The sequence below is a fragment of the Somniosus microcephalus genome, unplaced genomic scaffold, assembly GCF_052327205.1.
Source record: "Somniosus microcephalus isolate GS21.2 unplaced genomic scaffold, FLI_Smic_1.0 unresolved_chr1, whole genome shotgun sequence".
NCBI lineage: Eukaryota > Metazoa > Chordata > Chondrichthyes > Squaliformes > Somniosidae > Somniosus > Somniosus microcephalus.
The window spans coordinates 60223894-60295982 of record NW_028225179.1 but is presented as its reverse complement, the minus strand read 5'-3'; the positions used below and the strand labels follow the sequence as shown (position 1 = coordinate 60295982).

The 72089-nt window shown below is 44.8% G+C and overlaps 1 non-coding gene across 1 annotated transcript; it reads right to left on the bottom strand.

Annotated features, from left to right (window-relative positions):
* Positions 1-34865: 34865 nt before the first annotated feature.
* Positions 34866-34961, bottom strand: trnai-uau (transfer RNA isoleucine (anticodon UAU)). Its single transcript has 2 exons — positions 34923-34961; positions 34866-34901 (listed from the first exon to the last, which is right to left on the bottom strand). It is a non-coding gene; the product is annotated as a tRNA-Ile (tRNA).
* Positions 34962-72089: the final 37128 nt, after the last annotated feature.

The window sequence follows — 72089 nt, the reverse complement described above, 5'->3', positions numbered from 1 at the left end:
TTCATTTTGCCTCTCCTCATTATTCCTACCAAAATATATCACTTCACACTTCTCTGCGTTAAATGTCATCTGTCTCGTGTCTGCCCATTTAACCAGTCTGCGTATGTCCTCCTGTAGTCTGTTACTATCGTCTTCACTGTTTTCAACATTACCGTCTTTTGTATTATTTGCAAAATTTGAAATTATGCCCTCTATACCCAAGTTCATTAATCTTCATCAAAAAGAGCAACGGTCCTACTATCGACCCCTGGGGAACACCACTCTAAACTTCCTTCCAGTCTGAGCATCTAAAACCTTTCCCTGCAAAAACGTCCTGACCTGCGGAGCAATTCAAATAGACAGAGTGAGAAGCGAAAGCTGAGAAATTTCAAAACTACGATCGATAGATTGTTGTTAGGCAAGGTTATTAAAGGTTACGGCAACAATGGAGTTGAGATACAGATCAGCCAAGACCGAATTGAATAGCGGAACATGTTCGAGGGGCTGAATGGTCTGCTCCTGTTCATGTGTACAGAGAGCCACACACAAATCCAAGAACAGCTGCACACGCACGCAGAGATGGATAGATAGAGAAACAGAGCTGGAGAGACAGGCACACAGACAGGGAATGAATCTGAGTCTGATAGAAAGATAGTGAGAGAGAGAGCGAGAAGGCAGGGAGAGAAACAGAATACGAGGCAGAAATAGGGACAGAGAGAGAGAGAGAGAAGGAGGAACAGACAGAGAGTTACACAGAGAGGGAGAAACGAAGAAACAGGCGCAGAGCTAGTGAGTCATTGGAGTGCATAGCATAGCATCTCAAATAGAACATTATAAAATGTTAGAAATAACTACGAATGAGGATGAGATGACATTATTCACCGTTTCCACAGTGCGCGTGCCTGCCTCTCTCTCTCCGGGGAACCCATCTAAGGAGGAGACCTTACAGCGAGCCTGTGCTCCCAGTGATTCCCCATAGTAACTCACCCCGGGACAGGCTGCGATTGCATGTCTCTGTTCAGTTATAAAGAAGGAGGGACACCGTCTGATAGAGATTCAGACAGAGAAAGAGAGAAACAAACAGAGACAGCGAGAGAGAGGGAGAGAGAAATAGAGAGAGAGAAATAGAGAGGGAGGGGAGGGAGAGAGAGAGGGAAAGACAGGAAGAAGCTGTTGCGAATTTGCTGTAGTTTCCCAAGTCCAGGGCGGGAACACCGAGTTCTAACACAATTGGCGGTAAAGCGATTTGGGGCGTTCTGAAGTCGGGAAAAGCGATAAAATACAAGTCCTTCCGTTGATCAATTTACAAACTGCTGGGGATAACAATTAAATAGATTGACAAAGTAGTCTATATCTCTCTCCCGGTCTGTCCCTCTCTCTCTCTCTCTCTCTCTCAAATCCGCAGAATAGCGAATCACAGGGTCAAAGAAGGAAACAGATGTGTGTCTCTGTCCTGTTTCAAAACCGCAAAATGAAAGAATCCCGCGATGACGACTCGGGCAGAATTGTTTAACTGGAGAGTTTGACCTTCCGCCAGAGTTGGCGAGAGACAAGGACGCGAGGCTATTAAGAGGCTTCGTGAAAATAATTGCATTAAAGTCCGGAGCCTAAAGCAGGTGCGGATCTATGAATCTTTCAGACACTTTACATCGAATGTACAGCACAGCAAAAGGCCATTCGGTACAACTGGTCTCTGCCGGCGTCTATGCTGCACACGAGCCTACTCCCAGCCCATATCATCTAACTTTCAGCATATCCTTCTATTGCTGTCTCCCTCATGTACTTATCTAATTCCCCCTGAAATGCTGCAATGCTATTTACCTCAACCATTCCTTATAGTAGCGCGTACTTTGTGTAAATAACTATCTTCTGAACTCCCTATTGGATTTATTGGTGACTATGTTATTTTGATGACTTTTAGCTTCACTTAGTGCGACACAAGAGCGTTCCAATCCCCGCCAGCACCTGGAGACAGAGAAATCCGTCAGGAACCGCATTCACCGCCAGACCTGGAATCTTGCTCGGTTTAACTGCCTGTTGTCAGCAGACTGCAACACATCCAATGGTGAAAATGAGCAACAATATCTGGAAACAGTTAACAGGTCAGTGTGTTACAGAGCGGAACCAACAGTAGCTTAACTATCTTAATTATATCACACCTTTATCTTCTATTTCCAAAATAATACAAGCCTAGTCTGTGCCGCTGTTCTTGATAATCTAAACCTTTCAGCCCCGGTATCATTCTGGTGAATCTGCGTTTCACCCGCTCCAAGTCCAATATATCATTCCTGAGATGCGGTACCCGGAACTGGATGCAGTGTTCCAGATGTGGTCTAAGCAGAACTTTATACAACATAGGAACAGGAGTGGGCCATTTAGCCCCTCCAGCCTGTTCCGCCTTTCAATGGGAGCATGGCTGATCTGCTGCCTAACTCCATAAACCCGCCATCAGCCCATATCCCTTAATACCATTGGTGAATAAAAATCTTCAATCTCAGATGTAAAATTAACATTTGATCCAGCATCAATTGTCGTTCGTGGAAGAGAGTTCCAAATTTCTCCCGCCCATTGCGTGAGGAAGTGTTTCCTAATTTCACTCCTGAAAGATCTGGCTCTAATTTTTAGACTATACCCCCTAGGCCTGGACTCCGCAACCAGTGGAAATACTTTCTCTCTATCTATCCTATCTGTTCCCCTTAATATCTTGAAAACTTCGATCAAATCTCGCCTTAACCTTTACATTATCAGGAATACAATCGTAATTCGTGTAATCACTCCTCCTAATTTAACCCTTGGAGTCCGGTTTTCATTCTGGTAAACCTACACTGCACTCCCTCCAAGGCCAATATATGTGTAGCTTTCAAAAGCTCTTATAATAATTTTTCCGTGACTACACAAACCACTCTGGGTACAGGTATATTGTGTATAATAAAACAGGTTTATTAAGTATTAAACTTCCAGTCAAAAGAAGTAATACTGAACAAGAAGATAGTCACTGTCTGGTCGTTGAACCCTGGTGTTCCTTCCGAGTGACTGTGGCGCGGTCTCCTGATGTATCTTGTTGTGTTCTGTTGACTGAAGCTCGCTTCTTTGGGTTCTTGCTGTGTTCTGTTGACTGAAGCTCGCTTCTTTGGGTTCTTGCTGTGTTCTGTTGACTGAAGCTCGCTTCTTTGGGTTCTTGCTGTGTTCTGTTGACTGAAGCTTTTATCAATCTCTGGTTACCCGCTGCGCGCTACTTTTGGTGTTCAAAACCTGTATCTTTATACCCTTTTTCCTCTCGAATTGCCTACAGGGTAGTAATTAACCCTCTGACACCTGGTAAAATTATTGCTTCCCTCGTTAGTCATCTTACAACCTTGTTAATCCCACTAGGTCTCTTTCTGTGCACAACAAAGTACCCTTATCCTAGAAGTTCACTTTTCACAGAACATTTCTTAAAATGTTTTCTAAACAGTCTGTCCATCCTATAGCTTTACCAATGAAGGATGTCTCCAACTCATATCTCGTTCTCTAGTTCTTGTCTCTTTAAGCATAATATTACTGAATTCCTCGTCACCACCAGTCTCCATAAACTTAGCACAACATTCCATTACTTCAGTAATTGAAAACACAGCAGTTTCAGTCAGGTTTGCATAATTTTCCATCCTGCTTTTCTCTCAGCCATTCGCCATTTTATACAGATTTTTAGGCTTTTAACATACAATTTCATATATTATAGTTCTTAATAGTGTTTACTAAAACCTACAGAAACACCCTGTCCTACATATGGTTACTGAGGTGTGGTATCTCAGAACTGCTCACAGTGCTCTAGCTGTGGTCCAAAACCTCACCCAATCGATCCGGCAAAGTCCTGCTCACTTGCTTGTGCTCAAAGTGAGACAGCTGCCCACAGAGTAGTCAAGTAACAACCTGACATAGTCATACTCAAAGAGTCCTACTCAAAGTTCACAACTTTCAGCCAACGTTCCAGACTCCTCCATCACCATCCCTGGGTATGTCCAGTCCCACCGGCAGGACAGACCCACCAGAGATGGGGGTCACATGTCCCATTCGTACAAATAGTCATTGGTGCAAGAATCGAGGCGATACATTTAGATCTATCTGACCGCACATTCTCCAATCACTGAACCTGCACCGTGTGTTTTACCTCCGCAATCATTATTGGGCTGGTTTTGTGATATTCAATTTGTCGTGTAACCACAAATCTCATCGCATCAGTCATTACAATAATGTTACGCCTCTGATGTAACTGTAATAGAAGATGTTGAGAACAGTATGAGTATGCTGCAGGATAATGAATATAAACAGCAGGAATATTGCAATAAAAGTAGAAAATGTTGGAAACACTCAGCAGCTCGAGCAGCATCTGTGGAGAGAGACACAGAGTTATCATTGCAGATCGATGAGCTTTCATCAGAACTGGAACAAGTTAGAAATGTAGCAGGTTTTAAGCAAATACAATGGCAGGCAAAGGGGGAGCGGAGGAAAGACCAAGGGGAAGTTCTGTGATAGGGTGGAAGGCAGGAAAGATTAAATGACTAAAGGGGTGATGGTGCAAGGCTTTAGCGGTGGTATTGTGAGAAGCAAAGAAACAAAAGATGGATCCAGAGGAGGTGTAACTGGTAACAGCAGAGTCATTACCAACAGCTGCCGTCCACAAAATGGGAACAGTGGATATGAACTGAAATTGATGAACTGAAATTGATGAACTGAAATTGAGTCCAGATGAAAAGATGAGGTGCTGTTCCTCTAGCTTCTGTTGAGCTTTATTGGAACAGTGTAGGAGGCCGAGGACAGAAGATCAGAGTGGCGCTTGCGGTCTGAATGAAATTGTTCCACAAAGTGATCACCCAATCTGCGTTTGGTCCCCCGAATGTAGAGGAGACCACGGTGTGAGCAGCGAATACCGATTACTACATTGAAAGAAGTTCAAGGACTTTGCTGTTTCACCTGGAGCGATTGTTTGGGGCCCTGGATGGAGGGAAGGGAGGAGGTCAAAGGGCAGGTGCTACATCTCCTGCGCATGCACGGGAAGGTGCCGTGGCAAGAATCAGCCTCAGCATCTGCTCCCTGTTCACTGGCTGCTGAAAGTTTAAATATATCCACCCAGAGGCAGCGTTAAATCTCCTGTATTGTCCAAATGCTTCAATATATCAATATGACAATAATTGTGGTTAAAATACAGTGGGGGATTTAAAGCAGATTCTGGGCCAGTAGTTTCCAAGGTGATCTTACCTGTGTCTCTCTTGCCTCTCTCTCCCCTTCCTCCCACACGCTGCCAGTTTTTAAACCTTGTTTTAAATCTGCTAATCTGGGCCAGTGCATTCCACAGTCTCACAACCCTTTCTACAAATACCGTTTCAATTCTAAGTTTATTGATTCCGGGTATAGAAGATCCAAAGAAAAAAGTCCTGCTTTTATCTAGCATGTCCCAAAAAGCTTTACGGCCAATGAAGCACTTTTGCAGGTGTAGTCACTGTTGTGATGGTGGAAACGCGGCAGCGAAATTGCGCACAGCAAGCTCCCACAAACAGATATGAACAGATATCCTGTTTTAGTGATATTGTTTGAGGGACAAATATTAGTCAGGACACCAGGGATAATTACCCTGCTCTTTGTGGAAATAGTCTTTGCTGTCCACCTGAGAGGCCAGACAGGGCCTTGCTTTTTAATCTCATCCAAAAGGCGGCATCTCCGATAGTGCAGCACTCCCTCAGTATTGCACTGAACTGTCAGCCTAGATTTTTGTGCTCATGTCTTGGAATAGTTAGTGGATTTCAGGAGAGGGGAGGAATCTCTCCCAAGCTCCACCTTAAACTCCGCACAGACATGTCCCATAAACCCTTCATTTTCTTTGCATGTATCTCTCTATCTCTCCCTAACTGTTTTTTTCTGAATCTTTTTCCCCTGATGGACTTCGCAGGCTTCCTTGAACGGCCACTGCTGATCTAACCTGTAACACCAGCAGAAAACGGTAAAGAAACAAATAATGACTGATGCGGCAGGGAAAGTAATTCAGAAAAATACAGTGGAATGAATAAAATATTTCAAGTAGGTGCGCAGATTGAAGCTGGACTGTTCTTCAATCACAATTCAGGCGATCTCATTGACCATTCCCATTCTCCGAAGGGCATCAATGAACCAGTTGTGGTTTTGCTGCAAAATTTCACCACTGGAACCTTGCTAAATAACGAATCTGTTGTGACTCGAACCCACAACCATTTGAATGACTTTCAGCGAATAACATCAACTAGAAGTCCAATGCGCTATCCATTGCGCCACAGAGCCGATGACAGATGATGGTTTCACATTACTCATTACAGGGATAGTCATTGTCGTCAAGTACAGATTTATCTCCTAATCTCTCTGCTGCGCTACTTGTCGCTCTCACTGTCAATCTTCCTGCCTATCGCTTTGTCTCATTCTCAATATCTCGCTCTCAATCTCTCTCTCTCTCTGTGTGCCTTGCTGTGTGTCTCTGTGCCTTTCTCTGTCTCTCGGTCTCTCTCTCTGCTTTTGTCTCTCTTCTGCTCCCAGTAGGGTTGTAAACACTTCAACCTAAGTCTACAGATATGTGGTACAGGTCGGGAAGACTCAAGGCTTGGAGACACCGAGTGTCTGTAGGGGCAGAACAGCAGTTTAATCAAGTAATGCCCCGCAGCCACCAGCACACAGCTCAGGTAAACTTCCTCATTTCTTGTCAGGACAGCATGAGCCCTCCCCAGTAGGGGCTGAGCTTTCCTGATTACAGGCAGTGTAGTGGGGAAATGGTCGGCAGTTGGAGCTCTGGTTTTGGAAATGTTGACATATATCAGATGCTTCCACTTGTGGGGTGTCCAAAACAAGTGGTCATCAATACTCGGTAGTCACTGACAAATCCAATAGGCAATTCAGAATAAACTTCTTTCCTGAGAGAGTGGTTAGAATATGGAACTGGCGGCCACGTGGAGCGTTTGAGACGATAGATGCATTTCAGGGGAAGCTGGATACACACAGGAGGGAGGCCGGAACAGAAGATTCTGCTGATCGGATGAGATGAAGCAACTCGGGAGGAGGCTGGTGTGGAGCAGAAACACCGACACACACCAGTTGGGCCCAATGCTCCGTTTAAGATTAGTAAAAGTCAGCGTCATTCTACGTAATTCCCGCCTTCTGTTTGGCTTCGTTCTTTGATGGAATGGGAATATCGACAATGTTGGAAATGTAGATTCAGCTTCTGTCAGCAAACTTCAGCAGAAGAGCAGCTCCCACCACTGGATGCAGAGATACCGGAGAGACTGAGGACTCTGGGGGAGGGATGTCCGCGTGTTGCACAGACTCAGAACATTAGGAACAGCTATCGCCCAGTGTGTAAAACGGCCACCGACCGACTCGACCCTGAAAATTATTCGGGTAAGATTACACGCAGCAGCGAAGATCAGTTGCTTTCTCCACGAGGTTAGGCGGGAGCTGCGAGCTTGAGAAATAGCAGTGGAGAGAATGCTGAGCAATGTCAGGGTCAGCGCTCTGAGAAAAGAGAGGATTAAAGTACAAAAAGCAGATTTAGAACTTCTGAGCAGATCCGCCGCGAGCAGGTTCCGACCGTCTGCTAAACAAACCCCGAGACTTTCGAATCCAACATCTTAACCACTCGGCTGTCATATCTGAAAGCGCCTCCCTTTTAAACAAACCCAGAATGATCCGGGACTGAATCACTTTTGTTCATGTTTCTGTCCTGGGACAAACAAGTGGATTGCAGCTGTCAATCATAACATGGTTTGGAGGGAACTTCCTGCATTAATCAAACCACCAACAGCCTCCAGCTATCAATCAACTCTCCCCATCAGAGAGAGTGAGAAAGAGAGACTGTCAGAGGTTCCTGCATCCAGCCCTGAGCCGGCTACACTCACCAGCTGCTCACTCACACCCCGCTGTCAGAAACACTGAACATTTTTACCGAGACCCTTCAAGTACAGTCTATAAAATGAGAAAAGTTCAAAGTTCGTCAAAATTCGATTGAATGGAACAACGTTAATAAACTTTCCACCGTCACTCGGTTACCATTTTCGGCATTCCTTCAATCGGTAGAATAAATTATCGGCTGTTAGAATTTTCTTCACTGGGTTGAATAATTTTTGTGTGAGGAATGTTCCAGCGTCATAAACCAGGGGAACGCGCCGACCGAGCTGTGCCTTGATCGCTTCTGTGCAGTCGGACAGTTCGCCCTTCATTCTGCTCTGAATCACTTTCCCAAAGCGGATCGACAGATCCTCAAGTCTGCTGACTGGGTTTTCTGTTTTTGGTTGCTTTCGATTTGTCCCGCTCCCGACTGGCAATGTATTCCAGACCTCGGAGCAACCCTCCTCCTTGCATCGTGTCCCAGCCTCGATTGAAAGTGGCCCACAGCAACCCCAACCTGGTCACCTACCCGCTGACAGACACATGGCGGTCACACTCTGCTTCAGTGAGATTAATGTCCAGAGCGGGTTCAAGGTCGAATGCAATCGTGAGCAGAGCAGATCACTTGAGAGCGAAACAACTTTGCCTTTTATACCTGTCTTCCAAAGTCTTCACTGCTGCACTCAGACAGTTCATTAGGACGATAATGTATCCCGATAAGTTGATTCCAATTCAGTCGATCTTTGGGGTGCATAATGAAAAATGTGAAGGTCCTGCATTGGCTGGAATCAAACGCGGTTCTAACACGGCAGGCAGAAAGCTTCACCTGAACCAGGCAATGTCCGCACAGACCCGCGCTGCAGGTGTCCAGTTAGAAACGTGTCTGAAAGGACATGCAGTCTGACAGAGCTCCTGTGATGACCTGACCCAGTCTGATCTACAGCCACAGCACCGGCTGCTTCCAGCTGCGATCACCGAATGTTTAGGGCGTTCGCCGTGAAGTTGAGTGGGATATTTCTGCGCAGATGCGAATCCTGCCCCCAACGCTGCTGGTTCAAGCTCTCTTCCTGAACCGGTCTGAAAGGATGGCTGATCAGCTGTGGGAGGCGGTGCGGTGCCGTGCTGTCCGTCACTACTGTCAGTTAGGCTGCATGTGTCCAGAGTGAAACCTGTCTGGACGCCCAGCAGACTGACTTTAGTTTGACCATCTTTTTAATTTGTTTTCCAAAAGTTGCCCTGAGCACGTGATGCGTTTCCTTCTGGAGAGCAGTTCGCCAATCCAGCTCCGAGGGAAAGTGCGTTGTGACTGGAGTCTCTTGTGTAACAGAAAGTGTCCTTTCGGCAGATGTCACTTCCTGAAGGACAAGTTGAGGTTTTGCTGTAAAATCACCCGGTTGAGCCCCGGAATCAAGGAGCCCTGACCTGAAACAGGACTCGAACCCACAACCTCTCCATGCTGCATCTTGATTCATTCATTCATTATTCACAGATCCAATGAGATCTCCAGTGCGCCACAAAGCCGATTACGTCACAAAGCCTTTTCAGTTAACCGGCTGGTTGGTTTTCACGTTGCTCCCGTGAGGCTCGGACAATGTGGGGAAATCAGCGCAAAATCTGCTTTTCCCCGATTTAAAGCAATGTTGTTTTCTACAGTGTCGATAAGCTGTGAGAAGCTGAGTTTTTACTAACAATAAATGGAGCTCGGGTGGGATTTGAACACGAGACCTCCCACATTTACATCCAGAAAATATCCCAAACCGAAGGTCACACCCCTTAACCAACGAGGTGCCAACAAAGCACATGGCCCCTCATGAAGCTTTACAATCTCAGAATCTGTCATTCGTGAAGAAAGCCATTCAACCCATCGTGCCTGCGCTGGCTCTCTGAAAGAGCTGTCCAATTAGTCCCACACCCCATAGTAGTACAAATGTTTCCCTTTTGAAGTATATATCAGTAATTTGAGACATGACATTAGCTGAGTGCAGCATGTTTCGGAGCAAAAGGTGAAATTGGACCTGACGTTTAAGATGATTGATATCAGACCAGAGGCGACAGGAGGAAACTCAGCGAGTTGTTGTGACCTGCAATGCACTGCCTGAAAGGGTGGTTGAAGCAGATTCATTAGCAGCTTTAAGAAGAGTATTGGCTAAATACCCGAAGGGAAATCATTTACAGATCTATGGGGAAAGAGCAGATGAGAGGGAATAATTGTGCAGGTCTTTCATAGACCAGTACAGGCACGATGGACCGAATGACCTCGTTCTGTGTTGTATTCCTGGCCCACCTCACATCTTCCACCCTCGGTAAACTTCAGGTCATCCCAAACTGTTAACTCGCACGTGGTCCCGTTCACACATCACCCCGGAGCTCGCTGACTTACACTGGCTTCCGGTTAAGCAATGCCTCGATTTTAAAACGTTCATCTTTATTTTCAAGTCCCTCCACAGCCTCGCCCCTCACTATCTCTGGAACATCCTCCAGTCCTTCAACCCTCCGAGATCTCTGCGCTCCTCCAATTCTCGCCTCTTGCGCATCCCCAATTTAATCGCTCCACCATTGGCAGCCGTGCTTTCAGCTGCCTCGGCCCTAAGCTCTGGAAATCCCTCCCTAAACCTCTCCGCCTCTCCCTCTCTCTCTCCTCCTTCAAGACGCTCCTTAAAACCCTCCTCTTTGACCAACCTTTTGGCCATCTGCCCTAATATCTCCTTATGTGGCTCGGTGTCAAATGTTGTTTGAAAACGCTCCTGTGAAGCGACTTGGGTCATTTTACTCAGTTAAAGGAGTTACATAAATGCCAAGTTGTTGTTGTTGTATTATTGTATGATTCTATGACGAGGCTCTGTGCGGTTTTTCTTTTAATCTCTTTACTCTTTAGGGTAATCAGAGGCAAGATGAACCAAGGCTTTAAACCATTCTAATAATTGGTTTGATGAACATTATTACACAACTTTTACAGACAGAGATCAGGACAACATTTAAAGTGAGTTCTGCAACTCGAAACTCATAACGGACAATTTTTCTGCTTCGGGAGACGGGGAGGTTTATTATTTATAAAAACTGAAAATGCTGGAAATACTCAGCAGGTCAGGCAGCATCTGTGGAGTGAGAAACTGAGTTAACGATTTAGGTCCATGACCTTTCGTCAGAACACATTTCCTGAGCTGCTGAGAGTTTCCAGCATTACCTGTTTTTATTTCCGATTTCCCGCATCCGCAGTATTTTGCTTTTGTCTGAGGTCAGTTATTTGTCAAACGTTTCAGCGGCTCAGCAAAGTGTCCCTGGAGCAGACTGAGCAGCATTCCCTGTGTCTCCGTGTTTCAGAGACGGATTCTAATGTGAAATAAAATCAAAACGCTTATAATACTCAGCAGGTCTATCCATCACAGGACTGTTCGGGATTCGATTCCCGATACAAACATTGACTCGTTTTTTAGAGACATCGAGAGAGAACAGGAACACAGGAGTGAACAAACGGAGGACGGGATTCCAGTTCCGCTCCCGCAAGCTATTACTAAAAAAAAACACCAGGAAACAGGAAAATAGAAACATAGAAGATAGGAGCAGGAGTAGGCCATTTGGCCCCTCGAGCCTGCTCCGCCATTCAATGCGATCATGGCTGATCATCCAAATTCAGTACCCGGTCCCTGCTTTCTCCCCATTCCCCTTGATCCCTTTAATCTTAAGAAATATATCCAAATCATTTTTGAATATATTTAATGTATTGGCCTCTACTGCCTTCTGTGGTAGAGAATTCCACAGGTTCACCACTCTCTGGGTGAAGAAATTCCTCCTCATTTCTGTCCTAAATGGCCTACCCCTTATCCTTAGACTGTGACCCCTGGTTCGGATCTCCCCAACCATCGGGAACATCCTTCCTGCATCTAGTCTGTCCAGTCCTGTCAGAATTTTATAAGTTTCAATTAGATCCCCTCTCATTCTTCTAAACTCCAGCGAGTACAAGCCCAATCGAGCCAATCTCTCCCCATATGTCATTCCTGCCATCCCAGGTATCAGCCTGGTGAATCTTCGCTGATCTCCTTCCATGGCAAGAACATCCTTCCTCAGATAAGGCGACCAAAACTGCACACAATATTCAAGATGTGGTCTCACCAAAACCCTGTACAACTGCAGCAAGACATCCTTGTTCCTGTACTCAAACCCTCTCGCTACAAAGGCCAACATGCCATTTGCCTTCTTAACTGCCTGTTGCACCTGCATGCTTACCTTCAACGACTGGTGCACAAGGACACCCTGATCTCGTTGCACTTCCCCCTCTCCCAATCTATTGCCATTCAGATAATAAACTGCCTTCCTGTTTTTGCCACCAAAGTGGGTAACCTCGCATTTATCCACGTTATATTGCATCTGGCATGCTTTTGGCCAATCACCCAACCTGTTGAAATCATCCTGGAGTTTCTTGGCATCCTCCTCACAGCACACAAGCCCACCCAGCTTTGTGTCATCAGCAAATTTGGAGATATTACATCTAGTTCCCTTGTCTAGATCATTAATATATATTGTGAATAGCTGGGGCCCAAGGACCGATTCCTGCGGTAGCCAAGTAGCCACTGCTTGCCATTCGGAAAAAGACCCATTTATTCCAACTCTTTGCTTTCTGTCTGACAAGCATTGCTCGTAAAAGAGGGGATAAATGCAATTGAAAAGAAGGATATTAACTCAGTTAATACAGAATCTATATGGGTGGAGCTAAGAAATAGCGAGGGGCGAAAAACATTAATAGGAGTGGTATATAGGCCTCCAAATAGTAAAATAGAGGTTAGGGAGGGCATCACGAGGGAAATTAGAGAAGCGTGCAATAAGAGCACAGCTGTCATCATAGGTGACTTTAACTTACATATAGATTGGACTAGCCTAATCAGTAAAAATAATGAGGAGGAGGAATTCCTTGAGTGTTTAAGGGATGGTTATCTGGATCAATATGTCGAGGAACCAACTCGGGAACAGGCTATATTGGACTGGGTACTGTGCAATGAGAAGGGACTAATCAGTAATCTTGTTGTACGGGGACCCTTGGGCCAGAGCGATCATAACATGATCGATTTCTCACTCGAAATGGAGAGCGAAGAAATTGACTCAGAGACTAAGGTCCTGAATTTAAACAAGGGGAATTATGATGCCATGAGACGGGAACTGAGTAGGTCTGATTGGACAACGTTCCTGGGAGGACTGGAGGTAGATAAACAATGGCAAACATTTAAAGATAGAATGACAAAATTGCAAAAATTGTTTATACCAATCTGGCATAAAAGGAAATCTAAAAAGGTGACTCAACCGTGGATAACAGGGGAAATTAGAGACAGCATAAAATCCAAAGATAGGGCGTATAAAATAGCCAAAAAAAGCGCCAGAGCGGAAGATTGGGAACAGTTTAAGATAGAGCAAAGGAGGGCAAAGGGCATGATCAAGAGGGGCAAAATAGCTTACGAAAACAAGCTGGCGGAAAATATAAAAACTAACTCCAAAAGCTTTTATAAATATATCAAAAGGAAAAGACTGGTGAAAACCAAAGTTGGTCCATTGCAGTCAGATACGGGGGAATATATAATGGGAAATAAGGAAATGGCAGATCAACTAAATGCATACTTTGGGTCAGTCTTTACGAAGGAAGACACAAAAAACCTCCCTGGGATATCGGGAAAAATAGGGACATTGGCAAAGGAGGAACTGACGCAAATCAATATCTCTAAGGATATGGTGTTAAGGAAGCTAAAGGGATTGAAGGTGGACAAATCCCCAGGGCCTGATAACATGCATCCTAGGGTACTGAAGGAGGTGGCCCTAGAGATAGCGGATGCACTAAGGATGATTTTTCAGAATTCATTAGACTCGGGAACAGTGCCGATGGATTGGAGGGTAGCTAACGTTACCCCACTATTCAAAAAGGGGGGTAGGGAAAAAGCAGGTAATTACAGACCTGTAAGCCTTACATCAGTTGTGGGCAAAATGCTGGAGTCCATCATTAAGGATGAAATAGCGGAGCACTTAGCAAATGGGGACAGGATAGGACAGAGTCAACATGGATTTACAAAGGGTAAATCGTGCTTGACTAATCTATTGGAATTTTTTGAGGGAGTAACTGGTAGAATAGATGGGGGAGAGCCAGTAGATGTGGTGTACCTGGACTTCCAAAAGGCCTTCGATAAGGTCCCACATAAAAGATTAGCATGGAAAATTGAGGCTCATGGGATAAAGGGGAAAGTTTTGGCGTGGATAGGGAACTGGCTGTCAGATAGAAAACAGAGAGTTGGAATAAACGGCTCATTTTCTGAATGGCAGGCAGTAACAAGTGGGGTACCACAGGGATCTGTCCTGGGCCCCCAGCTGTTCACAATTTACATTAATGACCTGGATCAGGGAGTCGGATGCAGCATTTCCAAATTTGCAGACGACACTAAACTAGGAGGGGGGGTGGGCTCAGAGGAAGAGACCAGGAAGCTCCAGAGCGATTTGGACAGACTGGGCGATTGGGCGGATAAATGGCAGATGCACTATAATGTGGACAAGTGCGAAGTTATCCACCTTGGGTGCAGGAACGGGAGGGCAAATTATTATTTAAATGGCAATAGATTGGGAGAGGGGGAAGTACAGAGAGACCTGGGTGTTCTTGTACACCAGTCACTGAAGGCGAGCATGCAGGTGCAACAGGCGGTCAAGAAGGCAAACGGTATGCTGGCCTTCATAGCAAAAGGGTTAGAATACAGGAACAGGGATACCTTGCTGCAGCTGTACAGGGCACTGGTGAGACCACACCTCGAGTACTGTGTACAGTTTTGGTCGCCTCATCTGAGGAAGGATGTTCTTGCCATGGAGGGGGTGCAGCGGCGATTCACCAGGCTGATACCAGGAATGGCGGGAATGACCTATGAGGAGAGACTATGTAGTTTAGGGATGTACACACTGGAGTTTAGAAGATTGAGAGGGGACCTCATAGAAGTGTATAAAATTCTGACAGGTCTAGACAGACTGGATGCAGAAGGAATGTTTCCCTTGGCGGGTGAGAACAGAACTAGAGGACATAATTTAAGGATAAGGGCTAAACCATTTAGGACAGAGATGAGGGGGAATTTCTTCACTCAGAGAGTGGTGAACCTGTGGAACTCATTGCCACAGAGGGCAGTGTACGCCAGCTCAATAAATATATTTAAGAGGGAATTAGATATATTTCTACGGGCAAAAGGGGTTAAGGGTTACGGAGAGAAGGCGGGGACGGGATACTGAATTAAAGGATCAGCCATGATCTCATCGAATGGCGGAGCAGGCACGAAGGGCCGAATGGCCTCCTCCTGCTCCTATCTTCTATGTATCTATGTATCTATGTATAATACCTTGCCCCCAATCCCATGTTTACACGCTAATCTCTTATGCGGGACTTTATCAAAAGTCTTCTGAAAGACCAAATACATCACATCCACTGGTTCTCCCTTATCTATTTTACCAGTTACATCCTCAAAAAATTCCAGTAGATTAGTCAAGCACGATTTACCTTTTGTAAATCCATGTTGACTTTGTCTGATACTGTCACTGTTTTCCAAGTGCCCTGCTATTACATCTTATATAATGGACTCTAGCATTTCCCCCACTACCGATTTCAGGCTTACCGGTCTATAATTGCCCGTTTTCTCTCTACCACCTTTTTGAAATAGTGGGGTAACATTAGCTACCCTCCAATCCATGGGTACTCTTCCAGATTCCATCGAATGCTGGAAGATGATCAGCAAAGTATCAACTATTTCTAGGGCCACTTTCTTAAGTACCCTAGGATGTATATTATCATGTCCTGGGGATTTATCGGCCTTCAATCTCATCAAACACCCTAACACCATTTCCCTACAAATACTGATTTCTTTCAGTTCCTCCCTTTCATCAGACCCTAAGTTCCCCGACATCTCTGGGAGGTTATTTGTGTCCTCCTTTGTGAAGACCGAACCAAAATATGTATTTAATTGGTCTGTCATTTCTTTGTTCCCCATTATAAAATCTCCTGATTCTGACTGCAAGGGACCTACGCTTGACTTCACCAATCTTTTTCTCTTCACATATCGATAAAAGCTTTTACAAACAGTTTTTATGTTCCCTGAATGCTTACTCTCATATTCTATTTTCCCTTTCTTAATTAATCCCTTTGTCCTCCTTTGTTGAATACTAAACTGCTCCCAATCCTTAGGTTTACTGCATTTTCAGGCCAATTTATAAGTCCTCTCCTTGGATCTTATGCTATCCCTAATTTCCCTTGTTAGCCACGGTTGAGTCACCTTTTTTGTTTTATTATTATGCCAAACTGGGACGAACATTTTCTGTAGTTCATCCATGCGGTCTTTGAATGTTTGCCATTGCCTATCCACCGTCAACCCTTTGAGTGACATTCCCCAATCAATCCTACCCAACTCGTGCCTCAGACCATTGTAGTTTCCTTTATTGAAATTGAGGACCCTAGTCTCTGAGTCGACTACTTCATACGCCATCTTAATCAAGAATTCCATCATATTATGATCGCTCTGACCCAAGGGGTCTCGTACAACAAAATTGCTAATTAATCCTTTCTCGTTACATAATACCCAGTCTAAGATGGCCTGATCTCTGGTTGGTTCCTCGACATATTGGTCCAGGAAACCATCCCTTAAACACTCCAGGAATTCCTCCTCCACAGTATTATTACTAATTTGGTTAGCCCAATCTATATGTAGATTAAAGTTACCCATGATGAATGCTGTGCCCTTATTGCATGCTTCGCTAAATTCCCTTTTAATGGTGATTTTCACCGGATTTAAATGGTCAGGATTGAAACAAAGGAGTTCTCCCCTGTTCCCATACACCCCTTGAAGAATTGGGCTCTTGTAAAATGCGGGAAATACAGGAGGGTCAGGATTGCTGAAATCTCTGTGGCAGTTACTGACCCCTGTTTTGGAATATTTTCCAGCCCCGGGGATTGATAGCAGTGAAATAAATCTTGTGCTGGAAACAGAACTGGAGTTCTTTTCAGTTCCTGCACATTAACTTTTATTAACAGAGGATATTGGACACCTAGAGTCTGTCCAGTGAACCTAAACCCACAATGCCCAGAGTCAGTGACCCTGTACCCTCAATGTCCATGGCCAGTGAGACAAAACCCACAATGCTCAGGGGCAGTGACCCTGCACCCACAATGTCCATGGTTAGTGACCCTGTACCCACACTGCCCAAGGTAAGTGTCCCTATACCCATAATGCCCAGGGTCAGTGAATGTGTACCCACAATGCCCAGGGTCAGTGACCCTGTACCCACAATATCCAGGGCCAGTGACTCTGCACCCACAATGCCCAAGGTCAGTGTCCCTGTAACCACAAAGCCTAGGATCAGTGACTCTGTACCCACAATGCCCAGGTTCAGTTACCCTGTACCCATAATGCCCATGGTCAGTGAACGTGTACCCACAATGCCCAGTGTCACTGATGATAAACCCACAATGCACAGAGAACTATGCAAATAATAGGGTAATAATAGTGGGGGATTTCAACTTCCCCATTATTAACTGGGATACACAGAGTGTGAAAGGCTTAGAGGGTGCAGAATTCTTAAAGTGCATCCAGGAAAACTTTTTGAGCCAGCATGTAGAAAGTCCTACAAGAGCGGGGGCGGTACAGGACCTAATTCTAGGGAATGTAGCCGGGCAAGTGTAGAAGTGTTAGTAGGTGAGCACTTTGGTGACAGTGACCATAATTCGGTGAGATTTAAGGTAGTCATGGAAAAGGACAGAGATGGACCGGAAATAAAGGTTCTAAATTGGGGGAAGGCCGATTTTAATATGATAAGGCAGGATCTGGCCGAAGTGGACTGGGATCGGCTACTTGTTGGAAAATCCACATCGGAGCAATGGGAGTCTTTCAGAAAGGAAATTGAGAGAGTACAATGGCAACATGTTCCCGTAAAGGTCAAGGGTGGGACCAACAAGCCCAGGGAACCTTGGATGTCAAGGGATATACGAGAATGGATTAGGAAACAAAGGAGGACTTTTGGCAGACACAAAGGACTAAAGACAGAGGAAGCCCTAGAGGAGTATAAAAAGTGCAGGGGGATACTTAAAAAAGAAATTAGGAGGGCGAGGAGGGGCTATGAAATAACACTGGCGAGCAAAATAAAGGAAAATCCTAAGGTGTTTTATAAGTATATTACGGGCAAGAGGATAACTAGGGAAAGAGTAGGGCCCATTAGGGACCAAAATGGCAATCTGTGTGTGGAGCCAGAAAAATGTAGGTGGGGTTTTAAATGAAATTTTTCATCTGTGTTCACTATGGAGAAGGACGATGTAGACATAGAAATCGGGCAGGGGGACTGTGATATACTTGAACATATGAGCATCGAGAGGGAGGAGGTACTGGCGGTTTTAGCAGGCTTAAAAGTGGATAAATCCCCAGGCCCGGAAGAGATGTATCCTAGGCTGCTGTGTGAGGCAAAGGAGGAGATTGCAGGGGCTCTGGCACAAATTTTCAGAACCTCTCTGGCCACAGGGAATGTGCCAGAGGACTGGAGAACAGCTAACGTAATACCATTATTCAAGAAGGATAGTAGGGATAAACCAAGGAATTACAGGCCAGTTAGCCTAACATCAGTGATAGGGACAATATTGGAAAAAATTTTGAGGGACAGAATTAGTCTCCACTTGGAGAGGCAAGGATTAATCAGGGATAGTCAGCATGGCTTTGTCAAGGGCAGATCATTTCTGACTAACTTGATTGAATTTTTCGAGGGGGTGACTAGGTGTGTGGATGAGGATAGTGCAGTGGATGTGGTATACATGGATTTCAATAAGGCTTTTGATAAAGTCCCGCATAGGAGACTGGTCAAGAAGGTAAGAGCCCATGGGATCCAGGGTGCCTTGGCACATTGGATCCAAAACTGGCTTAGTGGCAGAAGGCAGAGGGTGATGGTCGAAGGTTGTTTTTGTGAGTGGAAGCCTGCGTCCATTGGGGTACCGCAGGGATCGGTGCTGGGTCCCTTGCTGTTTGTGGTCTACATTAATGATTTGGATGTGAATGTAAAAGGTATGATCAGTAATTTTGCAAATGACACAAAAATTGATGGGGTGGTAAATAGCGAGGAGGGTAGCCTCAGTCTGCAGGACGATATAGATGGGTTGGTCAGATGGGCGGAACAGTGGCAAATGGAACTTAACCCTGAAAAGTGTGAGTTGATGCATTTTGGAGGGACTAACAAGGCAAGGGAATACACAATGAATAGTAAGACCCTAGGAAAGACAGAGGATCAGAGGGACATTGGTGTGCATGTTCATAGATCCCTGAAGGCAGCAGAACAGGTGGATAAGGTGGTTATAAAGGCATTTGGGATACTTGCCTTCATTTGCCGAGGCATGGAATATAAGAGCAGGGAGATTATGATGGAGCTGTACAAAACGCTGGTTAGGCCACAGTTGGAATACTGTGTGCACTTCTGGTCGCCACACTATAGGAAGGATGTGATTGCTTTGGAGAGGGTGCAGAGGAGATTCACCAGGATGTTACCTGGGCTGGAGCGCTTCAGCTATGAAGAAAGACTGGACAGGCTGGGGTTGTTTTCCTTGGAGCAGAGAAGGCTGAGGGGGGACCTGATTGAGGTGTACAAAATTATGAGCGGCAGAGATAGGGTAGATAGAAAGGAACTTTTTCCCTTAGTAGAGGGGTCAATAACAAGGGGGCATAAGAAATAGGAGCAGGAGTAGGCCAATCGGCCCCTCGAGCCTGCTCCACCGTTCAATAAGATCATGGCTGATCTGATCCTAACCGCCAATCTACTATCACAGGAACATCTCCTGAATCTAACAGAATTAGACACACGAAATAGGAGCAGGATCAGGCATATATTCAAGGTAAGGGGCAGGAGGTTTAGAGGGGATTTGAGGAAGAACTTTTTCACCCAGAGGGTGGTTGGAATCTGGAACTCACTGGCTGAAAGGGTGGTAGAGGCAGGAACCCTCACAACATTCAAGAAGCATTTCGATGAGCACTTGAAATGCCATAGCATACAAGGCAACGGACCAAATGCTGGAAAATGGGATTAGATTAGACAGGGCCTGATGGCCGGCGTGGACGCGCTGGGCCGAAAGATCTCCTTCTGTGCTGTATAACTCTATGACTCTATGACTCTATTTATGTGAAAAGATGATTTCGGATTTCACTTTTGAATGGAGCGGCTGTAGTTTTAAGTTTGTTCCCTCTTGTACTTAATTCCCCAGCCAGAGGAACCTGTTTAACTCTATGTACACTATTAAACCTTTTAACACTTAAAACACCATGATCAGATCACCCATCCATCTTCTAATTTCAAGAGAACAGAAGCCAAATTAATTAATCCTCATAATTTAACCCTGTAAGCCTCGGTATTATTCTGGTAAATCTGCGCAGCACCATTCCAAGGGCAATATATCCTTCCTGCGTGCGGTGCCCAGAAGAGAACACAACAGGCTTGACTATTCCAATGCACGCCTAGCCGGCCTTCTACGTTCTATCCTTCGGAAAACTGAGTTAATTCTCCCTGCCCGTGTCCTTACTCGCACCAAGTCCCGTCCAGTATCATCCCTGTGCTTACTGACCTGGATTGGCAGGGTAACAATTTCTGTGTGAATAACTGGGAGAATCGGACATTATAGGGACGTGGGAGGCTATTGAAACACAGAGCGAACGAGGACTTTTTCATTTTGAGTCTAACTTTAGACAAACCAGAATCGCTAAATGGCAGCTTATGATCAATTATGATTATGGAGCCTGACATTGCTGGGAACTCGAATCGAAATAATGATGCATTAAAAGCGTGCGTCATTATTAATACTTAAATGTTGCAGCAAGCCCGAGGCGAGATGGGTTGCGCTGCGCCATAAACTGCTGGTTTCTCACTACAAATGGGAACATATTGCGCTTGTCCGGGATTTGCACAGGAGACCTCTCACACATCAATCAGTGAAACCCTTTAGCGACAATCACACCACCAAAACAACGAGCCACTGGGAACATAGCCGTTCAGCCAGTGTAGAATTTATCTGCCATCAACACCCCATCAGCCGGCCTTTCAGACAGCTTGTGTCCATTCCATCTCGGTTTCTGTTCGGGGAAATTCCTCTCTGACCCATCTAGGTGAGCGGAATTAGCCCAGGAAATCACCCTGGCACTGTATTATTCGCAGTACCGAGCTGTTGTACGAGGTGAATCTGCCGCAGCCAGAAACAGGTCCAGCTCTCGCTGGAAGAAATTCAGCGAATTGGCGTCCACTGCCCGAGCCGGCAGATTGTTCCAGAGTTCCACTATTCTCTGGGAGAAGAACCACCTCCAGACATCTGATCAAGATCTGGCCTTATACAACTTAAAATTGTCACCCCTGGTCTTCCCTCAAATATTTAATTGGAACAAATTGTGAACTGGAACAAAATCTACTCTTCATCATCTTATAAATATCGATCAGATCAACCCTCAGTCTAGGCTTCTGTAAAGTGTCGACACGCAACTCGCTCAGCCGATCTTGACAATTAAACTGCTTTATACTGGGAATTAGTCCAATGGTTTTCCTCTGCACACTTTCCAAAACAGGTTGGCCTTTACCACAAGAGGGCTGAAATACTAAAGAGGAGGAAGATATTCTCCAGTTTACAAAGTTCTTGTTGGACCACATCTGGAGTATTGTGTTCTGTTCTGGGCACGGCATGCAGGAAGGATATATTGGCCTTGGAGTTGTGCAGCGCAGATTTCCCAGATTAACACCGAGATTTATAGCGTTAAATTATGAGGATTGATTGTATAAAGCTGCCTTTGTTCACGTGAGTTTAAAAGATTGAGGGGTGATCGGATTGTGGTGTTTAACATGGATTAATAGGGTACATGGAGATCAACTATTTCCTCTGGTTGTGGAATCAAAGACAAGGGTCATAACCTCAAAATTAGAGCCGGGCCATTTAGAAATTAAATTTGCAAGTAACTTTTCTCTCAAAGGGTTTAGAAATCCAGAACTCTCTATCCGAAAAGGCTTTGGATGCTGGTGGTCAATTGTTGCTTCCAAGACTGAGATCTACACGGTGTTGTTAGGTAAGGGAATCAAGTTATCTGCAGGAAAAGAAGAAAAATGGAAGAGAACTGCAGATCTTCTCTGTTCTTAAGCCAGTTTCTTATCCATGCTGTCACTGACCCACCTGTTCCACGAGCCTCAATTTTATCAAATAGCCTTCTATGTGGCACTTTGTCAATCGCCTTCTGTAAATCAATGTAGACAACATCAATTGCATTCCCTTCATCAATCCTCCCTGTCACTTCATCAAAAAACTCAATTAGATTACGCAAATTCGATCTGCCCTTTACAAATCCGTGTTGGATCTCCTTAATTAGATTAAACCTCTCCAATTGCCCATTAATTGTAGACTTGATTATTGTTTCTAAAGCTTTACCCACCACTGATTTTAAACTGACTGGCCTGTAGTTATTAGGCTTGTGCTTAGACATTTTCTTGAACAATGCTGTCACATTTGCCAATATCTAATCCTCTGGCACCTCCCCCGCATCCATGGAATATTGTAAAATTATGGCAAGCACTTCCGCTATCTCCTCTCGCAATTCCCTTAGCAACCTGGCATGCAGGCCATCTGGACCAGGCGACTTATCCACTCTAAAAATACCCAGCCTATCTAGTACATCCTGTTTATCAATGTTCACCCCTTCCATTGATTCTACCTTATCCACTTCTACTGATATTTTGTCAGCATCCGCCTACTTAGTAAACACAGATACAAAGTAGTCATTGAGTATTCTAGCCTTGCCCTGCGCCTCTAAGCATATATCACCTTCTTTGTCCTTAACAGGCCCCACCCTGCCTCTTACTCCCCGCTTACTCTTTACATGCCGGTAGAAGAATTTTGGGTTTCGCTTTTATGTTAACCGCCATTCTACTCTCATATTTTCTCTTTGCCAATCTTATTTTCATCTTCATTTCCCCTCTCAACTTATTTATTTGGTCTGGTTCACCGTTGAAGAATTCACCTGACATTCATCATACACGCTCTTTTTTTGTTTCATCAGCTTCTCTATCTCCCTCGTCATCCAAGGAGCCCTTGCTTTGGTTCCCTTACGCTTCCCTCCTGTTGGAATGTATCTAGCCTGTATTTGGAACATCTCCTCCTTAAAGATCACCCATTGTTCCGTTACAGTTTTCCTATCATCCTTTGGTTCCATTTTAATCTGGCTGGATCCTTTCGCTTCCCATTTAAGTTAGCACTATTCCAGTTTAGAAGTTGCACTCTAGATTGTTTCTTGCTCCTCTCCATTGCTGATCTAAATCTTATGATACGATGATCACTCAGACGCAAGTGTTCTCTCAGAGACACTTGGTCGACCTGGCACACCTCATTCTCCAGCACGAGATCCTGCAATGCCTCCTTCCTACTTGGGCCAAGAACATATTGGTTAAGGAATTTCTCCTGAACACATTTCAGAAATTTTCCCTCCTCCTTTCCCTTTACTCTGGCATTATTCCAATCGATATTTGGGTAATTAAAGTCCCCCAGTAACTCCATACTATAGAAACATAAACAGAGCTACATAGAAGATAGGAGCAGGAGTAGGCCATTCGGCCCCTCGAGCCGGCTCCGCCATTCAATGCGATCATGCTGCTCATCCAAATTCCGTACCCTGTCCCTGCTTTCTCCCCATATCCCTTGATCCCTTTAGCCTTAAGACATTTATCCAAATCCTTCTTGAATATATTTATTGAATTGGCCTCTACTGCCTTATGTGGTAGAGAATTCCACAGGTTCACCACTCTCTGGGTGAAGAAATTCCTCCGCATCTCTGTCCTATATGGTTTATCCCTTATCCTTAGACTGTGGCCCCTGGTTCCAGCATATCTCTGCGACTTCCCTGCAGATTTGCTCCTCTGCCTCCCTCTCACTATTTGGGGGCCTGTAGAATACCCCAATACTGTGATCAAACCTATTTTGCTCCTCAACTCTAACCAAATGGATTCTGTCCTCGTCCCCTCAAGAACATCTTCCCTTTCAAAAATACAATGTCTTCCTTAATCAGCACTGTCACCCCATCTCCCATTTTTCCTTCCATATTCTTTCTGAACACCTTGTACCCTTGAATATTAAATACCAAGTCCTTGCCGTTTTTAAGCTGCGTTTCGGTTGTTGCCGCAACATCATATTGCCAGATGGCTAATTGTGCTTGTATTCACCAACCTTATTCACCACACTTTGTGCTTTTATGTACGTGCATTCTAAACCGATTCCTCATTGTTTCGTATTCTTGATTAGTCTGCTCCTATCTAATATTGTACTACTTCCTCCTCTAGTGCTACTTTCTTCTCTAGTACTATCCAACACACTCAATCTTTTATTCACCTTATTCCTCTTTTGTACTCCTATATTCTGGTGCCCATCCCCTTGCCAAGCTAGTCTAAACACTCCCCAACAGCACTAGCAAACCTCCCCACGTGAATATTGGGTCTGGCTCTCGAGGTGTAACCCGTTCAGCTTGCACAGGTCCAACCTTCCCCAGAAATGGTCCCAATGCCTCAGGAATCAAAAGACCTCCCTCCTGCGCCATCTCCCCAGCCACGCATATAGGACAAGAACTGGTAAAACTTCGTGGCCAATGTCTTCACTCAAATGCTTCTTCGCTGTCACAGTGAAATAACACAACATTTTCAGTACAGTTGACTATTCTAGAGTGTATTATATCAGGATGCTGAGACAGACGACAATGTTGAGCTATTAATTCTGCAATATCTTATAAGTCGTAGATTCAAAACTAGTTTTGTAATAAGAATCTAATATTGTTGACTTGAACTAGTCAGCAATGCTCGGACGGCAGTTGGATGCCTGTGTCCAGTTGGAAAGCTGTCTGAAAGAACGTGCAGTCTGGCAGAGCTGGACGTCCAGCAGATTGACTTTTCTGCTGGGCAGACGATGAGCCTCCTTCTTGAAAATGGATCGTCAGTCCAGCTCAGAGGGGATTAAGCATCATGAAAGTAGGATGGAGCTGGGGCCACTTGTGTGACAGGAAGTGTAGGGGGCAGTTTCCCATCCTTGAAAAACATTAATGATTCAGTTGCAAAATCTGTTTGCACCACTCGCCACTCGGCCCAAGGGTGAGCCGAGCCAATCACGTGGAGTTAACGCGATTCTGCCGGTCAGTTAATTCAGTGGTATTTCAAGAACAATTAGAAATCAGATAATAATAACCGCATCACATAATGGATACGGTGTTTAACTTTGATGTGTATTATAATGTTATCAGAAAATTGTAGTTTCCAGTCTGTCGCGGTTGGTTTGCACACTGGGTTCCAACCTGGAGTGGACCTGTTTTACACCTGACCATTTCCAACAATCACTGACCTTATGTAACGGAAATATCTAAATTCCTTTTGTTCACAGAAGCTGACTGTACATTTTCAACGTTGTTGATCCGGGTGTAACGGGCAGGACTTGTGGTGAAGAGGACTTTCGTGCTCATTGTTTCCATTTGGATGTCATATTGTTTTAAACACCGTCATTTCACTCCAGCCGAACGAACTGACGGAAGCAGGAAGAAAGTTCTCTCTCTGATTCGCGATCTCTGTTTCACCTTCATTCGAGCAGGTGAAGAATTCCAATGGTCCGTGTTAATTTAAACAAGATATGAACAATGAAGAGGCCAAGACCAGTGGTTTGGACGAGATTAGAATTTAAAGCTAATTTTATGTATGATTCAGTCAAATGCTGGGGAGGTTTATCAGCATCAAACATTCAACACAATAAATAAGCACAATGGATTAGCATTCCATCGTCTTAACCTCTCGTCTCCCGTCTACGACAACTCAGACATTCCATTTCCTGCTTTTTGAATCCAATCAGAAATACTCCGCAAGAAAGTCCCCTTTACCGCTTGTCCTGCCCGTGCACCCAGATTGACAATGCTGAAAATGTGGAATCAGCTTCTGCAAGCAAAGGGTATTCCATTAATTCAGGAAGGCAGTAAAACGCCTGATCGAAAGAAGAGGTGCGCAGCCCTTTTAATCAGAGCAGGCAGGGTGTTCACGCCTGTTTGATTCCCGGTCAGTGCAGAACCCTGTACGGTTTGAATTCGGCACCCATAGGACCAATTGACAAGCAAGCTTCTCACATTCTTTCAGCGCTAGAGGAAGCAGGACTGACTAATATTCAGGGAAGAGGGTGTTTCAAGAATATTGACGCTGAATGTAAGTTTATCCCAATTCAGGCGAGCTCATGCGTGCAGAAAGCAAAATGTAAAGGTCCTGCATTGGCCGGAATCGAACACGGATGCGATAACTCCAATGAGACATCAAGCTGAATATACCTGGGAGCCTTTAACTCTTCTCAGTTGGTTGGTTTTCAGTTGCTTAAGTGAAGCTCTGTGATTTCGAAATATATGGGCAAAATTACACGAAATCTCATGTTTTTAATGGAAAGTATTTATGTTTTCTGAAATGTCGATGAACTGCAAGAAGCTGAGTTTTGACTAAAAGCGAGCGGGGTTGTGTTGGGATTTGAACACGGGGCGTCTCGCAGCTATGAAACACCAAAGCAAGAATGCGAGCAAACCCGTTTCAAAGGGACATCGAATAATCCGCTACTGACGGCGATCCCAATTACGATTAGCAATGACGTCAAGAAAATTTCTTGTGCAAACCGGTTGTTTTGCTTCCCAGAGCCAGCCCTGCTTTCTAAATGCTTGTCTGTCGAGCGGTCCCGCAGTTCTAAATGTAACGACTGGTTTCAAAGCATCAACTCAGATTGCTGCGAATGGGACAAGTGCCGCCAGGAACAGCGGTGGTAGCAGAGCAAACTTAACGGTGTAAGTAGGTGAAAGTGAATGTTAGATTAAGGTAATGCCGCAGAAAAGTGACAAAGAAGCGGAAGGAGGAAAGTGAAGGAGGGCTATAGATTGTGGACGGAAGAAAAAGCTGGGAGACGAGGCGGGTTTGAATTATGGAGCATCAAGCTCAGGCATGTGAGAGCGCGGGGTTTGAAGGAATAAATAAGTTTTCACCATCAATAAAATAACGCTGTTGGATGTAGAGAAGATTGATTTTTTGCTGTGTTCTATCAGCAGGTGCTGCAGAGAACAGAAGATATAAAGCGAGCTATACCGTGATTTGGATTCGATCTAAGGTAGCTGTAGCCGCAATGCAGAGTACTGACCACTAATCGATCCTGTCGTCACACATCAGCTGCGCCAGCTCTGCCCTAACCACAGCCAAATCACGCACGGCACTGCTTAGAAAAGATCGATTTTTGGTGAAGATGCCAAAATCAGCACCGCCAGAAATTTTGACACCGGTGGAATTCGACACACGACCCGCAGCGAATGGAGCTTTAATCCATAATGGGAACTAGTGCAGCCGCAGTTACATTTAAAAGGATTGTATCCCTTTCACACGAGAAGAAACTCACTCCTGGAGATTCATTCGGACAAAGAAAAAAAGCCCTGCTGGGAGTCGAAGCCAGGATCGCCTGCTTACCAAAGAGGCAGCTTTAACCAGCTAAGTCACGAAGCCAAATCATACCGCAACTATGTCGCCTCCTCTCACTGATATCTATCAGCTACTTGTCACTGTCTGTTAGAGGCTGAGGCCGTTTTTTATTGATTCAACTCTCCTGTCTATTCCGCCATGTGTCCCGATGTTGTCTGTATTTCACTGTGTTTATCTCAGTTTCAATCTGTGGGTTGATTCTGAATGAATACCTGTGTTTGTGTCTTACATGAAATAAATGAGGGGGGTCAGACAATTCTTCCTCTGACACTGGGGAACTAATGAGCCAACATTTATAACAAGATTTTGATTATTGTGATGCAACAATTACAATATTCGAACTTGAATGATTTCGGTTCAATTCTGTGCAAAAACACCTGTGATCCCAACGGAGGAAGCGGGAGAGGCAAGAGAGACACAGGAAAGATCACCTTGGAAATTACTGGCCCCGTATCTACTTTAAAACCCCCACTGCATTTAAACACTTATACATAGAAACATAGAAGATAGGAGCAGGAGTAGGCCATTCGGCCCTTCGAGCCTGCTCCGCCATTCAACGAGATCATGGCTGATCATCCAAACCCTAGCACCCAGTCCCTACACCGACAGCTATCCCACCCTATCCCCACGTATTTAATCCCCCCTAACACGAAGAGCCAATTTTTATCATGGCCAATCAACCTAACCCGCACATCTTTGGACTGTGGGAGGGAACCGGAGCACCTGGAGAAAACCCACGCAAACACAGGGAGAATGTGTAAACTCCACACAGACAGTCACCCGAGGCCGGATTTAAACCCGGGTCCCTGGCGCTGTGAGGCAACAATGCTAACCACTATGCCACCGTGCCATCAATGTCATATTCACACATTGATGCATTTGAGCATTATAGAATATCTATCGCTGTCTCTGGTCTTAAATAACTGCTTTATATATTTGATCCCACCCGCTGTATTCAGTCTCTATCCTGAATATTTATCTCCAACCTACAATGAGTTTATAATCTGGAGACAAGGTTTCTGCAGCCGGCGGGCAGGGAGCAGAGGCTGAGGCTGATCTGTGTCTTGTGGGTGCAGAACACAATGTTCCTGCTGTTTATTGTCATTATCCTGCAGAATATTGCATACTGTTCTCAACATCTTACATTACCGTTAAATATCGGAAGTTTTGTTTTATTGTAATGATCACTGCGATTCTTCTGGACTTGCTGAATTTGCAGCAAATTAAATATCACAAAACCGTCATCACCAATAATAAACAGGGTCAGCGATTTGATAATTTAACTGCTTGGCAGTTTTCGCAGCTGCAGTAGCCAATGGTTAAGGCGTTGTACTTGAAATCCATTAGGGTTTCCCCGCGCATGTTCGAACCCTGCTCGCAGCAGATTCTCTCATTATTGTAATTAATTATTTCAAATAATTTATTTTCTTCAATCTGCTCCCGCTGGAAGGATTTAGGAATTTTTAATGCCGGTTTAAAGGAAACTAAAGGATTGCCGAGAGACCTGGATCACTTATTTACTTCAAGAAGTTTTGCTGACCGAATTCCAAAAGTGTTCTGCAGATTGTCTGGAAGCTCCAGATAAGGAGGCCTCGACAGTCTCTGAGGAACCTTTGCATACACTCGGTGCTGTCCGGTAGCATCATTGCTGCTGACAGAAACAAGCCTTCCAGTGAATTTCCATTCTCTCTCTAACCATGGGAGAGAGAGAATGGAAATTCACTGGAAGGCTTGTTTCTGTCAGCAGCAATGGTACAAGAGCAGCCATTCTAAAGTGAAAAGCAGAACACATTCCAGGAGACATTCCAGGAGCCAGACAAGCGGAGTGGAGATCTGGAAGACTGACCAGAAAAACACCAAGGAGACACCAACACATAATTCATCTCTCCCTCTCCCAAAGCAGAAGAATTGACCATTCTGAGATTTGAGTTGCACCACTGAGTTAAAGGTTATACAAATCTCTCTCTGTAAAACTTGTATTATTAGGTTAATAAAACGATTTGTTTAAAAAGTTTAAAGCTTTGTTTGATCTGAGCTCTGATTACCCTAAAGAGTGAAGAGAGTTAGAACTAAAACCCTACAGATCCTTCCGTCCAAAGTCACATTTACCTCCCAAGCATGCTACACTTAGCTCATGGCAAAACTTAAATTATTAATATATAGGCGGAATGGAAAATCTTTTCGGACTATGGGGGAGGGCAGCGGAGTGGTGCGCAGTCTGTTAACTCACTGGGCGGAATTGTTCTTCTCTGCTCGGAATCCAGCTTAAAACTGACCATTAAAACCGATGGTCATTCGGACTAATCCATTGTGCTCTGGACTCGTGCGGTTGAATCTCATCCTTATCATTGCTGGCCACACTGGGCTTTTCAGTCTGTGCCTCTGCGCTGTTCATGCGCATACTAAAATAAACACGGACTCATTACATAAACGTAGAACAAAGATTGCAAAATAAAGATACACCATTTCCTCACTATTCTTTCCTCTGAGATTGAAACCCAATGAAAGACTAGCGGGAAAACAAATGATTAGAAAGCAGAAACATAATTTTAACTTTTAGGAACAAATGTAATTTTAAAAGATTTTATCAACATTAATGTCCAGGTTATCTGTTTTTTTGTCTTTCGTTGAGAGATAAATAATGGGCAGTGCACTGGGGAGAAATCCTCGTTCTTTTCGAAATAGTGCCATGGTATATGAGGCTTCGGTTTTACGTCTTTTCAGAAAGACGGTACCGTCGAAAGTGCTGCAGACCCTCAGTACTGCACTGTAGTATCAGCCTGCATTAGGTGCTCAAGTCTCTGGAGTGGGGCTTGAGTTTGCTGCCGCTGAGCCACGGCTGACACATAAACTCAGTTCAATCGGCTCGAGTGAAATGGCGAAGACAAAAAAATGACAGTGGACTAAAACTTCAACTTGGGGCCCAAGAATAAACCTCATCGTTGTATAACTGTTTAAAAGGGATGTGCTGTCAGTCCCGGATCATTCTGTGTCTGTTTAAAAGGGATGTCCTGTCAGTCCCGGATCATTCTGTGTCTGTTTAAACAGGATGTGCTGTCAGTCCCGGATCATTCTGTAGCTGTTTAAAAGGGATGTGCTGTCAGTCCTTGATCATTTTGTCTCTGTTTAAAAGGGATGAACTGTCAGACCCGGATCATTCTGTGTCTGTTTAAAAGGGATGTCCTGTCTGTCCCGGATCATTCTGTGTCTGTTTAAACAGGATGTGCTGTCAGTCCCGGATCATTCTGTATCTGTTTAAAAGGGATGTGCTGTCAGGCCAGGATCACTCAGTGTCTGTTTAAAAGGGATGTGCCGTCAGTCCCGGATCATTCTGTTTCTGTTTAAAAGTGATGTGCTGTCATTCCTAGATCATTATTTATCTGTTAAAGGAGGTTGTATGATGCATATCAGGCGAATTCTTCAAGGCAGAATCAGACCAAATATAATAAGTTGAGAGGGGATGTGAAGATACAAATAAGATTGGCAAAGAGAGTATGAGAGTAGAATGGCGTGAAACATAAAATGGAACCCAAAAATCTACTACTGCCATGTAAACAGTAAGGGGGTAGTAAGAGGCGGGGTGCGGCCTATTAGAGACAAAGAAGGCTTGCCATAATTTTCCTATCTTCCTTAGCTGCGGGGGAGGTGCCTGAGGATTTGAAAGTGGCAAATGTGACACCATTTTTCAAGAAAGGATGTAAGGATGATCCAATAACTACAGGCCGGTCAGTTTAACATCAGTGGTGGGTAAAGTTTTAGAAACAATAATCAAGGAAAAATTAACGGGCACTTGGAGAAGTTTAAGCTAATTAAGTAGCGCCAACACGGATGTGTGGAATGCAGAACGTGCTTGGCTAATCTTATTGAATTTTTTCATGAAGTAACAGAGAGGATTGATGAAGTGAATGCAATGGATGTTGGCAACATGGATTTTCGGAAGGCGTTTGACAAAGTACCACATAAAAGGCTAGTTAACAAAATTGAGGCCCATGGAATAGGTGAGTCAGTGGCAGCTTGGATAATGAATTGGCTTAAAGACAGAAAACAGCGAGTTGTGGTAAATGGCTGTACTTCAGATTGGAGGATGGTGGACAGTGGTTTTCCCCAAGGGTCAGTGCTGGGGCCACTGCCTTTTTGACATATATAAATGACCTGTATATTGGAATACGGAGTAGAGTTTCTAAATTCGCCGATGACACCAAACCTGGGGATGTGGCACACAGTGATGATGATGCCAATCGACTACAACAGGACATAAAAAGGCTAGCAGAACGGACAGACAAGTTGCAGATGGGATTTAATACAGAGAATTGTGAGGTGATGCATTTGGGCAGAACGAACAGGGAGAGGGAATATACACTCAAAGGCACAGTTTTAAATAGTGCGCAGTGACAGAGAGACCTGGGAGTTAATGTAGATAGGTCCCTAGATGTGGCAGGACATATTGAGAGAGTGGTTAACAAAGCATTTGTGATCTTGGGCTTCATATATAGAGGTATTGAGTACAAAAGTAGAGAAGATTTGCTGAGACTTTATAGAGTGCTGGTTAGGCCGCAACTAGAGTATTGCGTCTCATCTGGTCACCACACTTTAGGAAGGATGTGAAGGCCCTTGAGAGGGTGCAGAGGAGATTAACCAGATTGGTTCCGGGGATGGGGGATCTTAGCTACAAGGACATGTTGGAGAAGCTGGATTTGTTTTCATTAGAGTAAAGGAGGTTGAGGAGTGATTTGATAGAAGTGTACAAGATAATGACGGGTTTGGATAGGCGAGACAGGGAACGGCTTTTCCCACTAGTTGATGGTACAAGGACTAGGGGATTTAAGATTATAGGCAAGAGATACAGAGGAGTGTGAAGAAACAGAATTACACACTGGTGATGACCTGCAATTCCCTGCCGTTGGAAGTGGTGGAATCAGAGACACTGAATGTTTTCAAGGGGAGACTGGATAGGCATTTGAGTGAAATAAACTTGCAGAAATACGGCGATAGTGCGAGGGAATGGCACTGACTTGATTGCACGACAGAGAACCGACACTGGCTCGATGGGCTGAATTACCTCCGTCTGTGCGATTATGACCCTATGATTAAATCGGGTGAGTGCACAGTCACGGATCATCAATTGTATAAGTCTTTTTAACAGGAGTGCGAATTTAGCTGTGATGACCCCGTTGTTAAGGTTGGCGGGGTTCAGGCCGGGACTTGAACCCGGGATTTCTCGCATTTATTTAAGCATCGAAATTCCCTGAACGAGAATCAGACGTCAAGACCAACGAACCGCCGAATTTGGGCTCGAAGTTGCGTTAGGTTTCCCTGCGCTGTTGCAAACCCAGTTCGCAGAGGACCTGTTTATTTTTATGAAATATGTTTATATTTTCCTAAATCCACTGCTTTATATGAGCCGTTTCCCTGAAACTGCTCACAATTCTCCCCATCACAAGAAGATCCGGACAGAAGTGGTCACGTGGTCAAATGGATAAGGGGTTTGACTTCGGTGCGAATCATTCAGTTAGCAGATGATTGCAGATTCGAGTCCTGCCGTGGTCGTTTAAATAACTGGGCGAAACCTGTTCTGAATCTGCCTTCAAACAGACCAATTCTGACAGCCCCTCACCTGAAGATATCGGAAGGCCATTTACTTACATGGGCTGATTGTACATTTTCAACATTCTAGGTCTGTGTGCACGTGCAGGACAAGCGGTGAAGGGGACTTTCTTTCAGAGTATTTCTGCTTAGATGCAAATAGCAGGAAACAGAAACATAGAAGATAGGAGCAGGAGTAGGCCATTCGGCCGCTCGAGCCTGCTCCGCCATTTAATGAGATCATGGCTGATCATCCAAATTCAGTACCCTGTCACTGCCTTCTCCCCATATCCCTTGGAATGGTTGAGCGCAGTGTAATCCATTGTGCTTTGCACGTGAGGTTTCGAATCTCGTCCTCGTCGTTATTCCATTACACGATTGATGCTGATAAACCTTCCGAGCATTTCACTGAATTTTGCGTAAAATAGGCTTTGTAATCGCAATCTCGTCAAAATCACACTGGTGATTCAGGTCTGTGCACTCTTCATATCTTGTTAAAATCAAAACAGACCACTGGAGTTCTTGAATGAAGGCAGGACGGGAATCAGAGATGGAGAATCATCCCTACCTGTCTTCCTTCCTCTGCGATTGCCAGCAAATGAAAGACTAGCGGGAAAAAAGCCAAATGATTAGGGAGCAGAAAAACAACTTTATCGTTTAGGAGGAAATGTAATTTCAAAAACATTTATCAAACTTAATGAGGAGATTTTCTGTTTTAGTGTCTTTAGTTGAGAGATAAATAATGGGCAGGACAATGGGGAGAAATCCTCATTCTGTTTGGCATACTCTCATGGGACCTGAGGCCTCGGTTGCAGGTCTATACTGGAAAGACGGCACCACCGACAGTGCAGCTCTCCCTCAGTACTGCACTGGAGTGTCAGCCTGGATTATGTGCTCAGGTCTCTGTTCATTCGGCTGGAGTGAAATGACGGAGATAAAGGGAAAAATGATATGGAGTCAAACTTCAACTTGGCGCCCTAGATAAATTGCGTATCGTGATCGGCCGCCCTTTATAAAAACCGCCCCAGTTATGTTTCCATCGATTTCATAAGCAATGATAATCAGCCCTGTCTATAATGGGCGGGGTCGTGGTCAGTCAAGGATCATTCTGTGTCTGTTTAAACCGGGTGTGCTCACAATCCCGGATCATTTAGTGCGTTAGTCTATTTTAAAGAAAAGCAATTCCAGTTGTGATGACCGAGTTGGTGAGTTTCATCTAAATGCCGTGGGGTTCGTCTGGGATTTGAGCCCAGAAGCTCTCGCATTTTAATTTGTGAAATGTCCTACGCGAGAATCATGCCCCAAGACCAAGGAGCTGACGATTTTTGTCCGAAGTTACATTAGGTTTCTCTGCTCTAGTGCGAAACCAATTCGCAGAGGTCGTGTTCATTAATTTGAAATATGTTTATCTTTTCCTAAATCCACTTCTTTATATGAGCAGTTTTCCTGAATCTGCTCACTATTCTCCCCATAACAAGAGGGTCGGCGATAGCCTAATTGTTGATATGGTGTTTGGGCGATTGTCTGTACGTAACTTCCGTCCTTGTAATTCTCAACATCATGTTCAGGTGAATCGTTGTTTGTGTTCAACGTGATATCGGAAACCTGTACAGATAACTTGTGAGTTTACACATCTTCTCGCTTGTGCCAAAGACTTAGCCACTGCTTTGAAATCGAATTTATTTCCTGCACATTATTCTTTGCCTGATAGTTGCTGGTTTAACAGTTAAAACTGGCCCCACCTTCCCTCCTGTCAATAAGTAACACTGAAGGGCTCCTTTAAAACTTCCATCCGTTATTGGAACACAGTGGGCCTGAGGAACATAAGAGCCCACGTGGAACAGCTAATAAGTGTATAGTTAGCGGAAAAAACAATTGTACCTTCTGCTCCGGTCGAAATAGCGCACAGCAAAAGCATTGGCTGCTCTAGGTGAGGCTCGAACTCACAACCTCGGCATTCCTCCGAGCCTGTACTGCTATATAAGTACCGCGCAGCTAACCGATTGCGCCACTAGAGCTGCGCTTGATTGGTATTCGTTATCCGTGCTCATTTACTTGCACAATTCAGGTTGGCTAATCGTGCGGGGGTGCAATGTTGTTTAATTGAGGCGCATTGTCTGGGTTTATATGAAAGAGTGAAGCAGGATGTACTCTCATGTGTTCGCGAGCTGGTGAATTTACCAAAGGCTGCACCAGATCCTGGTGTCATAAGTACTGAACATTTTTACCCAACTCCTAAAATACAGTCTGCAAAATGAGAACCGATGAAAATTCGTCACATGCAAAACAAAGAAACGTTTTGAAGTTTTGCCCATGATTCGTTAACCATGTGAGTTACCCGTTGATTAATGACGATTACAGCAAACTTCTCACACAGTCTAATGAGATGTATGTAATAGAATAAACAGTTTTCTTAAAGTTAACTCCTCGACGCGGAATGGAATCCGTATCGCAGGGTAAGAGTATTTGTGGATTATAATTGCTGTTCTGAGCTGTTTCTCTAATTATTTAATGAGCAGCAGTTTCCAAAGTGTAGCGGTTATCACTTCCGTCTAAAGTACAACAGGTCCCTGGTTCAATCATGTTTTGCAGGTAGAGATTAATAAAATACATTAACAGCCACGCGGTATTCTCCTTTTATCTATACAGTTCTGTACACTCTCAAACTCTACAGAGATACCGACTGTGTGAGAGCTCATTGCAGAATCCTGCAGCGCTGCCTCAGTTAATAGCAACAGTTCGGAGCCGCATTTCAGATGTGGCAACAAACCCATCAGTTGGTGTGCTGGTCCCCAGCTCCCGGAGTGAGTGTGGTCACGACAGCAGTGAAGTTCAGGCCGTCTGACCGGTCCCGCTCTCACCAAGCGCCCCCTGCCGGTGGAAAGCAGCGATTGCAGCCTCAGAGAGCATGAACTGCCCATCGCTGCGAAACAAGAAATCACTGAAGCAGAGGAGCGCAGAGATTTGCATCTGCAGCGTGTAGGTGAGGATGTCGAGTTTGATATCGATCTACTCATTGTTTTAGAACCGCTGAAATTGAATCTCTCTCTGGCAGATGTTGCAGGCTTACGTATGAAAAGTGCCCTCGAGGTGCAATCGACAAATTTGGAGAGGCCGTTTAGTGGGACAAGTTAAAGGATCAGCACATGTCATGCCGAGAACAAATTAAACAGTAGCTCAGGTTGATGAACCTTGCACTGGTGAAAATCCTGGACAGAGATTTAGAGGAAGCGACAGTGGGAAGAGCTATACTGCGATTGTAACACTTCTCCAAGCACATTCCATCGACAGTAAAAAGAGGGCTTGGAACCGGAATGGAACTGCGGGCACACATCTCAGTCAAAATGCAATGGACAATACCTGACAAATCCATTTGATTTTACGTTTGATAACCAGTTCATTGGGCATGTATTCTAGACAGAGTGACTCTTTAGTCTAGGGCTATGAATCTCGCTTTGTGGATTGTAGATTGAAATTTACGAAAGGTGAGCCTCTTTTTAACGTCGACTTCTAATATTGGACTTGCGCTCAAAACTTGTTCTAATCTGCCTAAGAAATGATTGATCAGGACCCAAATCATTCTCCATCAATCTCCAGCGGCTTAGGAGGAAGGTCAATGCAAACTGTCATGTAAATATCATGGCTTTAAAGACAAACAATAAAAGTATTTTTTTATCAAACAATCAGTGGTGATGGTTGTAAGTATATTTGTGTGTGTCCATATTAGATACAAATGTATTTGTGAGTTGCTGTTGTGTTAGATGTAAATGCATTTGCACTTCTGTTCGTCACAAATATGTTTAGCTGTATCTGCATTATTTATTATTGTATTGAGTGGGGGAATCTGTGTCAGTTATAGATGTATTTCTGAGCGCTTCAAATGTCCAGTCCGGCCCCATTCTGCCTTCTCATTGCCCCCACGTGGGACACGGCAGACCATCTGTTACATTCGGATTCAACTTCTGCTTTTATTGATACTTAGAGAATGTGAGGTTTAAAAAGTAATATCTCTGCATCCATCAGCCTCTCTGATATTCTTGAGCGTCCCTTATTCTGTCTGATAGGCCCTGAGCCTCCCTTGCCCGCTCCAGAACCTATTGAGCATCCCTTACCCTGTTTGGTACATCCGGAGGGTCCTTTACCCTGTCTGGTAAATCGGGAGCGACCCTCACCCTATCTGAAACATCCGGAGCGGCCCTTACACTGTCTGGTACATCGGGAGCGTACATTACCCAGTCTGGTACACCCGGAGCGTCTCTTATCCTATCCGATGCATCCGGAGCGTCCCTTACCCTGTCTGATACACCCGGAGCGTCCTTTACCCTGTGAGATATATCCCGAGCGTCCCTTATCCTGTTTGGAACACCTAGACCGTGCCTCAACCTGTCTGGTATATCCCGAGTGTCCCTTACCCTGTCTGGTAAAACAGGAGCGCCCCTTAAACAGTTTGGAATATCCGGAGCGTCCCTTCCCCTGTCTATTATATCCGGCGCGTCCCTTACTCTCCTTGATAAATCCTGAGCCTCCATTTTACTTTTTGATAAACGGTTTGCCAAAATTGCACATTTCACCCTTCATCCGCAGCTATGTAGTGCTTCCCGTCGCTCACGCTAATCAACTGTTTAGGGAAAAGCGGCAACTACCAGGTGAACAATCCCAGTTCTCCAGTTAGCCTCCCCAGTGCACATCATTTACCAAGGAATGTTCTAGTACAATCGGGCTGCTTTGGTGCCAAAGGCCGGCCCTGCTGTCGCAGAGCTTGTCTGTCGAGAGGTCACGGGGGTCTAAATGTGTCGACTGGTTTCCAAGCTCAACTCAGATTGGGGCGAATGGGACATGTGCCCCAGGAACAGCGGTGGGAGCAGAGCACATTTAGCGGTTTAAGTAGGCGAAAGTCAATGTTAGCAGGAAAGTTACAATGAAATTGAAGGAGGAAAGTAAAGGAGGGCCATTGATTGTGGAAGGAAGAGAAATCTGTGCCATGACTCGGATTCGGACCGCGGTTGCTGCGGCCACAGCGCAGATTACTAACCGCGATACGATAACGGGGCCACACATCAACTACTGGAGCTCTACTCTGACCACCACAAAGTGACACACGGCACTGCTTAGAAAAGATGGATTTTTGGTGAAGAGTCCAAAATCAGCACCGCCAGAAATTAGGTAGCGGTGAAATTCGACCCAGGCCCTTCAGCGATTGGAGCCTTGATCCAGAATGGGAACTAGTGCAGCCGCAGTTATATTTAAAAGAATTTTAGCCTTTTCACACGGGAAGAAGCTCACCCCTAGAGATTAATTACAAAAAGGCCCCGCTGGGATCCAAAACCAGAATCTTCTCTTTCCTAGACAGATGTTTTGACCAACTAAGCCACGGGGCCAAATCCCAAAACAATTCCTTGCCTCCACTCATTGATATCTATCAGCTACCCGTCACTGTCTTCTGGACTCTCAGGCCGTTGTTTATTTCTCCAGCTCTCTTGTCCATTCCGCCATGTGTTCCATTGCTGTCTGTAAATCCTGCTTAATTTATCTCAGTGTCAAACTGTGAGGTGATTCTGAATGATTACCCTATGATTGTGTCTTATATGAAACATAGGAGGGGATCAGACAATTCTTCCTCTGGCACTGGGGAACTAATGAGCCGACATTTATAACAAGATATTGTTTATTGTGATGCAGCAAATACAATATTCCATCTTGAATGATTCAGGTTCAATTCTGTGCAAAAGAAAATTTGACCCCAACGTGTTTGCAATTGGCCGCCTTTAAATTTGACGTCACAAACGCCACCATTGCACCTCAAGGTGATTAATATCTAAGAAACAGAGAAGTCATGCAGTGAAAGTGTATTTTTAGAAAGGGTTGTGAGACTGCGAAATGCACTGGCCCAGCAGGGCAGCAGGTTTAAAACAAGGTTTAAAAACCGGCTGCGTGTGTGAGGAAGGGGAGAGGGAAGCAAGACAACCACAGAAGATCTCAACAGAAAATGCTGGAAAAACTCAGCAGGCCAGACAACATCCGTGGAGAGAGAATTACAGTCAACGTTTCAGGTCGAAACACTTTGCCAAGACTGAAAAAGTAGAGGAAATGAAAGATTAAAATGCCAGGCTGGGAGAGAACAAAAGAGAAGTGAAGAGACATTAGGAGATATTCAAAACCAGACGAGATGATGATAGGAGTAGTGGAGAAAAAAGATGGCTCTAGATTAGGTGTGCAATGCGCTGGCCAGAATGGGAGACAACTGGCATGTGGGAGAGAAAAAAAGGGCGGAGGGCAAAAATAAAGGTGTGGATAACAAATATAAGTAAAAATGTAGTTGGGGCCGAGGTTATAATCTGAAACTTTTGAACTCTATGTTGAGTCTGGAAGGCTGTAAAGTGCCTAATCGGAAGATGAGGTGCTATTCCTCGATCTTATGCTGAGCTTCCGTGGAACAATGCAAGAGGCCGAGGGCGGTGAGGTCTGAATGGGAATGGAGCGGTGAATTACAATGACAGGCGACCGGAAGTTCGGGGTCATCCTTATGGACTGAACAGAGGTGTTCCGCACAGCAGTCACTCAATCTGCATCTGGTCTCCCCAATGTAGAGGAGGCCATATCATGAGCAGCAAATACAGTATACTAGATTGCAAGAAGTACAAGGAAATCGCTGTTTCACCTGGAAGGGGTGTTTGGGGCCCTGGACAGTGGGAAGGAGGGAGGTATAAGGGCAGGTATTGCATCTCCTGCACTTGCACGGGAAGCTATCGGGTGAAGGGGAAGGGGTGTTGGGAGTGATGGAGGAGTGGACTTGGGTATCACGGAGGGAGCGGTCCCTAGGAATGCTGAAAGGGGAGGTGAGGGGAAGATGTGTTTGGTGGTGGGATCACGTTGGAGGTGGCAGAAGTGGTGGAGGATGATCCGTTGAATGTGGAGGCTGGTGGGGTGAAAGGTGAGGACAAGGGGAACCCTATCATGGTTCCCGGAGTAAGGGGCAGGGGTGAGGGCAGAAGTGCAGGAGATAGAATGGACACGGTCGAGGGCCGTGTCAACCACGGTAGAGGGGATTCCTCGGTTGCAGAACAAGGAAGATATGTCGGAAGTACTGGTGTGGAAGGCGGCATCACCGGAGCAGATGCGGCGGAGATAGAGAAACTGGGAGAATGGAATAGAGTCCTTACAGGAGGCGGGGTGAGGAGGAAGTGTAGTCCAGGTAGCTGTGGGAGTCAGTGGGCTTGTAGTGAATTTTGGTCAATAACCTATCCCCAGAGATGGAGACCGAGAAGTCGAAGAAGGGAAGGGAAGATTCGGAGATGGACCATGTGAAGGTGAGGGAAGGGTGGAAATTGGAGGCAAAGTGAATGACAATGTCTAGTTCAGGGCGAGAGCAAGAAACGGCACCAATACTGTCATCAATGTACCGGAAAAAGAGGTGAGGGAGAGGACCCGAGTAAGACTGGAACAAAGATTGTTCCACATCTCTCACGAAAAGGCAGGCATAGCTAGGACCCATGCGGGTACCCATAGCAACACCTTTGATTTGGAGGAAATGAGTGGAGTCAAAAGAGAAGTAGTTATCATACAGGGAAGATCGCCTTGGAATCCACTGGCACCGAACCTGATTTAAATCCCCCACTGTATTTAAACACATTTAATGTCATATTCACATTTTGAAGCATTTGAGCAATATTTGAGATTTAACATAGAAACATAGAAGATAGGAGCAGGAGTAGGCCATTCCACCCCTCGAGCCTGCTCCACCATTCAATGCGATCATGGCTGATCATCCAAATTCAGTACCCGGTCTATGCTTTCTGCTCATACCCCTTGATGCTTTTTGCCTTAAGAAATATATCCAACTCCTTCTTGAATATATTTATTTAATTGGCCTCTACTGCCTTCTGTGGTAGAGAATTCCACAGGTTCACCAATCTCTGGGTGAAGAAATTCCTTCTCATTTCTGTCCGAAATGGCTTACCCCTTATCCTTAGACTGTGACCCCTGGTTCTGGACATCCCGACCATCGGGAACATCCTTCCTGCATCTAGTCTGTCCAGTCCTGTCAGAATTTTATAAGTTTCAATGAGATCCCCTCTCATTCTTCTAAACTCCAGCGAGTATAAGCCTAATCGACTCAATCTCTCCTCATACGTCATTCCTGCCATCCCCGGTATCAGCCTGGTGAATCTTCACTGAACTCCTTCCATGGCAAGTACATCCTTCCTCAGAGAAGGCGACAAAAACTGCACACAATACTCAAGATGTGGTCTCACCAAGGCCCTGTACAACTGCAGCAAGACATCCTTGTTCCTGTACTCAAACCCTCTCGCTACGAAGGCCCACATACAATTTGACTTCTTAACTGCCTGCTGCACCTGAATGCTTACCTTCAGCGACTGGTGCACGAGGACACCCAGGTCTCGTTGCACCTCCCCTTCTCCCAATCTATTGCCATTCAGATAATAATCTGCCTTCCTGTTTTTGCCACCAAAGAGGATAACCTCGCATTTATCCACTTTATATTGCATCTGCCATGCTTCTGCCCAATCACCCAACCTGTCCAAATCATCCTGGAATTTCTCGGCATCCTCCTCACAGCACACATGCACACCCAGCTTTGTGTCATCTGCAAATTTGGAGATATTATATCAAATTCCCTTGTCTAGATCAATAATATATATTGTGAATAGCTGGGGTCCAAGGACTGATCCTTTCGGTACCCCACTAGACACTGCCTGCCACTCGGAAAAAGACCCGTTTGTTCCAACTCTTTGCTTTCTGTCTGCCAACCAGTTCTCTATCCAAGTCAATACCTTGCCTCCAATCCCATGTGCCTTAACTTTACACGCTAATCTCTTATGCGGGACCTTATAGAAAGCCTTCTGAAAGTCCAAAATACACCACATCCACTGGTTTTCCCTGATCTACTTTACCAATTACATCTTCAAAAAATTCCAGTAGATTAGTGAAGCACGTCTTACATTTTTTAAATCCATGTTGACTTTGTCCGATCCTGCCACTGTTTTCCAAGTGCTCTGCTATTACATCTTTCATAATGGACTCTAGCCTTTTCCCCATTACCGATTTCAGGCTTACCGGTCTATAATTCCCCGTTTCCTCTCTACCACATTTTTTGAATAGTGGGGTAACATTAGCTACCCTCCAATCCATGGGTACTGTTCCAGATTCCTTCAAATGTTGGAAGATGATCAGCAATGCATGTAATATTTCTAGGGCCACTTCCTTAAGTACCCTAGGATGTAGATTATCAGGCCCTGGGGAATTATCGGCCTTCAATCCCATCAATTTCCCTAACACCATTTCCCTACAAGCACTGCTTTCTTTCAGTTCCTCCCTTTCGTCAGACCCTCTGTTCCCCGACATCTCTGGGATGTTATTGTGTCCTCCTTTGTGAAGACAGAACCAAAATATGTATTTAATTGGTCTGCCATTTCTTTGTTCCCCATTATAAATTCTGCTGATTGTGACTGCAAGGGACCTACGCTTGACCTCACAAACCTTTTTCTCTTCACATATCTATAAAAGCTTCTACAGTCAGTTTTTATGTTCTCTGAAAGCTAACTCTCATATTCTATTTTCCCCTTCTTAATTAATCCCTTTGTCCCCCTTTGTTGAATCCTAAACTGCTCCCAATCCTCAGGTTTACTGCTTTTTCTGGCCAATTTATATGTCCTCTCCTTGGATCTTATGCTATCCCTAACTTCCCTTGTTAGCCCCGGTTGAGTCACCTTTCTGTTTTATTTTAATGCCAAACTGGGATGAACAAATTCTGTAGTTCATCTATGAATGTTTGCCATTGCATATCCACCGTCAACATTTGCGTGACATTCCCCAATCAATGCTACCCAACTCGCGCCTCAGACTATCATATTATGATCGCTCCGACCCAAGGGGCCTCGTACAACAAGATTGCTAATTAATCCTTTCTCGTTACATAATACCCAGTCTAAGATGGCCTGATCTCTGGTTGGTTCCTCGACATATTGGTCCAGGAAACCATCCCGTAAACACTCCAGGAATTCCTCCTCCACATTATTGTTACTAATTTGGATAGCCCAATCTATATGTAGATTAAAGTCACCCATGATGACTACTGTGCCCTTATTGCACGCTTCTCTAATTTCCCTTAACGCTGTCTCTGATCTACAATATCTGCTTTATGTATGTGAAATTATCATTGCAGAGATTAAGCATTCTGTGCAGGATTAGCGGCTCCCTGCTTTAGAGTTGTGTTTCACGTTTTGGCACATCACATCAATTAAAATGCAAGCGGTATCGGGTTCAAATCCTGGACGCGCCCCAATATTTTAATCACATCACTTTCCTCGGCCAGGAGACATTCAACAAATCTTCAAATAATAACTGCCTGAAAATCAGCATGTATTCTGTACATCGCAAGAAAACGGCAATTTTATTAATTAAAACAGGAATTCAGTCCCAGAAGTACCGAAACTGTGAGGTAAATAATTAAATCCATTTGTTTCCAGAAGCCTGCTCCACATTTTCCACATTGTCAATCTGGGAGGATGGGCAGGACATGCGTGCTGTAAAGGGCCTTTATTAAAGGTTCTTTCTACCGTTTGGAAACAGAAATACTGAAATAAAGGGATATTTGGATGAGTCCTTTTGGATAATAATGTTAGTTCGAGGTTGGTGAGAGGTTAAAGTCTCAGGACTGTTAATCCAGTTGGAAGATACGTAGACTGAAAATGTTACAGTCCCCAAGTTAGACGATATTTTCTCTCCCTTTGGTAAAATTCTCCCAATTTCTCAACCTAATATTTCACCCAGCTCTAATGGAAAGAAGATGGAATCGAGAGCGCCTTCCTCCTTCCTCCCTTCCTTCCCTCCTTGCTTCATTCCCTTCCTCCTTGTTCGTGGTTTCCTGCCTCATTGGACAATGAGGCTGACTTTGATTTTAACTGTGTGATCAACATCTTATCAGTTCCAGTCCTAACCTCGTCTTTTTGCAGATTTATTCAAATCTATTTGATGTAAACTCTCCAAAATTTAAAAAAACCACCCATTAATGCCTATGAGTTATAACAGGCTTTTTCAAGGTGAAGGAAATATTAGAGGCACAGAACAACTCCTGCAGCAATCGAAATCTGCTGTTCGGGGCAATCCTCACCTCCTCGTGTTTCATTTTCACGTTGATGGGAAAATCTGAGTGCGAACTCCAATCTACACGGGCTTTACACTGGTTAACAGACATAAAACAAAGTGCAGGGATAAACGGGTCTTTTTGAGGATGGCAGGCATTGAACAGTCGGATACCAAAAGAATCGGTTCTTGGGCCCCACCTATTCACAATCTATATCAATGATTTGGATGAGGGGATTAAATGTAACATTTCCAAATTTGCGGGTGATACAAAGCTAGGTGGCAGGCTCGGTTGTGAAATGGAAGTGAGGAGGCTTCAAGGGGATCTCGACAGGCTCAGTGAGTGGGCTAGAACGTGGCAGATGGAAGATAATGTGGATAAATGTGAGGGTATCCACTTTGTTAGAAAAAACAGAAAGGCAGAGTACTTCCTAAATGGTGAACAATTGGGGAATGCAGATGATCAAAGGGACCTGGGTGTCCTTGTATATCAGTCACTGAAAGTGAATGTGCAGGTGCAGCAAGTCATTAGGAATGCAATTGGTATGCGTGCCTTCATTACAAGAAGATTTGGGTACAGGAGTGAAGAAGTGATACTCCAAATATATAGGGCATTGGTGAGGCCGCACCTGGAGTACTGTGTACAATTTTGATCTCCTTTCCTATGGAATGATATACTTGCCATAGCGGGGCTGCATCGCAGATTAACGAGATTGATTCCTCAGATGGCAGGACCATCCTATGAGAAGAGATTGAGTAAACTAGGCCTATATTCTCTTGAATTCAGAAAAATGAGAGGGGATCTCATTGAAGCATGCAATATTATTACAGGGTGGATGCTGGGAGAATGTATTCCAAGGCTGGGGAGTCTAGGACCAGGGGCCATAGTCTCAGGATAAAGGGTAGGCCATTTAGGAATGAGATGAGAAGACATTTCTTCACACAGAGGGTGGTGAATTTTTGGAATTCTCTATCCCAGAGGCCTGTGGAGGCTCTGTCATTTGGTATATTCAAAACAAAAGTCGATAGTTTTCTGACTAGTAAGGGCATCAAGGGATATGCTGATAGCGCCGGTGAATGGAGCTGAGGCAGAAATCAGCCATGATCTCAATGAATGGCAGAGCAGGCTCGAAGGGCCGAATGGCCTACTCCTGTTCCTATTTCTTATCTTCTTATGTTCTTACACCGCTTGAAAGATTAACGGAAAAAGCAAATGATGAGGGGGCTGGAAGAAAGGGTTAACGTTATCCTTTGGAAATTAATTTAATTTCAAACTTTTACCGATCACAGACCAGTGCAGTTTTCTGATTCGCAACAAGACAATACATTTTATTTCTGTTAATCTTTATCCCTGCTCCCGCTCTTAATAAAGAACACAGGGTCCCGCGCCATGGGCATTCAAAAACATTTCAATTATGGCCAACCTCCTGTAATCGCTGCATTCACCCACTAGCGCTCTTTCCATTTATCCTCTATTTATTTCAATCACACACTTCAAAAGATTTGTTAAGATTAAGACGGAACACTTCTGGTCTAACTGCAACATAACAGCGGGCCAATAGCTCACATTTCAACCCTCGTTGCCAGCTAAGTAGCGCTGCCTGTCGCTCACGCACTGCAAAAGTGTTGGGAAAAGCGCCAGCCAGCATCAAAACAAAATCCAGTTAACAAGATATCACAAGATTCTCCAAGGAAATTTCGTGAACAATCCGGCCGCTGTCCTTCTAAAGTCCAGTCCTGCTTTCGTAGCGCTTATCTGTCAAGTGGTCACACAGATCTAAATGTATCGACTGGTTGTACATTGCTGCGAATGGGACATGTGCCCCCATGAACCGCGGTGGTAGCAGAGAGAAATTAACCACGGAAGCACATGAAAGTGAATGTTAGATTAAGGTAATACCGCAGGCAAGTGACAATGAAATGTAAGGAGGCAAGTAAAGAATGGCTACTGATTGTTGAAGAAGAAAAAGCTGGGAGAAGAGTCGGGTTTGAATTATGGAGCATCAAGCTCAGGCATGTGAGAGCGCAGGTTTAAAAGGAGTGAATAGGTTTTCACCGCCAACAAAACATCATTTTTCATGTCGTGAAGATGGATTTTTCAGTCTGTTCCATTAGCAGGTGTTGCAGAGGACAGAAGATGCTAAGCGAGCTGTGACGTGATTTAAGTTTGAACCGAGGTTACTGCGGCCACAATGCTGGGCATTAACCATGATGTGATCACAGCGCCACACGTCGGCTTCGCGTATTTTTTCTGACTACAGCATAGTTGTGCGCGGCACGGATTTTTTTGCTGTTAAATATGAATAAAATGCGATGTATGTTTGCAGCTGTTGATGTTTCTGTACTGTTACTGTCATAGAAACATACAAAGAGGAGGCGGCCATTCAGGCCCTCGAGCCTGCTCCGCTATTCAATTGGATCATGGCAGATCTGTATCAGAACTCCATCCACCTGCGATGATTCCACAAACCTGCACATCCTCGCCGAACACAAACCTATCGATCTCATTTTGAAATTGTCAATTGCTCCCCAGCCTGAACAGTTGTTTCGGGAAGAGAGTTCAAGATTCCTACTAACCTCTGTGTGAAAAAACGCTTCCTTACATCATCCCTGAACGGGGTAACTCTAATTTTACGGTTATGCCCCATTGTGCTGGACCCTCCCAACTGAGGAAATAGATTATCTCTCTCTCTCTTACAACTATTTGTTTGCAGCTCTGACCGAAGTTCTCACCCCAGAACATTAACTGTCCCTCTGATCATGTCCCGCTAATTTGGATTTTGAGTTCATGCCTCTTTCCCTGATGATTCTTAGCGCCCTGTCTCTGCAAATGGATTTGTTGCAGATTGCTGGCAGCAAGCAGCAGAAGCAAGTGGGATATGGGCGCTGATAGGGAATGCTGCTTATCAAGGCTGTCTCACAACTCGCGGGAGCTGGCGGGGTTTGAAAGCCTTCATGTGTCACACAATTATAATTGATGACGTGGTATCTTAAAATACCACCCTATAATGGTATATGGTAATGGTTGTGAAAGGTCATTAAAAGGTTGAGGGTTCGACTCCCGCCAAATTCGCTGTTCATTCAGGTTTCGGTGATGAACTTTTGAAGCAAAACCACATTGCTGTCCTTCAAGGACTGAGAATCGCCAAAGAGGTCGGTGGAATTGTGAACAATTAACATGTCAGCTTCAATCTGCGCACATTCTGCAACTGTAAAAAGACATCATTTGAACCTGGGAACCTCTCCCATATCAACCAATGAAACCCCCCGAGCGAGATTCAAACTCCGAGACCAACGAGCAGCTGGCAACGAAACCGTAAGATTTCTTTCAGACCGCTTCTTTCCTTCCAATCTCGCGTTCCTATAAAATGTGCAGCAACATCAAGTGATGCACGAAATATTTCAAGTCAACAATATCATCCTCACTTCACCGGGTTCGGTCTGAAAGTTCGATTTTGACTTTTTAAATACGTCCCCTGCCGTCTCAGTCATTATTTCTTTCTTTACCCTTTCCTGCCTGAGACGTCCATCAGTGGAAAACACAGAGACGGAGACATTGAAAGATGGCGTCTAGCGGTATGATTCCCGCAGAGAAAAATCCACTGATTTAAATGCGAGAGGCGAGGACCGAAATCCCGGATGAGCCCCCGCTCTTTTGACAAAAATCCCCAATTCCCTCAGTTTGACGACATTGCAGAAGATTTAAAATAATAACTGTCAAAAATTCTGCGATTTTATTGTTAAAAGCGGGAATTCAGTCCCAGATGTGCGGAAATTGTGAGGTAAGTATATAAATCCGCTTGTTTACAGAAGCTTGCTCCACATTTTCCACATTGTCAATCTTTTTTTGTTCATTGATGGGATGGGGGCGTCGCTGGCTAGGCCTGCAGTTACTGCCCATCCCTAATTGCCCTTGAGAAGATGGTGGTGAGCCACCTTCTTGAACCGCTGCAGTCCATATGGTGTAGGTACACCCACAATGCTGTTAGGAAGGGAGTTCCAGGATTTTGGCCCAGCGACAGTGAAGGAACGGCGATACAGGTCCAAGTCAGGATGGTGTGTGACTTGGAGGGGAACTTGTAGGTGGGGATGTTCCCATGTGTCTGCTGCCCTTGTCCTTCTAAGTGGTAGAGGTCGCGGGTTTGGAAGGTGCTTTTGAAGGAGCTTTGGCGAGTTGCTGCAGTGCATCTTGTAGATGGTACACACTGCAGCCACAGTGCGCCGGTGGTGGAGGGAGTGAATGTTGAAGGTGGTGGATGGAGTGACAATCAAGCGGGCTGCTTTATCCTGAATGGTGTCGAGCTTCTTGAGTGTTGTTGGAGCTGCACTCATCCAGGCAAGTGGAGAGTATTCCATCACACTCCTGACTTGTGCCTTGTAGATGGTGGAAAGGCTTTGGGGAGTCAGGAGGTGAGACACTCGCTGCAGAATTCCCAGCCTCTGACCTGCTCTTGTAGCCACAGTATTTATATGGCTGGTCCAGTTCAGTTTCTGATCAATGGTAACCCCCAGGATGTTGATAGTGGGGGATTCAGCGATGGTAATGCCATTGAATGTCAAGGAGAGATGGTTAGAGCCTCGCTTGTTGGAGATGGTCATTGCCTGGCACTTGTGTGGTGTGAATGTTACTTGCCACTTTTCAGCCCATGTCTGAATGTTGTCCAGGTCATGCTGCATATGGATACGGACTGCGTCAGTATCTGACGAGTCTCGAATGGTGCTGAACAGTGTGCAATCATCAGCGAACATCCCCACTTCTGACCTTATCATGGAGGGAAGGTCATTGATGAAACAGCTGAAGATGGTTGGGCCTAGGACACTGCCCTGAGGAACTCCTGCAGTGATGTCATGTGATTGAGATGAATGACCTCCAACAACCACAGCCAACTTCCTTTGTGCAAGGTATGATTCCAACCAATGGAAAGTTTTCCCCTTGATTCCCATTGACTTCAGTTTTGCTAGGGCTCCTTGATGCCACATTCGATCAAATGCTGCATTGATGTCGAGGGCAGTCACTCTCACCTCACCTCTGGAGTTCAGCTCTTTCCTCCATGTTTGGACCAAGGCTGTAATGAGGTCATGAGCTGAGTGGCCCTGGCGGAACCCAAACTGGGCATCAGTTAGCAGGTTATTGCTGAGTAAGTGCCGCTTGATAGCACTGTCGATGACACCTTCCATTACTTTGCTGATGATTGAGAGTAGACAGATGGGACGGTAATTGGCCGGGTCGGATTTGTCCTGCTTTTTGTAGACAGGACATACCTGGGCAATTTTCCACATTGCCGGGTAGATGCCAGTGTTGTAGCTGTACTGGAACAGCTTGGCTAGGGGCGCAGCTAGTTCTGGAGCACAAGTCTTCAGTACTATTGCCGGAATGTTGTCAGTGCCCATAGCCTTTGCAGTATCCAGTGTCATCAGCCGTTTCTTGACATCACGTGCAGTGAATTGAAAGGGCTGAAGACTGGCATCTGTGATGCTGGGGACCTCAGGAGGAGGCCGAGATGGATCATCCACTCGGCACTTCTGGCTGAAGATAGTTGCCAATGCTTCAGTCTTGTCTTTTGCACTCATGTGCTGGGCTCCACCATCATTGAGGATGGGGATGTTTCTGCAGCCTCCTCCTCCTGTTATCTGGGACCGCTGGCAGGACATATCTACAAGTCAGCCGCTCACCCACAAAGCAGCACAAACTCACGGATTCAGAAACAATTCATAGATGGAGAATGAAAGATGAACACAACCAGAGAAACCTGCAATACCTGTAATCCAGGGAAAATGCTTTGGCACAAAAGCAAAATACTGCGGATGCTGGAAATGTGAAATAAAAACAGAAAATGCTGGAAATACTCAGCAGGTCAGGCAGCGTCTGTGGAGAGAGAAAGGGAGTTAACGTTTCAGATCGATGACCCTTTTCCGACCTGAAAAGTTACCTCTCTCTTAAAATTCCATGGCTCAGTTGGTTAAAGTGCCTGTTCAGTAAACAGGAGTTTCTGACTTGGACTCCAAACTTTGTTTTATAATTTGTGAAATTAAGCAACAAAATAGCCCTGTCTCTGGAAAATCACACTGACCATAGCTTGGAAATATCAATTTTAATAAATTTCCTGCAATTTTTTCAGTGATTGGTGCAAAACCTTAGATCTGAGGGGAGCTCATCGACCTGAAACATTAACCCTATGTTTCCCTCGCCACAAATGATCCCTGACCTGCGGAGTATTTACACCATTTTCTGAATAATTTCATTTGCAGACGCTGCAATATTTTGCTCTGTCTTTTATTCTTTCATTAACAGAATCAAGAATGTGACAAGAGAAGTGAACAACCGGGTATGTTGCACAGTGGTGGTTCAGGGGTAGAATTATTGCCTGTAATGCGGCAGTCTAGGGTTCGATTCGCGGTCTGTGCAACGTTTGAATTCATACTGAAGCATTTTGAAAGGTCTTTTAATTTATAGAATTTTCATGAAACGCACTACAAAATATACAATTTTTAAAATATGTATCAAACTCTCCGTCATTCGTCAGTTAAGAAAGGTAAATCCATCCTCTCACATCCGTGGGACAACCTCAGGCAAACAACTCCGAGCCTCCTTAAGAATTTCTTCACTCAAAGGGTTGTGAATGTTTGGAATTCTCTGCCCCAGAGGGATGTGAATGCTGAGTCTTTGAGTATATTCAAGGCTGAAACAGATGGTTTTTTTGGACTCTAGGGGAATCATGGGATATGGAGATCACACGGGAAAGTGGAGTTACAGTCGATGATCAGCCATGATCTTATTGAATGGTGGAGCAGGCGCGATGGGCCGAGTGGCCTTATCCTGCTCCTAATTCGTATGTTCGTACAGATAACCCGTGAGTTTACACATCTTCTCGATGTGCCAATGTCTCAGTCACTGCGTTGAAATCGAATCTATTTCCTGCACATTATTATTTGCTGGTTTAACAGTTAAAACTGGCCCCACTTTCGTCCTGTCAATAAGTAGCATTGAAGGGCTCCTTTAAAACTCTCATCCGTTATTGCAACACGGTGGGCCTGAGGAAACTAAGTGCCCACGTGGAACAGCTAATAAGGAGAAAGCTTCCGGAAACACCAATTGAACCTTCTGCTCTGGTAGAAATATTATACCGCAATAGCATTGGCTGTTTTAGGTGTGGCTCGAACTCTTAAGAGCGGCATTTTCCAACCACTGTACTATCAGAAGTACCACGCGCTAACCAAATGCACCACTACAGCCCCGCAAGGAAGGTGCGAATTATCCGTGCACATTTACTTACACATTTCAAGTTGTTTAATAGTGCTGGGGGCTGGGACACTGGTTACTATTGTTTATTTGAGGAGCATTGGCTGGGGTTATATGATAGAGTGCAGCAGGAGTTACTCTCATGTGTTCGCGAGCTGCTGAATTTACTAAAGGCTGCACCAAGTTCCTGGCGTCATAAACATTGAACATTTTTACTCAACTCCTAAAAGTGCAGTCTATAAAATGAGAACGGGTGAAAATTCATCACATGCAAAACATGCATTCTTTTTTAAGTTTTGCGTATGGCTCGGTAACCATGCGAGTATTTCGGTCCGTATGAATCAGAAAGTTAGCAGTTGATTAATGGCGATTACCACAACATTTTTGCACAGATTAGTTAGTTTTGCATTATTAATAGAATAAGCAGTTTTCTAAATGTTAATGGAATCCGTTAAGAGCATTTATAGATGACAGTTCTCTTCTGAGTTGTTCCTATAATTCTTTACAGAGCAGCATTTTCCGAAGTGCACCGGTTATCACTTCCGTCTAAAGTTCAACAGGTCCCCGGTTCAATCATCTCTTGTAGGTAGAGATCAATAAAATAAATTAACAGCTACGTGGTATTCTCCTTTTCTCTATACAGTTCTGTATACAATCAAAATCTACAGAGACACCGACAGTGTGAGAGATGGAATACAATACTGGAAAGTGTGAGGTTATGCACTTTGGCAGGAAAGATCGTAGAGCAGGCTATTATCTTAATGGCAAGAAACCTGAAAATACTGAAGTACAAAGGGATCTGGGGGTCCTGGTGCACGAAACTCAAAAGGTTAGTATGCAGCTGCAGCAAGTGATTAAGAAGGCCAATGGAATGTTGGCTTTCATTGCTAGGGGGATAGAATATAAAAATAGGGAGGTATTGCTTCAGTTGTACAAGGTATTGGTGAGACCGCACCTGGAATACTGCATACAGTTTTGGTGTCCATACTTAAGGAAAGACATACTTGCTCTCCAGTCAGTACAAAGAAGGTTCACTCGGTTAATCCCGCGGATGAGGGGATGGACATATGTGGAGAGGTTGAGTAGATTGGGACTCTACTCATTGGAGTTCAGAAGAATGAGAGGCGATCTTATTGAAACATATAAGATTGTGAAGGGGTTGGATCGGGTGGATGCGGGGAAGATGTTCCCGCTGATGGGTGAAACTAGATCTAGGGGGCATAGTCTTAGAATAAGGGGCTGCTCTTTCAAAACTGAGATGAGGAGGAACTACTTCACTCAGAGGGTGGTAGGTCCATGGAATATGCTGCCCCAAAAAGCTGTAGAAGCTACATCATTACATAAATTTAAAACAGAAATAGACAGTTTCCTAGAAGTAAAGGGAATTAAGGGTTACGGGGAGCGGGCAGGAATTTGGACATGAGTCTAGGTTCGGATCGGACATGGCCCTGTGGGTAGCGGAGCGGACCCAGGGGCCGTGCAGCCTGCTCCTGCTCCTATTTCGTGTGTCTAATTCTGTTAGATTCAGGAGATGGGTCTGTGATGGTGGATTGGCGGTTAGGATCAGATCAGCCATGATCTTATTGAATGGCGGAGCAGGCTCGAGGGGCCGATTTGCCTACTCCTGCTCCTATTTCTTATGTTCTTATGTTCTTATGTATCCTGCAGCTCTGGCTCGGTTAATAGCAACAGTTCGGAGCCGCATTTCAGACGCAGCAACAAACCCATGAGCTTGTTTGCTGTTCCCCAGCTCCCGGAGTGAGAGAGGCCGGGACAGCAGCGAAGTTCAGGCCGCCTGCCCGGCCCCGTTCTCCCAAAGCGCCCGCTGCCGGCGGAAAGCAGTGATTGCAGCCTCAGAGAGCGTGAACTGCCCATCACCGCGAAACAAAATATAACTGAAGCAGAGGAGGGCAGAGATTTGCATCTGCAGCGTGTATGTGAGGATGGTCGAGGTTGATATCGATCGACTCATTGTTGTTGAAACCGCTGAAATTGAATCTTTCTCCGGCACTTGTTTCAGGTTTACGCATGAAAAGTGCCCTCGAGGTGCAATCGAAAACATTTGGAGACGCGGTGTCGTGGGACAAGTTAAAGGATCAGCATAGTTAATGTCGAGAACAAATTAAACAGTAGCTCAAGCTGATGAACATTGCATTGGTGAAAATGCTGGACGGAGATTTAGAGGAAGCGACAGTGGGAAGGGCTGTATTGCGATTCTAACACTTCTCCAAGCACATTCCGGGCAATTCATCGACAGTAAACAGAGGGCTTGGAACGGGAATGTAACTGCGGGCACACGTGACAGAGCACTTTTATTGGGAATGTAAAACTGCTGTCTCCAATACTCTGACTACCTGAATCAGACAAAATGCAATGGACAACACATGATAAATCCATTTTATTTTTGATAACCAGTTGATTCGGTCTGCATTCTAGACAGAATGACTCTTACGTCTAGGGGTATGAATCTCGCTTTCGGGATTGTAGATTCAAATTTGCGACCGGTCTCGCGTGAGCCCCGTTTTAATGTCGACTTCTAATATTGGACTTGCGCTCAAAACTTGTTCTAATCCGCCTAACAAAAAATCGGTCAGGACCCGAATCAATCTCAAACAAACTCCAGTGGCTTTGGAGGAACGTCAATGCAAACTGCCATGTAAATATCATGGCTTTTAAGACAAACTATTAAAGTTTTTTTAGCAATCTATCACTGTGAAGGTTGTAACAATATTTGGGTCTGTCCATGTTGGATACAAATGTATTTGTGGGTTGCTATTGTGTTAGATGTAAATGCTTTTGCACCTCTGTTCGTTATAAATATAATTAGCTTTATTTATATTATTTATCACTGTATTCGGTGGGGGAAACTGTGACATTTGTAAATGTATTTCTGAGCGCTGCCAAATGTCCAGTCCGACCCCATTCTACCTTCTCATTTTCACCACGTAGCATTTGGCATAATATCTGTTACATCCGGATTCAACTTTTGCTTTTATTGATATTTAGAAAATGTGAAGCTTAGAAAGTAATAACTCTGCATCCATCAACCTCTCTGATATCTCCTGAGCACCCGTTACCCTGCCTGATAGACCCTGCGCGTCTATTCCCCTATCTGGCATCTCTTGAGCATGCCTTATGCCTCTGACACATCAGGAACGTCTCTTACCATGTCTGATACATCCATAGCATCCCTTACTCTGTCTGATACATTCGGAGCGTCCCTTACCCTGTCTGGTACATCCGGAGCGTCCCTTACCCTGTCTGATGTATCCGAAGAATACCTTACCCTGTCTGGTACCTCCGGGGCGTCCCTTACCCTGTCTGGTATATCCGGAGCGCCCCTTAACCTATCTGGTAAATCCCGAGCGTCCCTTACCCTATCCGATCCATCCAGAGCGTCCCTTACCCTGTCTGGTACATCCGGAGCGTCTCTTACCCTGTCTGATGTATCCGAAGAATACCTTACCCTGCCTGGTACCTCCGGGGCGTCCCTTACCCTATCTGGTAAATCCCGAGCATCCCTTACCCTATCCAATCCATCCGGACCGTCCCTTACCCTGTCTGGTACTACCGGAGCATCCCTTCACCTGTCTGATCCATCCGGAGCGTCCGTTACCTTGTCTGGTACATCCGGAGCTTCCCTTCCCCTGTCTGATCCACCCAGAGCGTCCGTTACCTTGTCTGGTACATCCAGAGTCTCACTTACCCTGTCTGACCCATCCAGAGCGTCGCTTACCCTGTCTGGCACATCCGGAAAATCCTTTACCCTGTCTGCCACATCCGGAGCATCACTTACCCTGTCTGTTAGTTGCTGAGCGCCGCCTATCCTGCCTGATCCATCTGGAGCGTCCCTTACCCTGTCTGGAATATCCGGAGCATCCCTTACACTGTCTGAACCACGCGCAGCGTCCCTTACCCTGTCTGGTCCATCCGGAGCGTCCCTTACCCTGTCTGATCCATCCAGAGCGGCCCTTAAACTGTCTGCTACATCCGTAGCGTCCCTTACACGGTCTGCTACATCCGGAGCGTCCCTTACACTGTCTGCTACATCAGGAGCGTCCCTTACCCTGTCCGATCCATCCAGAGCGTGCCTTACTCTGTCTGCTACCTCCACAGCGTCCCTTACCCTGTCAGATCCATGCGGAGGGTCTCTTACTCTCTTTGTTCCCTCCTACGAGTCCATTATCCTGTTGGATTACCATTTTGCCAAAATTGCATATTTCTCCCCTCATTTGCAGCTATGAACCGCTTCCCGTCGCTCACGCTCATCAACTGTTTAGGGAAAAGTGCCAACCACCAGGTAAACAAAACCCAGTTCTTCACTTAGCCTCCCCAGTTCACTTGATTTCCCAAGGACATTTCGTGTAAAATCGAGCTGCTTTGGTTCCAACCGTCGGCCCTGCTTTCGCAGCGCTTGTCTGTCGGGCGGCCCCGCAGGTCTAAATGTATCGACTGGTTTCAAAGCACCAATTCAGTTTAGTGCGAATGGGACATGTAACAGGTTTTTAAGCACCATCATCCCTTTTGTCTCTTAATCCCTCCTGCCTTCCATCCTATCACAGACCTTCCCTTTTGTTCTTTCCTCGCCTCCCCCATTTCCTTGCCCCTGCACTTGCTTAAAAACCTGTCACATCTCCAGCTTTTTCCAGTTCTGACTTAGGGTAATCGACCTGAAACGTTAACTCAGTTTCTCTCTCCACAGGTGCTCCCTGAGCTGCAATGTATTTCGCGTTGCACTTCTAGTTAATGGTTGAAAAAGTCATTCAAAATTTTGGGGTTCCATTTCCACCAGAGTTGCTGTTCAGTCCGATTTCGGTGATGAACGTTTGCAGCAATACCACAACTCGTTCATTTGCCTCATTCAAGGAATGGGAATCGTAAGCGAGGTCGCTTGAATTGTGAATAATTAAAATGTCAGCTTCAATCTGCTCACCACCTTGAAAGATTTGCTTTATTCCTCGTGTGTTGTGTCGACAAACCCTGTGCATTCTGCCCTTTGGAGCTCAAAAATTCTCTGGAGAAACGTCAATCGTGCCTTCTGTAAATAAATCATTTGAACCGGGGAACCTCTCCCATATCAATCAATGAAATCCTCTAACTGCAGAGCCTGTGTCCAGGAGAACAAGGGGTTGACCATTTAGGACTGAGATGAGGAGAAATGTCTTCACTGAGAGGGTGGTGAATCTTTGGAATTCTCTATCCCAGAGGGCTGTGGAGGCTCAGTCTTTCAGTCTGTTCAAGACAGAGATCGATAGATTTTTGAATATTAAGAGAATCAAGTGATCTGGCGATAGTGCAGGAAAGTGGAGATGAGGTAGAAGATCAGCCATGATCTTATTGACTTGCGGAGCAGGCTCGAGGGTCCAAATGGCCTACTCCTGCTCCTATTTCTTATGTTCTTATGTACTTAAGTGAGAATCAAAACCCCGAGACCAACGAGCCGCTGGAAACGAAGCCGTAATATTTCGCTGCCACGCACAGCTTTCAGACCGTTTCAGTCTATCCAATCCCGATTTCTAATACAATGTTCAACGATATCAAGCGATACACGAAATATTTCACGTCAACAATATTAGCCCTACTTCACCAGATTCGTCTTGAAAGTCCATTTTTAACTTTTCTGAATTACTTCCCCTGCCGTCTCAGTCAGTATCTCTTTCTCTACCCTTTTCTGCTGGTGTTGCAGGTTAGATCAGCCTCGGCCGTTCAAGGAAACCTGAGAAGTCCATCAGGGTAAAGCACAGAGAGACTAAAAAACAGAGACAGGGAGAGAGATGGAACCTATTGGTACGATTCTCGCGCAGAAAATTTCGATGTTTCAAATGCGAGAGGCGAAGTTTCAAATCCCGGATGAGCCCCTCGCTTTTTAGTCAAAATCAACAATTCCCTCGGCTTGGCGATATTGCTGAAAACTTAAAATAAAAACTGCCACAAATACTGTGCAGAGCCAGTGTCCAGTTTATATCAAAAAGCCCGCGATTTTATTATTAAAAGCGGGAATTCAGTCCCAAATGTGCCGAAACTGTGAGGTAAATATGTAAATCCATTTATTTCCGGAAGCCTGCTCCACATTTTCCACATTGTCAATTTGGGAGCGCGGGCAGGACATCGCTTCAAGCCCGCCGCTCACCCACAAAGCAGCACAAACTCACGGGTTCAGAAATCACCTTATTTTAGCCTCTTTACCAAAAATCCGCCGTTTCTAAGCAGTGCCGTGTGTGACTTTACTGTGGTCAGAACAGAATTGCAGCAAATAATGTGTGACGCCGTGATGGTATAGTGGTTAGTACTCTCTGTTGTGGCCGCAGCAACCTCGGTTCTGAATCCGAATCGTGGCACAGCTTGATTTATATCTCCTGTTCTCTGCGGCACCTGCTGATGGAACGCAATCCCTTAATCAAAACGTTAACTTTTACTAAATGAAGAAAATATTTACTGATAGCGTTACGCACAAAACGTGGGATATGGGACAAAATAACCAGCACAAGCACGGTCGACCACATGGTTTCCTTATGCACTGTAAGTTTCTACGTAGTTTTTGATGAGGTAACAGAGAGGGTTGATGAGGGCAATGAGGTTGACGTGCTGTACATGGACTTCCAAATAGGCGTTTGACAAAGTGGCACATAAAAGGCTTGCCAGCAAAGTTAAAGACCATGGAATAAAAGGGTCAGTGGCTGCTTGGATACGGAATTGGCTAGGTGACAGTGAAACAGGGAGTAGTGGTGAATGGCTGTTTTTCAGACTGGAGGAAGGTACACAGTTGTGTTCCCCAGAGGTCGGGACAAGGACCACTGATTTTCTCGATATATAGTAATGACTTGGACTTGGGTGTACAGGGCACAATTTCAAAATTTGCAAATTACTTTCCCTGACTGAAATGCGAGAGATCCCAGACGAGCTTCTGGCTTTTTGGTCAAACATCACCAATTCCTTCAGCTTGGCGACATTGGAGAAGTCTTGAAATAATAACTGCCCAAAAATACTGTGCAGAGCCTGTGTCTAGTATATAACAAGAAACCCGCGATTTTATTATTAAAAGCGGTGATTCAGTCCCTGATGTGCCGAAACTGTGAGGTAAATATGTAAATCCGTTTGTTTCCAGAAGCCTGCTCCACATTTTCCACATTGTCAATCTGGGAGAGCGAGCAGGACATCTCTACAAGTCTGCCGCTCACCCACAAAGCAGCACAACCTCACGGATTCAGAAACAACTCATAGATGGAGAATCAAAGATAAGCGACAGCAGAGGGACTGGCAATTCCTGTAACCCAGGGAAAATGCTTTGGCTCCGTGGGTTATTTGGTTAAATTGCCTGTTTATTAACAGACGTTTCTAGCGTGGACTCCCAGCTTTGTTATATAATTTGTGATATTAAGCAACAAAATAACACTGTATCTGGAAATCACGCTGACCAGAGCATGGAAATAACAATTTTAATAAAATTACCAGCATTTTTTGGAAATGATTGGTGTAAACCTTGGATCTGAGGAGAGCTCTTCGACCTGAAACATTAACCCTGTATTTCCGTCTCCACAGATGATCCCGGACCTGCGGAGTGTTTACAGCATTTTCTGAATAATTTCATTTCCAGACTCTGTAGTATTTAGCATTGACCTTTAGCCTTGCATTATCAGAAACAAGACTGTGACTGGACAATTGAAACTCTAGATTTGGAAAGTATTGGTGGTTCAGGGGCAAAATTCGCGCCTGCATTGTGGGAAACACGCTTTCGACTCCCGGCCAATGCAAGTGTGAGCTTCTTACCAAAATACTAACAGCAAAATACTGCGGATACTGGAATTCATACTAAAGTACTTCGATTAACATTTTAAATTAAAGAAGTTTCATGAAACGCAGTACAAAAAAAACTTGTATCAAACTTTCCGTCATTCTGCTTGCAAGGAAAAGAGTAATAATTTGAGTTAAGCATCCGTGGGACAAACATCAGGGAAACAGCTCCGAGCTTCCACAAGGAGGGAGACGCTGAGACCCGAGCGAGAAAGGAGAAGGATTGGGAGGAAGGATTTTGTTAAAGGCGGTTAGAGCCCGAAGCTGCGGTAATATTTTGGTGTTTGTGGTGGGTTTGCATGGTGTTCTGAATTCGGAACCCGTGGGACCATTTCAAAAGCCAGCTTCTCACATCGTTTCAGCGCTAGACAAAGCAGCACTGTCTAATATTCAGGGCAGAAGGTTTTTCAAGAGGATTGACGCTGAATGTAAGTTTAACACAATTCAGGCTAGCTCATGGGTGCAGAAAGCAAAATGTAAAGGTCCTCCATTGGCCAGAATCGAACACGGGTGTAAGACGTCCAATGAAACACAGAGACGGACCCTTTAACTTTACTCAGTTGATTGGTTTTCAGTTGCTCCTGTGAAGCTCTGGGATTTCGAAAGAAAGGGTAAAAACGACATGTTTTTAATGGAAAGTATTTATGATTTCTACAATGTCGATTGGCTGTAAGAAGCTGAGTTTTGACTAAAATCGAGTGGGGTTCGGCCAGAATTTGAAGCTGGGACCTATTGCAATTCAGCTGTGATACGCCTAAAGTGATAATAATACCCCTAGACCAACGAGTGCCGACTTGTAAGTGTGAAACTCATTAAGTACTGGAATCTCAGATTCTGACGGTACTGAAGTAAGCTGTCTCTGAGAGTGCTATCTAATTAGTCCCACTCTCCATAGACTTACAAGTGTTTTCCCTTTAAAGTATATATTGGTAACTTGAGACATGACATAAGCTAAATTAAGCAGGCTTGGGAGCAAAAGGTGAATTTGGACATAACGTTAAAAGTGAGTGTGAAAAGAACCGAAGGTGTCAAAACTTTAACACAAACGACGAGGATAGGATTTGAACCCACGCGTACAAAGCACAATGGATTAGCAGTCCATTGCCTTAACTACTCGGCCACGTCGTCTGCCGTTAGTTACTTCGTTTACTACTCTTTGTATCCAAACAGAACTAATCTGCAAGAATGTCCGCTTCACCAATTGACCTGCCCGTGCACCCAGATCGACAATAAGCAAAAGGCTGTCCGTTAATTCAGGTGAGGGACTGTCAAAAATGGTCGGTTTGATGTCAAATTCAGAACAGAGAAGAAAAAGTTTGCCGTCGTCAAGAAGTTGTGGGGTGGATTGTGAGCAAATACAGCGCAACACCTCATATAAAGGAGTGGATTTAGGACAAGATTGATATATTTCGAATTATGCGAGCTGGGTTCACACCTGTGCAGGGAAACCCAATGCTACTTCGAACACAACACCTTAACAACTCGTATGATAGAAAAATACTGCAGATGCTGGAAATCCGAAATAACAACAGAAAATGCTGGAAAAACTCAGCAGGCCAGGCAACATCCGTGGAGAGAAATTAGAGTCGACGTTTCGGGTGATCCCTTTTTCAAAACTGGAAAGGAAATTAAATAGATGGAAGGCAGGGCTGCGATGGAACAAAAGAAGTAAAGAGACATTAAGAAGTATTCAAAACCAGACGAGATGGTAATAGGACAGTGGAGACAAATGACAGCTCAGATTAGGTGTGAAGTGTATTGGCAGGATGAGAGACAGCTGCCATGTGGGAAAGAGAAAAAAAGGAAACGGGGGGAAGGGAAAACCCAAAACAAAGGGGTGGAAAAAAATGTAAGTAAAAATGTAATAGGGGCCGAGGTTATGATCTGAAATTATTGAACTCGATATTGAGTCCGGAAGGCTGCAAAGTGCCTAATCGGAAGATGAGGTGCTGTTGCTAGAGTTTACGTTGAGCTTCCGTGGAACAATGCAAGAGGCCACGGACAGTGAGGTCCGAGTGGGAATGAAGCAGTGAATTAAAATGACAGGCGACCGGAAGCTCGGGGTCACACTTATGGACTGAATGGAGCTATTCCGCAAAGTGGTCACCCAATCTGCGTTTGGTCTCCCCAATGTAGAGGAGACCGCATCAGGAGCAGCGAATACAGTATACTAGATTGCAAGAAGTACAAGTAAATCGCTGTTTCACCTGGAAAGGGTATTTGGGGCCCTGGACAGTGGGAAGGGGGGAGGTATAGGGCAGGTGTTACATCTCCTGCGCCTGCACAGGAAGGTGCTAGGTGAAGGGGAAGGTCTGTTGGGGGTGATAGAGGAGTGGACTAGGGTGTCTCGGAGGGATCAGTCCCTACAGAATGCTGAAAGTGGAGGGGAAGATGCGTTTGGTGGTGGGGTCACTTTGGAGGAACTGGAAATGGCGGAGGATGATCAGTTGAATGTGGAGGCTGGTGGGGTGAAAGGTGAGGACAAGGGGAACCCTATCGTGGTTCCGGGAGGGAGGGGCAGGGGTGAGGGCAGAAGTGCGGGAGATAGAACGGAAACGGTCGTCGCAGCTGAAATCGCATTCCTTTAAAAAAGGCTAACACACAGAATGATCCGGGGCTGTGAGCTCACCCATTTTAAATACGCACAGAAGGATCCGTGACTGACAACAATCCCGATTACGAATAGCAGCGAAATCAGAAGCTTTATCCATTAGGCCAAGGAAATTCCCTGTGCAATCCGGCTATTTTGCTTCTGAAAGCCGGCCCTGCGTTCGCAATGCCTGTCTGTCGAGCGGTTCCGTAGGTTTGAATGTATCGACTGGTTTCAAAGCACCAATTGAGATTGGTGCAAATGGGACATGTCCCCCCAGGAACAACGATTGTCACAGAGCAAACTTAAGTTTGCTGAAGTTAAGCAGTTGAAAGTGAATGTTAGATTAAGGTAATACCTCAGGAAAGTGGTAAAGAAATGGAAGGAGGAAAGAAAAGGAGGGCTATTGATTGTGGAAGGAAGAAAAAGCTGGGAGAAGAGGTGGGTTGAAATATGGAGCATCAAGCTCAGGCTTGTGAGACCGCGGGGTTTTGAAGCAGTAAATAGGTTTTCACCGCCAACAAATAATATTTGTTTCATGTAGTAATGATTGATTTCTTGTTGCTTTCTATCAGCAGGTGCCACAGAGGCCAAAATATATAAAGCGAGTTAAACCATGACTGGGATTCCAACCGAGGTTGCTGCAGGTACAACACAGGGTACTGACCACAATATGATCACGGCGCCACACACCAGCTGCTGTTCTTCTGCTCTGTGCACAGCAAAGTAACGCACGGCACCGCTTAGGAAAGATGGATTTTTGGAGAAGGCCAAAATCAGCACTGCCCGAAATTATGACAGCGGTGGAATTCGACCCATGTCCCATAGCAACTGGAGCCTTTATCCAGAGTGGGAACTAATGCAGCCGAAGTCACATTTAAAAGGATTGTAGCCCTTTCACACGAGAATAAACTCACCCCTGGAGAGTCATAAAGAAGAAAAAAAGGCCCCTCTGGGAGTCAAACCCAGGATCGCCTGTTTACTAGACAGGCGCTTTGACCAGCTAAGCCATGGAGCCAAACTAAGCCTCCGTTGCTCGCCTCCACTCACTGATATCTATCAGCTACCAGTCACCGACTGCTGGAGTCTGAGGCTGTTCTGTTTTTATCCATCTCTCTTGTCCGCCTTGTGTCCCGATGCTGTCTGTGTATCTCGCTGCATTTATCTCAGTGTCAATCTGTGAGTTGATTCTGAATGAATACCTGTGTTTGTGTCTTACAATAAATAAATGAGGAGATCAGACAATTCTTCCTCTGACATTGGGGAACAAATCAGCTAACATTCATAACAAGATATTGTTTATTGTGATGCAGCAAATACAATATTCCATCTTGAATGATTTAGGTTCAATTCTGTGCAAAAAGAAACTTTGACCCCAAACGCCTTCCACGACCACCGGACGTCTCAAAGCGCTTTACAGTCAATGACGTACTTTTGGAGTGTAGTCACTGTTGCAATATGGGAAACGCCGCAGCCATATTGTGCACAGCAAGCTCCCACAAACAGCATTGTGATAATGACCAGATAATCTGTTTTTGTTATGTTGATTGATGGATAAATATTGGACAGGACACCGGGAATAACTCCCCTGCTCTTACTTCGAGATAGTGCCATGGGATCTTTTACATCCACCTGAGAGAGCAGGCGGGGCCTCGATTTAACGTCAGGTCCAAAATACGGCACCTCCGACCGTGCAGCACTCGCTCAGCTCTACACTGGAGGAGCAGCCCTGGATTTATTATGCTCTAGTCCCTGCAAGATGAATTTGAACCCACGATCTTCTGGCTCAGTAGGCCAGTGTGCTACCCACTGAGCCACAGCTGACACTAAGTAGGTAAAAGGGAATGTTAGATTAAGGGAAAACCGCAGGAAAGTGACAATGAAATGAAAGGAGGAAAGTGAAGAAGGGCTAGTGGTTGTGGAAGGAAGAAACAGCTGGAAGAGGCGAGTGTGAATTATGGAGAATAAGGCACAGGTATGTGAGAGCGTGGGGTTTTGAAGGAATAAATAGGTTTCACCACAATCAAGACAGATTTCTTCTTTTAATAAATAATGATGATTCTCTGAGTTTTATTAGCTGGTGCCGCAAGGGACAGAAGATGTAAAGCAAGTTGTGCTGTGACTCGGATTCCAACCGATGTTGCTGCAAACACAACGCAGAGTACTGACCACTATACGATCATGCAGCCACTGATTATGCTTCTACCAATTACTTTAATCAATGCCCCTGGTTATCGATCCTTCTGCTAAGGGAAATAGGTCCCTCCTATCCACTCTATCTCGGCCCCTCATAACTTTATACCCCTCAAATATCAACTCCGCCTATCCAATATTTCCTCATTAGCCAACGAACCAGAGGGAAGATGCAGAGATTTTGTTTTACGTTGCGAGTTGTTATGATCTGTAATGCTCTGCCTGAAAGGGTGGTGGAAGCAGATTCAATAGTTACTTTGAAAAGGGAATTGGATAAATGCTTGAAGTGGAAATGTTTGCATGGTATGTTGGGAAAGAGCTGGGATTAATTGGATATTGCTTTCAAGAGCACGATCGTCCAAATGGCCTCCTTCTTTGATGTATGATTCAATGTTTCTGTGAAAGGTTTTATGAAAGTGTTCATGCGAATGAGGCGGATCAGTTGCCCGCTCCACCATCCAGCTTTATTTTTGTGCATTTGTGGCTGTGCTATTTCAACCTAATTGAAACGATTCAGAATTCGCTACCCAGGAAGCTCGAAACTGCACTCTACTGATGGCGCGGTGGCAAGTGGTAAGGCTTGGGTCTTGTAAAACCCAAGATCATGGGTTTGACCTCCGTCCGTGCCTGGAGAGCTTTCATCACCTTAAATGTGAGATTTTTTAAACATTTCTCCTGATGAACTCTATCAAAATCGTTCATAATTTTCAATATTACTATCAAATCTCTTCTTGGCAATCTCTGCTCTAAAGAGAAAAATCCCAGCTTCTCCAGTCTCTGCACATAAATGAAGTCCCTCACCCCTGGTACCATTCTAGTAAATCTATTCTGCACTCTCTCCGAGGCCTTGACTTTCTTCCTAAAGCTTGGAGCCCAGAATTGAAGACAATACTCCTTATGAGGCCTGACCAGTGTTTTTAAAGTTTTAGCATAACTTCCTTGCATTTGAACTCTATTAATAAAGCCAAGGATCCCACGTGCTTTTTAGCAGCCTTCTCAACGTGTCCTGACAGCTTCACAGATCTGTGCACGCACACCCCGTGTCTCCCTGTTCGTGCGTCCACTTAAAAATTGTACCATTTACAGGCGGTGAATAAAATGCAGGGGGGAGCTTTCTGACCAGTTTCGGGGCCAGTGATCTCCAGAGGGAGCCGATTAAAGTCAATTATTGTTCACGTTAAAATTGTACCATTTAATTCATTTTGCCTCTCCTCATTCTTCCTACCAAAATATATCACTTCACACTTCTCTGCGTTAAATTTCATCTGTCACGTGTCTGCCCATTTAACCAGTCTGCATATGTCCTCCTGTAGTCTGTTACTATCGTCTTCACTGTTTACTACATTACCGTCTTTCGTATTATTTGCAAAATTTGAAATTATGCCCTCTATACCCAAGTTCATTAATCTTCATCAAAAAGAGCAGCGGTCGTACTTTCAAACCCTGGGAGCACCACTCTAAACTTCCTTCCAATCTGAGCATCTAAAACATCTCACTGCAAAAACCTCCTGACATCCGGAGCAATTCAAATAGACAGAGTGAGAAGCGAAAGCAGAGAAATTTCAAAACTAAGATCGATAGCTTGTTGTTAGGCAAGGTTATTAAATGTTACGGCAATAATGGAGTTGTTCAACAAACCTGTTAAGATTAAAGCGGAACGCTTTCGATCTTACTGCACCCCACCAGCGGGCCAATATTTCACACTTAAACCCTCGATCACAGCGAGGTAGCGCTGCCCGTCACACACGCACCTCAACAGTTTTGGGAAAAGCGCCAACCAGCATGAAAAAAAACCCAGTTCTTCAGTTAACAGGCACTCTATCACAAGATTCCCCAAGGAAATTTCGTGAACAATCGGGTCCCTGTCCTTCCAAAGGCCCCGCTTTCGCATTGCTTGTCTGTCGAGCAGTCCCACAGTATCGACTAGTTTCAAGGTACTAATGTGCATTGGTGCGAATGGGACATGTGCCCTCAGGAAGAGCGGTGGTAGCAGAGAACATTTTGCGCCGTAAGTAAAGGAAAGACTTACATTTATATAGCGCCTTTCACGACCACCGAGCGTCTCAAAGCGCTTTACAGCCAATTAAGTACTTTCGGAGTGTCGTCACTGTTGCAATGTGGGACACGACGCAGCCATATTGCGCACAGCAAGCTCCAACAAACAGCATTGTGATAATGACCAGATAATCTGTTTTTGTTATGTTGATTGAGGGATAAATATTGGACAGGACAACGGGAACAACTCCCCTGCTCTTACTTCGAAATAGTGACATGGGATCTTTTACGTCCACCTGAGAGAGCAGGCGGGGCCTCGATTTAACGTCAGATCCAAAATACGGCACCTCCGACAGTGCAGCACTCGCTCAGCACTACACTGGAGGGGCAGCCCTGGATTTATATGCTCTAGTCCCTGTAGGAGGAATCTGAACCCACGGCCTTTTGGCTCAGAGGCCAGTGTGCTTCCCACTGAGCCACAGCTGACACTAAGTAGTTAAAAGTGAATGTCAGATTAAGGGAAAACCGCAGGAAAGTGACAATGAAATGAAAGGAGGAAAGTGAAGAAGGGCTAGTGGTTGTGGAAGGAAGAAAACGCTGGATGAGGCGAGTGTGAATTATGGAGAATAAGGCACAGGTATGTGAGAGCGTGGGGTTTTGAAGGAATAAATAGGTTTCACCACAATCAAGACAGATTTCTTCTTTTAATAAATAATGATGATTCTCTGGGTTTTATTAGCAGGTGCTGCAAGGGACAGAAGATGTAAAGCAATTTGTGCCGTGACTCGGATTCCAACCGAGGTTGCTGCAAGCACAACGCAGAGTACTGATCACTTTACGATCATGGAGCCACTGGTTATGCTTCTACCAATTACTTTAATCCATGCCCCTGGTTATTGATCCTTCTGCTAAGGGAAATAGGTCCTTCCTATCCACTCTATCTCGGCCCCTCATAACTTTATACCCCTCAAATATCAACTCCGCCTATCCAATATTTCCTCATTAGCCAACGAACCAGAGGGAAGATGCTGAGATTTTGTTTTATGTTGCGAGTTGTTATGATCTGTAATGCTCAGCCTGAAGGGGTGGTGGAAGCAGATTCAATAGTTACTTTGAAAAGGGAATTGGATAAATGCTTGAAGAGGAAATGTTTGCAGGGTATGTTGGGAAAGAGCTGGGATTAATTGGATATCGCTTTCAAGAGCACGATCGGCCAAATGGCCTCCTTCTTTGATGTATGATTCAATGTTGCTGTGAAAGGTTTTATGAAAGTATTCATGTGAATGAGGCGGATCAGTTGCCCGCTCCACTATCCTGCTTTATTTTTGTGCATCTCTGGCTGTGCTATTTCAACCTAATTGAAACGATTCAGAATTCGCTAACCAGGAAGCTCGAAGCTCAAATCTACGAGGCGTCCGTCTCGTAAATCGGAAGATCATGGGTTCGACCCCCGTCCATGACTGCAGAGATTTCATCACCTTTAACATGAGATTTTTTAAACTTTTCTCCTGATGAACTCTATCAAAATCGTTCATAATTTTCAATGTTACTATCAAATCTCTTCTTGGCAAACTCTGCTCTAAAGAGAAAAATCCCAGCTCCTCCAGTCTCTTCACATAAATGAAGTCCCTCACCCCTGGTACCATTCTAGTAAATCTATTCTGCACTATCTCCAAGCCTTGATTTTCTTCCTAAAGCATGGTGCCCAGAATTGAAGTCAATACTCCTTATGCGGCCTGACCAGTTTTTTTTTTAAAGTTTTAGCATAACGTCCTTGCTTTTGAACTCTATTAATAAAGCCAAGGATCCCACGTGCTTTTTAACAGCCTTCTCAACGTGTCCTGACCGCTTCACAGATCTGTGTACGCACACCCCATGTCTCCCTGTTCTTGCGTCCACTTTAAAATTGTACCATTAGGAGGCGGTTAATAAAATGCAGGGGAGAGCTTTCTGACCAGTTTCGGGGCCAGTGATCTCCAGAGGGAGCCGATTAAAGTCAATTATTGTTCACGTTAAATTTGTACCATTTAATTCATTTTGCCTCTCCTCATTATTCCTACCAAAATATATCACTTCACACTTCTCTGCGTTAAATTTCATCTGTCTCGTGTCTGCCCATTTAACCAGTCTGCATATGTCCTCCTGTAGTCTGTTACTATCGTCTTCACTGTTTACAACATTACCGTCTTTTGTATTATTTGCAAAATTTGAAATTATGCCCTCTATACCCAAGTTCATTAATCTTCATCAAAAAGAGCAACGGTCCTACTATCGACCCCTGGGGAACACCACTCTAGACTTCCTTCCAGTCTGAGCATCTAAAACCATTCCCTGCAAAAACGTCCTGACCTGCGGAGCAATTCAAATAGACAGAGTGAGAAGCGAAAGCAGAGAAATTTCAAAACTACGATCGATAGATTGTTGTTAGGCAAGGTTATTAAAGGTTACGGCAACAATGGAGTTGAGATACAGATCAGCCAAGACCGAATTGAATAGCGGAACATGTTCGAGTGGCTGAATGGTCTAGTCCTGTTCATGTACACAGAGAGCCACACACACAAATCCAAGCACAGCTGCACACGCACGCAGAGATGGATAGACAGAGAAACAGAGCTGGAGAGACAGGCACACAGACAGGGAATGAATCTAATTCTGATAGAGAGATAGTGAGAGAGAGAGAGAGCGAGACGGCAGGGAGAGAAACAGAATACGAGGCAGAAATAGGGACAGAGAGAGAGAGAGAAGGAGGAACAGACAGAGAGTTACACAGAGAGGGAGAAACGAAGAAACAGGCGCAGAGCTAGTGAGTCATTGGAGTGCATAGCATAGCATCTCAAATAGAACATTATAAAATGTTAGAAATAACTACGAATGAGGATGTGATGACATTATTCACCGTTTCCACAGTGCGCGTGCCTGCCTCTCTCTCCGGGGAACCCATCTAAGGAGGAGACCTTACAGCGAGCCTGTGCTCCCAGTGATTCCCCATAGTAACTCACCCCGGGACAGGCTGCGATTGCATGTCGCTGTTCAGTTATAAAGAAGGAGGGACACCGTCTGATAGAGATTCAGACAGAGAAACAGAGAAACAAACAGAGAGAGCGAGAGAGAGAGGGAGAGAGAAATAGAGAGAGAGAAATAGAGAGGGAGGGGAGAGAGAGAGATAGGGAAAGGCAGGAAGAAGCTGTTGCGAATTTGCTGTAGTTTCCCAAGTCCAGGGCGGGAACACCGAGTTCTAACACAATTGGCGGTAAAGCGCTTTGGGGCGTTCTGAAGTCGGGAAAAGCGATAAAATACAAGTCCTTCCGTTGGTCAATTTACAAACTGCTGGGGATAACAATTAAATAGATTGACAAAGTAGTCTATATCTCTCTCCCGGTCTGTCCCTCTCGCTCTCTCTCTCTCTCAATCCCGCAGAATAGCGAATCACAGGGTCAAAGAAGGAAACAGATGTGTGTCTCTGTCCTGTTTCAAAACCGCAAAATGAAAGAATCCCGCGATGACGACTCGAGCAGAATTGTTTAAGTGGGGAGTTTGACCTTCCGCCAGAGGTGGCGAGAGGCAAGGACGCGAGGCTATTAAGAGGCTTCGTGAAAATAATTGCATTAAACTCTGGAGCCTAAAGCAGGTGCGGATCTATGAATCTTTCAGACACTTTACATCGAATGTACAGCACAGCAAAAGGCCATTCGGCACAACTGGTCTCTGCCGGCGTCTATGCTGCACACGAGCCTACTCCCAGCCCATATCATCGAACTTTCAGCATATCCTTCTATTGCTGTCTCCCTCATGTACAACACAGGAACAGGAGTGGGCCATTTAGCCCCTCCAGCCTGTTCCGCCTTTCAATGGGAGCATGGCTGATCTGCGGCCTAACTCCATAAACCCGCCTTCGGCCCATATCCCTTCATACCATTTGTGAACAAAAATCTTCAATCTCAGATGTAAAATTAACATTTGATCCAGCATCAATTGTCGTTCGTGGAAGAGAGTTCCAAATTTCTCCCGCCCATTGCGTGAGGAAGTGTTTCCTAATTTCACTCCTGAAAGATCTGGCTCTAATTTTTAGACTATACCCCCTAGGCCTGGACTCCGCAACCAGTGGAAATACTTTCACTCTATCTATCCTATCTGTTCCCCTTAATATCTTGAAAAATTGGATCAAATCTCGCCTTAACCTTTACATTATCAGGAATACAATCGTAATTCGTGAAATCACTCCTCCTAATTTAAACCTTGGAGTCCGGTTTTCATTCTGGTAAACCTACACTGCACTCCCTCCAAGGCCAATATATGTGTAGCTTTCAAAAGCTCTTATAATAATTTTTCCGTGACTACACAAACCACTCTGGGTACAGGTATATTGTGTATAATAAAACAGGTTTATTAAGTATTAAACTTCCAGTCAAAAGAAGTAATACTGAACAAGAAGATAGTCACAGTCTGGTCGTTGAACCCTGGTGTTCCTTCCGAGTGACTGTGGCACGGTCTCCTGATGTATCTTGTTGTGTTCTGTTGACTGAAGCTCGCTTCTTTGGGTTCTTGCTGTGTTCTGTTGACTGAAGCTCGCTTCTTTGGGTTCTTGCTGTGTTCTGTTGACTGAAGCTCGCTTCTTTGGGTTCTTGCTGTGTTCTGTTGACTGAAGCTTGTATCAATCTCTGGTTACCTGCTGCGCGCTACTTTCAGTGTTCAAAACCTGTATCTTTATACCCTTTTTCCTCTCGAATTGCCTACAGGGTAGTAATTAACCCTCTGACACCTGGTAAAATTATTGCTTCCCTAGTTAGTCATCTTATGACCTTGTTAATCCCACTAGGTCTCTTTCTGTGCACAACAAAGTACCCTTATCCTAGAAGTTCACTTTTCACAGAACATTTCTTAAAATGTTTTCTAAACAGTCTGTCCATCCTATAGCTTTACCAATGAAGGATGTCTCCAACTCATATCTCGTTCTCTAGTTCTTGTCTCTTTAAGCATAATATTACTGAATTCGTCGTCACCACCAGTCTCCATAAACTTAGCACTACATTCCATTACTTCAGTAATTGAAAACACAGCAGTTTCAGTCAGGTTTGCATAATTTTCCATCCTGCTTTTCTCTCAGCCATTCGCCATTTTATACAGATTGTTAGGCTTTTAACATACAATTTCACATATTATAGTTCTTAATAGTGTTTACTAAAACCTACAGAAACACCCTGTCCTACATATGGTTACTGAGGTGTGGTATCTCAGAACTGCTCACAGTGCTCTTGCTGTGGTCCAAAACCTCACCCAATCGATCCGGCAAAGTCCTGCTCACTTGCTTGTGCTCAAAGTGAGACAGCTGCCCACAGAGTAGTCAAGTAACAAGCTGACATAATCATACTCAAAGAGTCCTACTCAAAGAATCACAACTTTCAGCCAACGTTCCAGACTCCTCCATCACCATCCCTGGGTATGTCCAGTCCCACCAACAGGACAGACCCACCAGAGATGGGGGGTCACATGTCCCATTCGTACAAATAGTCATTGGTGCAAGAATCGAGGCGATACATTTAGATCTATCTGACCGCAAATTCTCCAATCACTGAACCTGCACCATCTGTTTTACCTCCGCAATCATTATTGGGCTGGTTTTGTGATATTCAATTTGTCGTGTAACCACAAATCTCATCGCATCAGTCATTACAATAATGTTACGCCTCTGATATTTAACTGTAATAGAAGATGTTGAGAACAGTATGAGTATGCTGCAGGATAATGAATATAAACAGCAGGAATATTGCAATAAAAGGAGAAAATGTTGGAAATACTCAGCAGCTCGAGCAGCATCTGTGGAGAGAGACATAGAGTTATCATTGCAGATCGATGAGCTTTCATCAGAACTGGAACAAGTTCGAAATGTAGCAGGTTTTAAGCAAATACAATGGCAGGCAAAGGGGGAGCGGAGGAAAGATTAAGGGGATGTTCTGTGATAGGGTGGAAGGCAGGAAAGGTTAAATGACTAAAGGGGTGATGGTGCAAGGCTTTAGGGGTGGTATTGTGAGAAGCAAAGAAACAAAAGATGGATCCAGAGGAGGTGTAACTGGTAACAGCAGAATCATTACCAACAGCTGCTGTCCACAAAATGGGAACAGTGGATATGAACTGAAATTGATGAACTGAAATTGATGAACTGAAATTGAGTCCAGATGAAAAGATGAGATGCTGTTCCTCTAGCTTCTGTTGAGCTTTATTAGAACAGTGTAGGAG